Source organism: Mauremys mutica, chromosome 1 (assembly GCF_020497125.1).
Source record: "Mauremys mutica isolate MM-2020 ecotype Southern chromosome 1, ASM2049712v1, whole genome shotgun sequence".
Classification (NCBI taxonomy): domain Eukaryota; kingdom Metazoa; phylum Chordata; order Testudines; family Geoemydidae; genus Mauremys; species Mauremys mutica.
In genome coordinates this window covers 326,684,332-326,745,279 of record NC_059072.1, presented here as the reverse complement: position 1 = coordinate 326,745,279, position 60,948 = coordinate 326,684,332, and the positions used below count along the sequence as shown (strand labels likewise).

The window sequence follows — 60,948 nt, the reverse complement described above, 5'->3', positions numbered from 1 at the left end:
TTCCAAATATACCCTTCCAGTTTTAGGTTTATCTCAGTCCCCTCTTCCTGCTATTTTTTAAAAAACCTCTTCAATCTCTTATTAACCGGTTTCTCTTGGACTCCTTCAGATGCTCTGCATAAGGATTCACAGGACTTGAACCCAATACCCAGAGAGCTACCACCACCCAGTAGCAGCTATAACTTGGCTGCTCTCTGTGACTCTCCTTCTTCAGAGGTTGCATGTCATAGGAAGTTCTGCCTTAAGTGCTCTGAATGACAATTATCTTAGTGATCCCTGATTTGCTCCTCAATTCTATATAAACCCATGGGGCTAGCAGGTGACAACGTGCATCTCTAGTTAGCTGCCATGACTATGCTCCGTCTGAACTCCCAGTATTGATCTCTGCTCTGACTTAGCTTCTGATTCCCAATTGACCACCTGAATGCCAGCACAGACCCTTATACCTGGTATGGACCTTGGCCTGATTCCTGACTTTGTCTCCAGCTTTGACCCTCAGCTTAATTTTTGACCCTGAAACTGGTTCTGCCTCCTGGCTTCAGTTCCTCACTCAAGCTCCTACCACTAGTCCTGCCTACCTCTGCCCAGGATCCCGACAGTTTTCCTGGACCACCTTACCCCATGGAGAAGGCTGGCCCTGTGGACCTGGAGGCAGTGGGTCACCCCCTACGCAGCATGTCCCAAAGGGCACTAGGCATGCCTGAATGGGTTGACAGCTCCCCTAGGAGGAACTTCCCATGTTTTGGACACAAGTGGTACAGCTTTTGTCTGAGAACAAGGTCTCCGAGTGCAGACCATCCAGCTACTCAATGAAAATCCTGCATTATGGGCCCAACTGGTGCAGTACACCTCCAAGAACCAGACACTGTCAGAGCAGGCTGCCCGGTTGTGGGATGAGAAACACTGTGCTACCACCACATTGTGACTATGATTGTCTGATTAAGCTGTAGCCCGGGGCCAAGATAGCATAGATGACACCAAAAGGTATGTTAGAGCCAGATCTGTCTGCTCTGTGATCCTATCTCCAGGAGCATCTGGCCAAAGGATTTTTCCATCCCTTCACCTCCCTTGCCAAGCCCCCAGTTCTTTTCACTAAAAAAAAGATGGGACCTTGTGATTATGTGTGGATCACCAGGCCCTCAAGCAGGCAAACATCAGAAACTGGTATCCTCTCCCACTGTTGGACAATTGTTGGACAGCCTACAGTGAGCCCAGGTATTTACTAAGCTTGATCTGTGAGGAGTCTAAAACCTGGTGTGGATCCAGGCAGTGGAAAATGGCCTTTCAAACCTGATATGGCCTCTATGAATATTTGGTGATGCCATTCAGTCTTACAAATGCCCCAGTAACATTCTAGCACTTTGTGAATGAGATATTCTGAGACATCCTAGCCCAATACATCATAGCCTTTCTCAGAGAGCCTGAGTAGCACACTCAACATGTCTGGTCAGTCCTGGATCTGCTCCACTGACACGGCCTATGCACAGTACATTTAAAAAATTTTTATTGGGCATCTATAGCATGAATCAAGGAATCATAGGAGTTAGAGATGGAGCCAAGATTTTCAAGAGTTTTGAAAGCACCAAGAGTTTTTGGTGTACAACTTGAGGGGCCTAGTTTTGAGAGGTTAGATGTTCAGCACTTTCAGAAAATCAGGCCCCTTCAAGGCATCTCAAGTTAGGCACCCAAAATGCCCAGTCAGTTTTGAAAATCTTGGCCATAGTCCGGTCCTCTGTAAAAGCAGGATCATCCACTATTGAATGTTTACAGGTGATTAGTCCAGTCTCATTTTAACTATCCCAAGAAATGGGTGTTATATCACTTTTCTTGAGAGACTATTCTACAGCCTAAAAGTCCTCATGCTTCCTGTCAGAAAGCTTTTCCTGATATTTAACCCATTTTTTCCCTTTTTCCTATTCATTCACTCCTAGCTCTACTTCCCTTTCCCCATCCTAAATAATTCTTCTCCTTGCTTGGTGCTTGGACACTGTGAATTTTTGTATCATGTTCTTCTTTAGTTCTTTTTTAGCCATGCTGTGCATATTTAACTCTTATTAAATCATTCCTTGTGCACCAAAGCCTCCAGCTCGCTGATAAGTTTTGTTGCTGTTCTCTGAAAGGCGGTGCCCGAGAATGAAAGCAATATCCCTGGTGAAGTCACACTTGAGACATGAAGAAAGGAGCAGTTATTTCCCTGCTCTGTGATACGACACCTCAATACATACAGCCACGGATTGCACTGACCTTTTCTGCTACCGTATTGCATTACAAGCTTATGACTAATTTGGTATTCTCTATCCTCCCATTCTTGAAGGTGATGAAAACAGAATGCATGTACATTGTTATGACTAAGAAAAACAGAATACAGGTGGACATCACCATTAAATAGATAAGCTATAGAGGCAGTAGAATAAATTAATGTTCTGGGATCATATATTACCAACCAAGGAGACTGTTCCAAAGAAATTGGAAGACAACTGTGCCTCCCTTGAGAAAGTGTGGAAAAAACATGGCACCTCAGAATGTATGAAGGTATGACTGGTGAAAAGTCTAATCTTTTCCAGAGCAATTTATGGATGTGAATTGTGAGATGTTAATGCTCCTGACAAGAAGAAAACTGAAGTTTTTGAAATGTGGTGCTGGTGAAGACTCTTGTGTATCTCCTGGATGGAAAAAAGATGAATGCTTATATCAGAAATATTATTGGAGAGAAGAAGACCCTGATGTTGGAAATCAACGGATGCAAATGTATGCACTTTGGTCACATTAGGTGTTGAGATAGAAATGCCCTTGTGACGGTTATTATGGAAGAAATGGTGGTGAGTCATTAAAGTAGGGGATGACAAGTGAGGAGATAGATGGATGATCAGCAGATCATTGGAAGGTCAGCTGCTGAGTGCTCTAATTTAGCAATGCATCATGAAGACTTTTGCAAATTCTTCTATGATGTCACTGATATTCAGACATGAATAAATTAATTTGCTTACTTATCCTCCTAAGTCTCTTTCAGCATTACTGCTTTCCAGGCTCCTCCCTCTCATGGATTCTGACTTTTGGATTAATTTACCCTGACATTCTAGTTTGCACTTTTCCAAGGTGATTCTTATTGTATTTTTGACCCAAGTTTCTAATTTCTCTAGGTCCCGTTGTCCTATTTTCTGTCCTCACAGCTGTTCTCATCTCCTTCCCATTTAGTATCATCTGTGAATTTAATTAACATGCTGTTTACTCCCCTTTGTAGTTTATTAAGAAAGCTATTAAATAAGATGAGACCTAACACTGCTCTGCCCTTAAATTGATACTTTGAATCTTGTAATTATCATTGGTTTTTGGTCCATGAGCCCAGATTTCAATCAACATGAGTGTTTGTACCGAAGATGATTTGAATTAATTTTAAGAATGCTTTTGTGTGATAAAATAAAACTGACGGTTCTCTCACATACTTCAGTATTATATCAGTGTAACTCCATTTGCTTGGAGTAAGTGGAGAATCAGATCCATTATAAGTTAAGAAATATCTTATTAAAACCCAAATATATTCCATCTACTCCTTCCATTCATCCATTAATTTGTAATTGTATTTTAAAAAAGCAATCAAGTTAGTCAGGCCAGATCTATTCTTCACAAAATCATGTGACTTATTGCTCATGGTTCCATTATTCTCTAGAAATGTAGTGAATTTTTCCCCTCAAGATTTTTTGCATTGTTTTATCAGGGATAGAGGTTAAATTTTACAAAAATTGTAATTAGCACGATCACTCTTTTTTCCTTTTATGAAAGCTGGTACAGTACCACATTTGCTTTTCTCTAATCTTCCGCTACCTTTCCAGTTGTACAGGACATTTCAGTAATAAGAATAATAAATTACTAATAACTATTACAGAAGTTCCCAAAGATCCTCATCAGGATCTGGGGCCCCACTAGTACGTTAATTTGTTTATTTCCTTAAAGTCTTTAGATGCAGTTTGTCCAGACTAGTTGATTTATATATGGACAGTGGCCAACGTTCCCCAAATACTGTATTATTAGAGGGTGAAATTCTGGTTCCACTGACGTCAGTGGGAGTTTTGCCATTGATTTCAAGTGGGTCAGGATTTCATTTGCAGTGTTTATCAGGCATCCCTGAGGACTTAAATGACCAAGTTGCCATCATTGCTCCACGGTCAGAAGATGCCCATGCAGTGTGCAAGAATTCAGTGCTGATAGCCTCTGAGATGGTGACTGAGCTGAAAGGTTGCTAAATACTTTGTCTTATTGCTATCAGACATGCGATCGATGCAACTCTGATTTTCAGTATTCTAACTAGTATTCAGTAATACAGTTGTCCAGTGACAAACGTGTGAGCTATTATTTTACTGGAAGATCCTACCCCCATTTATTTAAAAAATAATCCAAGGCTGTGCAGAGTAGGATAGTGAAGGTGCTTGGGATGCATCCTTGGCTCCTTGGGCTAGTCTGAACTAGTGTCTGCTTGCAATGCATGTTTCGTTTCCCACACAAGAGATAAAATACAATTAAAAGGCCACACACTTCCCATAGTAGCCTGTAACAAAGTTGGGTCTCACCACCACAGCGCCTCCTGCTGGTGACTCCGGGAATTAGCTCAGTCTAGTGGAGCACCCTCTCTCGGTGGTGTCCCGTCCGTCGTCTCGCCCTCGGTTGGCGTGTCTGAACCTGCGTGTCCTCTTCAAGCCACTGCCCTCCGGCAGTGCCCCTTAGTCCATCCTCACCCTCTTCCGGTGTGTGTGTGTGTGTCAATCAGCTTCCTCTCTACACCCTGGCCAATGTGGGCGACTGCACCCCCAGAGTCACTCCCCTCTTGGCAGGGGGTTGGTGTAGCCCCAGACAGCCACTCCGTTGGCTGGGTATAAGGCAAGGAGGGGACCCAGGCCCACCCACTACTCTGGGTCCCAACCCAGGGACCCTCTAGTGGCAGCCATCCTGCCCTCCTTCTCTCCCTCCATCTGTCCACGTCCCTGGGCCACTTCCCCTTCGGCCCCTCGCACCGGCTAGGCCCTACCCCTCAGGGCCTGCAGCCTGGCAGACACCAGGCTGGAGTTTCCTTCTGCTCCCCCGGGCCTGCCCAGCACTGCGCTGTCTCTGGTGCTAGTCTCCCAGCTCTGGAGACAAACCTTCCCCTCTCAAAGGCCTAGGACAGACTGACTCTCATCTCCCTGAGCAGCCTTTTTATAGGACTGAGCCTGGCCCTGATTGGCTACCAATAAGTCCTTCTCCTATTGGCTGTCTGTCTGTGCAGGCACACTGTCCTGCTGCCACCTAAATTCTCAGGGAGTGGGCAGCTGCCCCACTACATAGCCCAAGAGGAATAGGAAGAGGCTCAATGAGTTAATCTAGCGCCCCCCCCCCACTTACATGCTCAATTCTGTGATGAGTAAGGCTGTGATTCTATCATGGAGGTTGCGGAATGCAGCAGCAGTCTCGGTGGCAGCCCCGAGGAACATCTGAGCAGTGGTCCCCAGGATATCGGAGCAGGGGTGGCTGGGGGCAGTCTTAGCTTTAGTGATGAGGTGCCCAAATCCCAGTTTGAGGTACATAGATACACATCTGAGCACCCAAAAGCAAAAAAGCAGATCGTACTGAGGCACCCAAGTTTAAAACTAGATCTATACGACTTTCAGTGCTGTCTGGGGACCTGATTCGCCATTGTCCTGCCCCTTGTGTAGCTATGTACACCAGTGCAGAGTGGGGAGTGGCATAAAATACCACTGTTCTGATTTGTATCAGAGGGGTAGCCGTGTTAGTCTGGATCTGTAAAAGCAACAAAGAATCCTGTGGCACCTTATAGACTAACAGACGTTTTGCAGCATGAGCTTTCGTGGGTGAATACCCACTTCTTCAGATGCAAGTGGTGGAAATTTCCAGGGGCAGGTTTATATATGCAAGCAAGAAGCAAGCTAGAGATAACGAGGTTAGATCAATCAGGGAGGATGGGGCCCTGTTCTAGCAGTTGAGGTGTGAAAACCAAGGGAGGAGAAACTGGTTCTGTAATTGGCAAGCCATTCACAGTCTTTGTTTAATCCTGAGCTGATGGTGTCAAATTTGCAGATGAACTGGAGCTCAGCAGTTTCTCTTTGAAGTCTGGTCCTGAAGTTTTTTTGCTGCAGGATGGCCACCTTAAGATCTGCTATTGTGTGGCCAGGGAGGTTGAAGTGTTCTCCTACAGGTTTTTGTATATTGCCATTCCTAATATCTGATTTGTGTCCATTTATCCTTTTCCTTAGAGACTGTCCAGTTTGGCCGATGTACATAGCAGAGGGGCACTGCTGGCATATGATGGCATATATTACATTGGTGGACGTGCAGGTGAATGAACCAGTGATGGTGTGGCTGATCTGGTTAGGTCCTGTGATGGTGTTGCTGGTGTAGATATGTGGGCAGAGTTGGCATCGAGGTTTGTTGCATGGGTTGGTTCCTGAGCTAGAGTTACTATGGTGCGGTGTGCAGTTACTGGTGAGAATATGCTTCAGGTTGGCAGGTTGTCTGTGGGCGAGGACTGGCCTGCCACCCAAGGCCTGTGAAAGTGTGGGATCATTCTCCAGGATGGGTTGTAGATCCCTGATGATGCGCTGGAGGGGTTTGAGCTGGGGACTGTATGTGATGGCCAGTGGAGTCCTGTTGGTTTCTTTCTTGGGTTTGTCTTGCAGTAGGAGGCTTCTGGGTACACGTCTGGCTCTGTTGATCTGTCTCCTTATTTCCTCGTGCGGGTACTGTAGTTTTGAGAATGCTTGGTGGAGATTTTGTAGGTGTTGGTCTCTGTCTGTGGGGTTAGAGCAGATGCGGTTGTACCTCAGTGCTTGGCTGTAGACAATGGATCTTGTGGTGTGCCCGGGATGGAAGCTGGAGGCATGAAGGTAGGCATAGCGGTCGGTAGGTTTTCGGTATAGGGTGGTGTTAATGTGACCATCAATTATTTGCACCGTAGTGTCTAGGAAGTGGACCTCCCGTGTAGATTGGTCCAGGCTGAGGTTGATGGTGGGGTGGAAGCTGTTGAAATCGTGGTGGAATTTTTCCAGAGTCTCCTTCCCATGGGTCCAGATGATGAAGATGTCATCAATGTAGCGTAGGTAGAGAAGGGGCGTGAGTGGACGGGAGCTGAGGAAGCGTTGTTCCAGGTCAGCCATAAAAATATTGGCATATTGTGGGGCCATGCGGGTGCCCATAGCGGTGCCACTGATCTGGAGATATATATTGTCATCAAATTTGAAATAGTTGTGTCTGAGGATAAAGGCACAGAGCTCAGCAACCAGTTGTGCTGTGGCATCATCAGGGATACTGTTCCTGACAGCTTGTATTCCATCAGCGTGTGGGATGTTGGTGTAGAGAGCCTCTACATCCATGGTGGCCAGGATGGTGTTTTCTGGAAGTTCACCAATGCATTGTAGTTTCCTCAGGAAATCAGTGGTGTCACGGAGATAGCTGGGCGTGCTGGTGGCATAGGGTCTGAGTAGAGAGTCCACATATCCAGACAGTCCTTCAGTGAGAGTTCCAATGCCCGAGATGATGGGGCGTCCAGGATTTCCAGGTTTGTGGATTTTGGGCAGTAGATAGAATAGCCCTGGTCGGGGCTCTAAGGGTATGTTGACTTGTTCCGGTGTTAGTGTAGGGAGTGTCTTGAGTAGATGGTTCAGTTCCTTAGTGTATTCCTCCAATGTAATATATGCCATCATATGCCAGCAGTGCCCCTCTGCTATGTACATCGGCCAAACTGGACAGTCTCTAAGGAAAAGGATAAATGGACACAAATCAGATATTAGGAATGGCAATATACAAAAACCTGTAGGAGAACACTTCAACCTCCCTGGCCACACAATAGCAGATCTTAAGGTGGCCATCCTGCAGCAAAAAAACTTCAGGACCAGACTTCAAAGAGAAACTGCTGAGCTCCAGTTCATCTGCAAATTTGACACCATCAGCTCAGGATTAAACAAAGACTGTGAATGGCTTGCCAATTACAGAACCAGTTTCTCCTCCCTTGGTTTTCACACCTCAACTGCTAGAACAGGGCCCCATCCTCCCTGATTGATCTAACCTCGTTATCTCTAGCTTGCTTCTTGCTTGCATATATAAACCTGCCCCTGGAAATTTCCACCACTTGCATCTGAAGAAGTGGGTATTCACCCACGAAAGCTCATGCTGCAAAACGTCTGTTAGTCTATAAGGTGCCACAGGATTCTTTGTTGCTTGTTCTGATTTGATTGCATTTTACACTTACTTTGCATGGGGGCAAATGCTTGTACATGGTGCAAGGCAATGGAGGGGTAGGCGGTAGGTTTGTATCTGCATATCGTATCAGTTAATAGATCATTACCTTAATAGACTGTTTTGAGATTTTAAATTAAAATGCAAATGTGGTAGAGTTCCTCATATAACTAGCAAACTCAATAAGATGAGGGCAAGCCACAGGTGTCCTCCAGCACCACAGAAGCTAATCACCCAAGCCATGGGGCTGGGGAAAGAGCTACTGTTCTTATGACATTTTTAAAGATCTTTTCCAATAGCCTGTGTAATGAGATCTACAATGATTATCACCATAGTACCTCTCTCCATTTATCTGTGACAAAAGAGAGACTTGAACCAAAATCTCTGATCTTTCCTTTCTCTGAGTCAGGTATCATTAGCATGTTAACATCCCAGACAGGGGAAAAATTGTAAATGAAAACAGGCGGCTTCTACAAAAATAGGGCTTGCTGTTAACCCTTAAGCAGGGTATTACAACAGGGAACTAAGGATTTACCCATAAACCCCCACACTACAGATTCATCCCCCTCCCATATCTATTATCAGGTAGTGATTAATACCGAAGAGGCAGGTATAAAGTACAACAGAACAAGGTTTATTAACAAGGACCCCACAAAACAGTAAACATATAACAAAGCAAAAGCACTCGGTTGTTAAGTCTAATCTGGCCTGAAGCCAGGGACCCCCAAATAACACAGGACAGGTAGGTGCAAGGAATCATGGAAACTAATACATCACCACCATATCTGATGATCTTGACAGAATGAGGACCACACCCAAGGACAGGAGCAGAACTGGATCATAGGAACACTCGAACTCAGGACCCCTCAGGAATGATGCAGGAACCAGGAACAATAACACTAAGGATCAGGAACCAAAGGTAAGCAGGTCTTCTATCTTCTAGTCTTGACACGAGGTCTCAGCTAGGACTGTAGGCCCTGGGATGGACAGCAACCAGTTTCTCTGTGACAAGTCTTTATATAGACTACACCGTGATCATATGTTCTTCCCCACTCTTTCTGGTTACTGGGCGGATTTGCCAGCAGTATCCAAGCAGATCAAAATTACTTAACCCTGTAGTTTCCCACCTTGGACCGAAAAGGGCACCAACTGGCAAACAAGAAGGGGGTAACAACATGGAGGCCAAACAACAGCTTTGTCAAAACAAAATGGCAAAATTGAAAATTGGCTTTACACTGCTTCTGTTGAAATCAGTGGCAATCCTAGTGGGAGCAGAATCTAGCCCGTACTATGACCAAACCTCATTCAATATAGTGGTAATCCAAACCCAATTTCCCTAATGCACTGTACTTGTACTTTCAAATGTAAAAAAAAAATATATCTTTATGCTTACATCAAACGCCTCACTCCCTGGAGTCAATGTGATGCATTGTCCTGGTTCTTCATCTCCTCTGGCCTATTTCTTTGTGAAGTTCTCCCTGGGCCCCAAATCCACGTGATTTCATTCTTGCTGATCATCATGTGCTCTGTGAAGATCAAAGCAAAGTCTCATTTCCAGCTGTCATTTTTGTTTTGCATCGCCAAATGTTTCCCTCAGTTTAAACAAAGCTTCACAGTAACCGGGACAAAAGCAGCCCAATTAAAACATACCTTGCTTTTTGATCTGCCCATTCATAATGCAAACGTTTTCTCCTAAATCTGCTATGTGGATCTCAATGTTTTTTTATGACTGTACAATATGGTCACCGAAGACATCCCTGCACAATGATCTAACAATTATACTGAGATACAGAACCATACAGAAATAATAATGGCCCCAACCCTGCAATCCATTTAGGAGGAACTGTTTGCAGTTTCATTTACTTCAACAAGTGCCTTGCAGGATTGAGGTCAATGTACACTGAAAACACAACATGTACAGTCTATCTAGATACTCTCATTTGACCATCTATACTTTTGTTTAATGCCTATTTGAACTGTGTTTACTTCCCTATAGAAATGGTTCAGTGCTAACAAAAGTTAGGAACATAGGAATTGCAAGACTGGATCAGGTCCCAGGTCCATCTAGCTCAGGGGTTCTCAAACTGGGGGCCATGAGGTTATTACATGGGGGGTCGCGAGCTGTCAGCCTCCACCCCAAACCTTGCTTTGCCTCCAGCATTTATAATGGTGTTAAATATAAGAAAAAGTGTTTTTAATGTATAAGGGGGGTCGCACTCAGAGGCTTGCTGTGTGAAAGGGGTCACCAGTACAAAAGTCTGAGAACCCCTGATCTAGCTCATTGTCCAGTAGCCAGCACCAGATGCTTCAGAGGAAGGTATAAGAACCTTGCAGTAGGCAGATATGGGATAACTTCCCCGTTACATTAGGTCTCATTCTGATCTCTAAGAGTTAAAGATTGGTTCAAGCTATAAGGTTTAATATCCCTCTCAAAATGTTTGCTAGCAATAACTATTAATTCTGGATGTTCCTGTTGTCCATTAAAAGATTTAATCCTTCTTTGAATCTTGCTGAATTGCCCACAGCCCAGCATCCATGAGTACCCATCATCGTAAACCAGCATATCTTTCTTAGAAGACAAGGTAGAAGAAAACAGATTTATGTTTTCTCCTTTCCAGGAGTTGTAAACAGTGCAGAACACAGAATACAGATTAAGGTTTAGACTGAAATAACAGCTTCTAAAATGAATATTTTGGGAACAACTTCCAAAACGATCTTGAAAACTGGAAGCAAAAGTAGTAAAAATAATTTAGACTCAGCAAATAGAAACATTGATTCAACCAATTAAAAAAAAAGAAGCTGGAGGAATATGCATTAATACTGTTCCAAAACAAATAAACAAAACTATAAATGAAAATAAGCTAAGTAAAGTGTGTTATGTGACTGAAGACTGAATAATAAAATCTCTTTAGGGAAAAATGGCAGACAAGAAGGACTCTAGACAAGATTACATTTTACAGTAAATCCCATCAGCCCAGAGAAACCTAATAAGAGGGACCTATTATCTAAAACAGGAGGAAGAAACACATTCCAACTAAAATAACCATAAAAGAGTAAAACAGATCATCAGTAAAAGAGAGTTAAAGTTCCCATAGAATTAAAAAAGTGATAGCTTTACAATCCAGCATTCATGGGATGATCCACAGTCTAAATATCCTAGAAATGCTTGTTTGAATTGTAGCACGCTCAACTCAATTCCAATACAGATAAAACTATAGTTTACTGGGGGAGAGCGGGACTTTTGAATGAGATTTTAAAACCAAGTTTTGCTCTGGCAGGGTCAAATTTGAGGGGAAAAAGGTATAGGTACTCCCCCAAGTTCCAGCCACATAACAAGCTCCAACTGAGTCACTGTAATGAGACTACACACTACAAATTGTGTAGATCTTCATAATTTGATTGTACATGATCTCTGAGCTCCTTGAGCTGGCCTCCCCCTTGATGGAACTAAGATGTCCCACTGGGCTCTGCCACTCTATCTGCCTTCTTGAGTGGGGAAGAGAACAAAGCTATATCTATACTAGGAAGAAAGATGCATTTTTAACACGTGTTAGCTAACACATGTTAATGATTGTGTATTACAGTCCTAGTGTAGACAGGACAAGCTGCCCTTTTAACAACTGTTCATTGGCTGAGGGAAACACTAGGCTCTCCCCTAGTGTCCACACAAGCAGCTTAACACTGGCTAACTTGCCTTATCTATACTAGGATTTTAACAAGTGTATTGGAATCCAATCTCAGACACATACCTTGTGCTTCTGCTGTGGGATACTCTGGTGCCATGACCACACCACTGTAGCCATTTCTGTCTGATTATTGACTCCACAGTCTGCTCACCCATGCAGCACAACTCTTCCTCTTTTACGGCTGTCTTGTTCTTGTTGAATTCTCTTTTTAATTCTTTTCTCTCTTCAACAAGCCTTTATGTATTTGGTTGGAGCCATTCTTCTTTCTTAGATTTTCTCACAATCACTGTAGTCCTGGCTGCATCCACACTTATTTCTTTGAAAAACTACCATTGTTCTTCTATGTCAGCCATCAGTGTCTTTAACTCCGCAGGTGCTGGGTGGTGTTGATGACTTGTGATATACAGGAGGTCAGATTAGATGATCTAGTTGTCTGTTCTGGCCTTAAACTCTGCCTTTTCAGATCTGTTACTAAGTTGCAACTTGAAATGCACTTTCACTGCTGGATCTGCTAACTTTCTAGTATCCTACATACAACCACACATAGCAGAGGGTGCATACCCGCACTGGCTTTAATCTAGCTTGCACAGATAAAAATAGCAGTGAAGATGCTGCTGGACAGTGGGCTGTACAAGCCCGCTGGGGCCCCTGGATACATACTTCCATTGCTAGCCCAACCTGAAGTCAATGCCACTGCATCTTCGCTAGTTTTAGTGAGCTAGCTAGATTAGAGCTAGCATGAGTATGCCTCCATGAGCTGCACCTCCTACTGCAGTGTAGGAAAACCAAAACAAATGACCAGTGACCAGCGCCGGCTCTAGGTTTTTTGCCGCCCCAAGCAAAAAATTTTTTGGCTGCCCCCACCCCATCCCTGGGCTCCTCCCTGCACCCCCTGCTGTCCCAGCCCTGGGCTCTCCCCCCACACCTGCACCTCCTGCCGCCCCAGCCCTGGGCTCTCCCCCCACACCTGCACCTCCTGCCGCCCCAGCCCTGGGCTCTCCCACCCCGACCCACAACCCCCTGCCGTCCCAGCCCTGGGATCTCCCCCCCAACACCCCATGCTGCCCCAGCTCTGGGCTCCCCATTTCCCCCCACCAGTGCTCCCCCCCACACTCCCTGCTGCCCCAGCCCTGGGCTCTGCCCCCCCCTCACCTGCACCCTCCTTCCGCCACAGCCCTGGTAACTTGCTCCCAGGGCAGGTCATTCAGCAGGAATTTTGGATGTGCACAGAACACAGACAGGATTGGTTCCCATATGGTTACGGAACTGCAGTAAAGTGGAACAATTTTCAGCTTGTGTGATTGGAGGATATCTGGATGCATATTATAAGACTGTCCTCCATAAATGAGGAAAAGTTGAGGTGCCTTTATTATTCTTTTGTTCCACTCTGTTTCTATGGGGAATTTGGCAATGCAATATCACTGTCTTCCTTTTAAACAAACACAACTAAAAAAAAGGCAATGGCTGTTGAAAATAGCAATTCCAGTCCTAAAAACCACTGGGAAGCATTTCTTGCTCAATTTTATCCTACTTTTTCTACAGCAAATTACAGTGGATCAGTATATTTGATTTGGGAGAAATGAAGTAACAGCTGCCCAAATTGAGCTTGAGCACTCCTGAATTTTGAGGTGTTCAAATCTGGAAGGCAGGTGCTAGATTCCCTTTCTGAATATTAGCTAAATCTGGAAAGGAAAAGTCAATTTCTGCTTCCATGGCTCAGAGGTGGAAATCCTCCTACGTGCCTGGTACTGTATCTAAAGCTGCCCAGGTCCAGTAGAGCCTCCCCTCCCTTACTTTTTATTTTAAATTCTAGTGGATTCCACATACCTCCCTTGCTAGGCTTCAGATAAAGAGGTGCACTGTCCATTTAGTCCACCCAATTCCTTCTTTGGGGGCTGCAAGGTGAGGTCACACCAGTATCCCTAATCCAGTCTGGGGATGTCTTCTGAAGGGGATACCTGGGCCAAAGCCTTCTACTCCTTGGGCACACTTGTTCCCCATTCACAGTGCCACCCCACTCTAGCAGTGAGCTCTCCATTCACAGCAAGCTGCAGCATGAGGTTTCAGCTACCATACTCCCTCCCCCTCCCTTTCCTGTTGATAGCAGCCAAGGGAATGCTGGGAAATGTAGTTCTTTCCCTGCTCCAGGGATGGCTCTATAGGCAGGGAGCTAACCAAGGAACTACAGCTCCCATGGCCCCCCTGTTGGGTCTCAGCTCCCAGGCTGGATCCCTGACAGCTGCTGGCCCTGCAAATGGGCTGCCCCAAGCACCTGCTTGCTTTGCTGGTGCCTAGAGCCACCCCTGCCAGTGACACATTCTCCAGAAAGCCTAGAATAACTAAAACCAGAGAAGGTTCAAGGATTAAAAAGCCAAAGCCATGAAAGAGACACTTTGAGAGCTCTGAAAAAGACCTATTGTAGGTTTTAAACTTCTTACCAGAAATAGGACAGGTACAGTACTTCGTTCTTAGATATTATGGATATCTAAGATAGAGAAATAGATAGGGCCAGATCTTCAGCTGATACAAGTCGGTGTAACCCCTTTGACTTGAGCTATGCTGATGTACACCAGTTGAAGGTGTAGCCCATATTACTTAGAGATAGGAGAAAAACTAATTTGGCTCTCAGATTTAAAATCAGATCTAAAGAAGAACTGAGTAACCACAGACATTTGTCTGGCTTGCTTTCTGAGACAGGCTCTAGAGACCTGATCAGGGACAAAAAGGAGAACACTTTGGCTCAGATTAGTTTGAAATTCACAGCCCAGATATGTAAAAGGAAAGTTGTACTTAAGAAACTTGATTAATTGCTTCCAGGAAAAGACAGCAAGAAGGAATAAGGGTGAAGCAGTGGATATAATTCACTTCGGCTTCTGGAGAGCTTTCAATATAGTACCTGCCAAAACAGTAACATAAGGTTAACAAGTCCATTATTGATGGTGAAATACTCAACTGGAGAAAAATTGGCTTGGTAACAGAAGCCAGAGATGGGTAAATAATTAGGGATATAGATGCAGCTGGAGGAGGGTGACAAGTTGGAATATGTTAAGCCTATTCTTGTTCTCACTATATATAATACATAGCAGTGGTCTATGGAAGGAAATATCAAACAAGATGTACAGATTTGGAGATGGTATGAAACTGGCAGGGCCGCCTAATACCAAAAAGGTGGGAGGCTAGATAAAAGGGACCTGGAAATAATGGAAGTGACAAGCGACTTGTACATGTTTTGGAAGCGGGGGGGGGGGGGACTTTTTCCCCTTAAATTCCAATAAATTTTCCTTACATTTGGGACTTGAGGAGTGAATTGGGAACAGAAAGAGAGGGAGAGACTAGAAAAGTGATCTGGGGGTGACCATTTAGATATGGCATCATCATAATCATCTCATTGTATGGCAGCAGCTAGGAAAGCAAAGAGAATAATAGGGATGTATAGAGAAATAAAGCACTAGTCAGAATATATCACTGAGGCCTCGTACAACGGGCTAGGAGGATGATAAATGACCTCAAGCATTAGAGAAGAAAATATCACAGGATGGGTGAATGTACCTAGCTGGGGGGGCTGGGGGTGCATGATTTGTCTGTGCTAAAATGTTACCATATTTTCTTGTAATGCTGATGATAACTAAGCAGCAAGAAGAACACCACAAGGAAGCTCAGGAACCCCAGAGCCATGACTGAATTTCTTAAGTTTTTTATCAGTTCTTGTAAGAATATAAATGACAATAGAAAAGTAACATCTCCCGATTCCGTTGCCCTGCACACTCTATGGTATTGATGTGTGCTAGATAGCCACCTTAAAAGCAGCCAGGATTGATCCATGACATGGGCTAAGAGTGCATTTCAGCTTGTCATGGTATGAATCTGAAATGGTGCCACTAATGTGTTCTCCTGAACATCAATATTAGGCCCTTTTTTACTAGCTCTGCGTAGGCCTGGTCATGTGTGTGAAATGCCAGGTATATGTGTTCATCAGAAAAAGCAACCCGTGTTCCCTTCAGTGATGTGCATATTAATGTCTGTGTGACTTGTACAGTCCGGTGGTACCTGGCTGCCCACTGTTGTCTTGAAATCACAAATACACCCTGTGGTGCACTCTGCGAGACACAGGGTTGTGAGAGACCTCGATACAGGGCCAGCTCCAGGCACCAGCATTCCAAGCTGGTGCTTGGGGCGGCAATCTGCAAGGGGCGGCAGTCCATGTGTTTTTTGCCCCCAAGCAGTGCGCCGAATTGCCACCACGGACAGCAGGGGCAGTCCGTGTGCCCTTAGGGCGGCAGGCGCGTTTCCGCAGTGGTGGCAATTCGGCAGCAGCTTCTATGTTTAGCTGTCCGCGGCGGCTTCAGCTAAACATAGAAGCTGCCGCTGAATTGCCGCCACCGCCGAAACGCGCCTGCTGCCCTAAGGGCACACGGACTGCCCTCGCCGCCCGGGGCGGCAATTCGGTGCGCTGCTTGGGGCGGCGAAAACTGTAGAGCCGTCCCTGCCTCGATATCACCCACCCTCAGTATGAAGAAGCCTTGCCTGTACCTGCTGCAGGTCAGCTCCCTAAAGTCACCAGCCACTGGCAACACAAGAACGCCTGTCTAGGCTTCACTGGTCATGCTGTCTATCTGCAGGGTAGCAATAGGCATGCTCCAGCCCTTGAGCCCTCTGAGCATCTCCCTGGTGTGTTCAGCCCCTGCTCCACTGGACACTCGCAATATTCACAGATTCACTGGTTCCAAAGAAACAGTGCAGCCCAGCTTACCATTGCCACCTCAGATCACTGCTCCGCATAACACACAGCACTTAGATCAGTGTATCGTGACATCAGTTATAAGTTTATTTAACAAAGTACAGAGATTAAGGAAGTAGCAAGTATAAGTATTGGAAACAAATGATTACATATACAATAAAATTATAACATGCATGTGTTGCGAATTATACCTGTAGGCCACGCACCGTTCGTTTCTAGGCTGAGGCACAAAAACCAAAGATTTACAGAGTGTCCAAATAACAAAGTTTTATTGCGCAAGGTTCAAACAACGTTCGAACGTGGTGTCCCCCTGCTAGTCAGGGAGAGACCCAGGCTACAGATTACATAGAAGTTATATACCTTTTAGGAGTGCATGCTACCCTCGTGAATCGGAAGCCTTAACCAATAAACAAGCCATTTTCTTATCTTTAGCCTATTACAGTTACTCACTGTCCGCGTGCTGGCTAGTGCGCAGTCCAGCTGTTATCTTGCATGCTAGAATTTTTCCTTAATTATGTTACTACAGCTGTGTTCCTATCCTCTTTCCTGTTCCTGACTTTATCTTTCTTTAATGCTGCCCTTGGGAGCTGTGTATGTGATGTGCTCGTTTTTAGTTAATGATGGATACAAAATAGGGAAACTTACAAAATGGAGTTGCTCATGCTAACTACCCTTAACACATGCTAGAACCTAGACTTAAATAACTGGATACTCTCATGTCTTGTAGGGTATTGCTCACCCCAAAGGGACTCAAGTGTTACAGTGCCTACCTCTTACGCCCCCTGCCACCCAGTGGTATCCACGGCCCCAAGTTAGGCACCCAGGCTCCCTATGCAGTGCAGGAGAGAGAGAGCCCCCTAAGAATAGGACCCACAAAATCCTGCACTGAGAAGGGTGCTGCCTCAGCTGGCTAGTAGAAAATGTTGAGGGGAGGAGTGTGGCCTAAGCCCTACCTCTCTCAGGGAGTTAGACACTTTTCTCCACTGGGGACTCTCAGCCTGCAGTTAGGCTCTAAACCATTTTTTGCAAGAAGAAGAGCTGGTGGTGCTGCCACCCCCCTAAAACTTTAAGCCCGGGGGTTAGAGCACTCATATGGGATGCTAGAAACCCAGGTTCAGTTCCCCCAATCTGATGTGGAGAGAGATTTGAACCTGGATCTCCCTGCACCTGGTGGGAGGAAAAGGAAGAACCCTAACCACAGGGCTATGGCCTATTCTAGGGTGAGGTGTATTCAGTCTCTCCAGGTGAAGCTATTCCATTGTGTATAAATAATTAAATATTCATTGGTGCAGGAAGACTTGAACTTGGGTCTCCAACATCCTGGGTGAGTGTGCTACCCACTGGAATAAAAGTTATGGGGGATGGGAGTGGGAAGGGAATAGCACCTCCCATTTTGTGTAGGGTAAAAACCTACAGATGAGACGAGAAGGAGGCATGCCTAGTTTGAAGATCCCCTTGAGTCAGGTGTGACAGAGGTTCTGGGTGCCTAGACTGAGACAGCTGTATGCATGTTCACTGCCAGAAACTTTGGTACCTAGGGAACTTTAACAGTGGGCATTTTAAGCACCCACAGAGTTAAGAGGCAGCTGAGTTGGGGTTTTGAAAAATTCAGTGGTGCCTAAATGTTGGGCTTAGGTGCCTAATGTGACAGTTAGGCACCTAAGTCCTTTTGTAGAGCTAACTCTATATCCTTCATTAGAAAGCTTTTCCATGGCTGGATTGTCATGTTTCTAAATTACATCAGGCAGACAGAGGAAATAGTCCTTTGAATGCATCTGAAATCACCTTAAATGGTACTTCCTGCAGTGACAGAGTCCAGAAAAATAAAAGAAAACAATGTACCAGCAGTCCCTTGATATCATTCTGTTAGTGCAATGTATAAAGTCAGGAAATTTCCACACATTATTATTAACAAGCAAAAATGTATTGCTAGGTGACATCAGGGAGCAAATTTTACAGTGGCATGAATTTTTACTCTGACCTGTGAAATGCTGTCCTTATCACTCTGGAGAAACACGTAGCTTATTTAGTTCAGCCAAAGTAACCTTTGTGTTACAAACTCTTTGTCATAAACACTCAGAAATTACCAGTGAGTTTGGCATGATGGAGGTGGGTGTTATGTCTAATGATGCATTTGCGGATTTAATACTTAACACTATGCTTCTTTCACCTGCCCCCAAGCTGGAAGTGTTAACTGTCCCAGTCCCTAAGCCAATTACATGAGGGAGCAACCTTGTAAATGTTAGATCGCATTGGGTGTTAAAAGAAAAGGGGACGGAACGGAATGGAATGAAAAATTGGGCTGAAACACCATGGAGTAGGGGCAGGCATCTTTATGGCACTGGGGATGCCATGGATTCTGATTTCTGCCATTTCAATCTGTGTGATATAGGATCCCTACTCACCAAGAAGATGCCGGAGCCTGCTTGTGGAGGCCCCTTGTTAATGCTAGCCTCTATGCCTTGTAAAGGGGAATCTCAGCTTTTATTTTAAAAAGAAAAGTAATTTTCTGGCCCCTTTTCCCCTCAAAGAGACCCTCAGAAGTGTGTTGCGATGTCAGTCACTTGTTAAGATTGTAACAATGGCTGTTTGTTCTTTTCAGCACAGGGCTGAAGCCTAAGGACCCCAAAGATCACCTGACACACATACTTCCTATGTAAATCAAATCAGTTCCCCTATGTAAATCAAATCAGGGGTCTATTTCAAGGAACTAGCTCACTCCCCTTCCCCATAATCCTCAGGCTGAACACAGGGATTAGTTATGTTTGGCAGTGGGAGGCAGCAAAAGTTGCTTCACAGCCCACCCAAAAATGCAAAGGCCATCTCTGCTTGTTAAAGTGTTCATCCCTCGCTGGGTGCACCCACAGCCTTGGCAGCTGCTGAAAGGGATCTCACTTCTTGTGTCCCCCACCAGCGTCCCTGGGGACACAGGGAGAAGAGACCATATAGTGCCTACAACAAGCCACTCTGGCTGTGGATGAAAACAGGGAACAGGACCCAAGTGTTACTGCACTGAGTGGGTATGCTGGAGCTCAACACTCTGTCCAGCCTGGAGTCTAAGAGCAGGTTCTGGGAGGGAGCCTGATGAATTGTTCCGTGGCCCATCAGCCAGTGGAGACTGTGACATTGCAGTCTATGTGGTTTTATAAAAATATGCTACTGAGTGAATATAATGTAACTGAAATATGCTTCATCTATATGATTTTATAAAAATTTGATAATGAGTGAATATAATGTAACTGGAATATGCTTCATGCAAAAAGTCTCTTGTAAGGTATCATTACAAAGCTTGTCTACTGAGTGTGGTCATCCTATTTGTATAAAGGTATGACTCTTGTATCTGAAACTAGAAATATGAAATATAACTCTGAGGGCCTATTGTAATTATACAAAGTGGGGGCCATTAATGGTGGTTTGGAATCTTAATGGCTCCTATCAGCCAGGACAATTGACTGAATGGCTCTGTTTGCAGGCAAGCCTTCCTGTGAGTCAGGCTGGGGGTAATGAAGGCTTGGGGTCTTACAGTGACATGTGATCATGTCACATGAACTGGAATCCATCTTTAACTTGGTGCTTTTCCAGTGAGGAGGTGTGGAAACCCAGAGAGAAACAAAGGATTCCCTTCTTATGCAAAAGATATATAAAGGGGTGGAACCGAACGAAGAGAAGAGGAGCCATCATGAAGAATCCCCTAGCTACCACCTGAGCTGGAAAAAGAGCTGTACCAGGGAGAAGAATTGTGCCCAGGCCTGGAAGGCGTCCAGTCTGAGGAAAAAACTTACTGAAGCATCTCTGAAGGTGAGATTATCTGTATTCAGTTTGATTAGACATAGATTTGCGCATTTTATTTTATTTTGCTTGGTGACTTACTTTGTTCTGTCTGTTACTACTTGGAACCACTTAAATCCTACTTTTTGTATTTAATAAAATCACTTTTTACTTATTAATTAACTCAGAGTATGTATTAATACCTGGGGGAGCAAACAACTGTGCATATCTCTCTATCAGTGTTATAGAGGGTGAACAATTTATGAGTTTATCCTGTATAAGATTTATACAGGGTAAAACGGATTTATTTGGGTTTATACCCCACTGGGAGTTGGGCATCTGAGTGTTAAAGACAGGAACACTTCTGTTAGTTGCTTTCAGGTAAACTTGCAGCTTTGGGGCAAGTAATTCAGACCCTGGGTCTGTGTTGGAGCAGACGGGAGTGTCTGGCTCAGCAAGACAGGATGCTGGAGTCCGGAGCTGGCAGAGAAGGCAGGGGTAGAAGTAGTCTTGGCACATCTGGTGGCAGATCCCAAGGGATCCAACCCATCACAGAGACATGCCCTCCTACCCCATCAACAGTCTGGGTAGTACTTCTGCTTCACAGCAGTCAGGGAGCCCCGTCCATATCAAGAACTGAAGTGCAATCCATTTCCCACTTGACTACCCAGCCCACACCCAAAAAAGGACCACTCCTCAACACCTCCCTCAACCAATCACCCCACAGCCAGTCCTAGGAACACAGGAAGTTCCATAAACCAGATCAGGCCAGCAGTCTCTCAAGGTGTGATCGTTTTGTGAAAAGTGTTCACTCATAGGTGATATGGTGTTTTTGTCTCTCTTCATTTTTCTGTGTGAGTTCATTCAAGAGCAGAGAGATGGTCTTGTTTCACTCTCACAGTTGTTATTGGGACATTTAGCGCACAGGATGAGGTATATCACATGCTGTGATAGGCGTGTGTAGGACCCAGCCATCTTGAAAGGTGTATTGCAGGGAGTATTGAGCATCATAGCAGTTAAGCTATGTTTGCAGGTTTTGCATTGGTAGTTATGGCAGGGTCTGGTGCCCCATTGAGTTGGTGTGTGAGCTAGTCTGTGGGGAGCTTGCTTCTGATGAAGAGCTTGGTGAGTTTGGGGGTGGAGTTGTCTGAAGGCCAGAAAGGGGATGGATGGGAAAGATTTCTTTCAGGTGGTGATCCCTGTTGAGTGTGGGTTGTGGTTGTTTAATGATACCCTATGTGGGTTCCAGGGAGGGGTGGTAGGTGATGACCTGGGGTGTGTGGTCAGAGGGTTTTTGTGGTTTTTTTTTATATATTGAAGCAGTGTCTCTTGAGGTATTTGGATGTGATCCACTTCTCTGCTGTAGTGTCCTTGTTTGGTGAATGTGGTTTTAATGTGTGTCCTGGACTTTCTTCTCAGAGCATATTATATGGTATCTGACTGCCTGGATTTAGATAAGGGATTTCTTGGTGTGCTGGGTAGTTACTGGATCTGTGAAGGTAAATGTGGTGATCAGTGGGTTTCTTGTATATAGTTATCTATAGAGTTTCATTGTTGAAGCTGATCATGATGTCCAGGAAGTTGATGCTGGTGTGGGAGTGTTCTAGAGAGAATTTTATGGCTGGGTGGGGGTTGTTGAAATTGTGGTGGAAATCTATAAGGGAGTTTAGGTTGGCTGTCCAGAGGATGGAAATATCACCAATGTGTCTCAGGTATATCATTTGTTTCATGATGCATCAATGATATTTTCACCTTCAACAGACAAGCCTGGGAACTTAAATTCATAATTTTGTTAGACACTAAAAATCATGGACTCATGAAGACACTGGATTTATGGCTTGTTACAACAATCTATAACCCACTGATCCTCTTTTCTACTACAACTGCAGAGGTGTTAACTACCCACTTCACCTTGAATGGTCTCTTACACTATGAATTAACTCCTTATGCTTAACAATCTGTCACACCTTGTATTTAGCTGTGACACTCTGGGTATTCTACACAGCAAACAAACACCCCCAGCTGGCCTGTGTCACTTGACTCAGGCTGATGGGGTTTGGACTGGGGGGCTTTAAAATTGTGGTGTAGATGTTTGGGCTCTGGCATCATCACCCTTTGCGGGGTTCCAAACCTTGGGCTCCAGCCCAAGCCCAAACTTCGACACTGCAATTTTACAGCCTGAGCTCTGCAAGTCTGAGTCAGCTGACATGGGCCAGCCCAGCCATGGGTGTTTGGAGGCCATACCCTCTAAATACCTTTCCCAGACCCGAAGAAGAGCTCTGTGTAAACTCGAAAGCTTGTCTCCCTCACCAACAGAAGTCGGGCCAATGAAAGATTTTGCCTTCCCCAGCTTGTCTTTCTAATCCTTGTCAGCTAGTGGTTGGTTTATGCCATGAATATGGCTGGCCAGAAAACCAGACAAAGAATTTCGAGGATTTGAAATTCATTTATGTGCTGCATTGAAGAAGTAGACCTTTTGAAATTTTTCATGAACAAACATGCGAGAAAGAGAGAGAGCCCTCCTCCAAATGTCCAATAGCCCAATGGCTCAAGTCCTCAGCAGGGATATGGGAGATCTTGGTTCAACTCCCTGCTTCCATAGAGGGACTTGAATCTGCATTTCCCACAACCTGGGTGTATGCCCTAACCAGTGGCAAGTTTGAGCTTATGCACTCTTGCTCTGGTTTTGACCAGAAATCCCATTCTGAACCAGATAATCCTTTCTGACAAAATTTTCACTGAATCCGATGCATTCCCCAAAAGTTTCAGTGTCAATGAATGGTTTATCAGAAATGTTCTGACCAGCTCTAGCCCTGAAGCATGCAGGGTTTACATTCCTTCTTTTAAAAAACTCAAAGTGCTCTGATATAATTGTGGATGTTCTCATCTGTATACATGTCTTTTTTTTTTAATCCTCCTAAGCTCTTGGCTTCAGTGATATGTTGTATCAATGAGTTCCACAGGCTGGCTCACCTGCCACCACTACTGCTGTCAGGTAGGGGAGCCACCTGCAGTAGCTTCACAGAGGTACTAGAGAGGGGGAAGCACATGGGTGAACAGGTGATGGTCCCCAGCGTGGAGGGAAATTTAAGGATTTAGGAGGGGAGAGAGTGAGTATGGAAATGATGGATTTCAGCCTGGAGAGTAAAGCTGGCTGAATTTCTCCTTAGCCCTGCGTGATGAAGCCCCAGTTCGGGTATATTAACTAACTATGTATGAATACAAGAGAAAAGCAGGAGTAATTGTTTTAGGCAGCCAGAGGAAAAAATATAATAGAACTAAGCGAGAAAGATGTAATTAATCACACACAATTAAGGGAGTTTTGGGAATGAGTCTGCAGGCCTAAAAGAATTCAAAGTACAATCCTCCTAGACCTTATTCCTCCCTAGATTCCTTCCTCCCTTCCTTCAAACTCTGTTTGAGGCCTAGGTTTCTTATCGTCTATCAGCTGTTGGTTGTTTTCCATCTGGTAAGTTATAAATAAGACCAAGAAGTTGTGCTTTCCCCTGATAGTCCTATCCAAGGCTCTAATTGCCCGCACACAGCATTAACAATACAATTAAATCTCAGAAGCATTTAAAATGATCTTTTCAACAGGAACTCAGCCAGCCAGTCACATACAAAAACTCCTGCCCACCCCTTTCATCGTTATGGGAAGCACATCCTTTGCCAAAAAACCTGTCTAACAGCTCTCTTTTGCAGGTCACCAAGTTTAAACTATTTTGGATCAAGGGAATGAGCAAGTTCTAGGCTCCTGGAGCCCTCACAGAGAATACCCTGCCCGCCGCCCTCTCTTCTATAGTGAGGAGGATCCAGTTTGAGTGCCTCTGCTGACTGCAGCTGTGACAGTATGGCCTGGGGAGAGATACAATCCCTCTAGCATGCTGGTCCCAGCCTATACAGGTTCTATAGGTCCTTATAGGATTATACGGATCTCCAGATTTCTGCTGCAAGTCTTGTCTTTACAGACCATGCTTACTGCAAAGATTTTACCTCCTGTACCAAGTGTGATCTAACTGGAGGGCTGGATCTAGACCAGCGGTTCTCTTGTTCAGGGAAAGCCCCAAGTGGTGCAGGCTGAGGGATGTGCTGGCCGCCCTTCCCGCAGCCCCCATCAGCCTGGAGCAGTGAACCGTGGCCAGTGGAAGCTGCGATCGGCTGAACCTGTGGACACAGCAGGTAAACAAACCGGCCCGGCCCGCCAGGGGCTTTCCCTGAACAAGCGGCGGACCGGCTTTGAGAACCACTTATCTAGACCACTGGATAATTCTATCCAGTCTCCATATGATTTTGAGCTGCATGTAGCCCTGCGGGCCCACTCTGCCCCTGCTCCCCTTGGCAGCTGGCAGCGCTGCCAATTCCCCTCTCCCACCTGGAATAATAAGCCCTCCAAAAAGCCAAAAACATCCTCCTAAAAGCCCCCAAAGGAATCCCAAGTCTATCATGACTCATCATTAGGGCATTCACCTGCTCTGCACCATTGTCTGTCCAGCTGCATTCTAGCTGGGATGGGTCACTGGGGCTGTGTGGGCCTGCCCACCCCCACCACACACAGTGTGACGTTGCATGCACTGTGCATGTGAGGTCACTGGGTGGGGGTGGGGCAGTACACTCTGCAAAATGGAGTCGTTTGTGTGGTGCACTCTGCAAAATGGTGTCCTCCATGTGGCACGACCTCTCTATGTGGCCAATGGAAGTGCCCCAGAACTAGTATCTGACCCACAATATTCACTAATCTGGCCTCATTGTTCAGTGTGAAGCAGATTCAGGGAAACTGGGATCTGTTCTGGTTTGCCATTGGCCTGCTCTTGGGGAAGTCACTTCACCTCTCTGTTTCCTCCCTTGCCCACTGCCTGTTTTTCAGTGGTGCAAGTAGAATCCATTTCTTACTGGTATGGGGATGGGGGGCACCAGCTAAAGGGGGCATGTGACCCTCCATGTGACCCTCCATGTGACTCCACCCCGCCCCCAGCCCGAGAACCCCATGCTCTCCCCGTCCCCTCCCCATGAGCCATCCCACGTTACCTGGGGGTAGGGGAGGAGCTCTGTCCACCTCCTGCTGTGCTGGAGACTTCGGAACCACAGCGGGGAAAGGAGCAGAACATGGGGCCGCTGGGCAGCCCCAGGCCGGAAGCTCCTCTGGCGCAGCTCTACTGTTCCCAGTTCTGACCCCTGCCCTTCCACAGAGCTGCGTCTCCTCTGTCTGTACAGCAGCCCCGCTGGAGGACAGGGCTGGGGGGTGGGTGGGGCTGGATGTAGTACAGCCACTGGAGGAACTGCAGGCGTTGTGCTCCTTTCCCTGCCGGGAACTGCAGTGGGGAAAGGAGCAGAAAGCCGGCAGCTCCTCTGGCGTGTCTGTACTGCCCCCAGCCCTGTCGGCATGGGGCTGCCCAGTGCTCCCATGTTCTACTCCTCCTGTGTCTTTCCGGTACACCGTACTGGCTATAAATATCTTGCTGATACAGTGTACCGGACCAGATCGCCGTACTTGAACTGCTGCTGTTTTGTTTTAGACAGGAAGCTCTCTTGGGAGGAGATTGTCTTTTAGATGTGTGTACAGCAGCTAGCTCAGCGGGCCCCAGATCTTGGTTGGGGTCTTCAGGAACTACTGTACTACAAATTAATAGTAATGATTAGTGGAATTGGTCAGTTTTCTCAGGGCCTTAAAACAAAGCAATTTCCCTTACATCTCGGGCTGACATGTGACATGTAGAAACTTGACCATGCTTTTGAGAGAAATAAGATTTGAAATGGCATGGCATGTGCTGGAAACACTTTCCAAATAGTGTATGCTTATGTGAACAATCTTACTATCACTCCACTGTTCATGCTCTCATAGACTGCCAGTTTTATACAAATTGAGTCCTGACTAATTTTTTCACTACAAAACAAACTATTAATAGATGATGTTTTTGCTCACTTTCTCTCTCTGTGCATTAATCGTTTGTTTGCACACAAAAATTACTTGCAGATTGGTTTTTTTGGAGATGATTTACTTCATTTGATTAAAAATTTCAAGCTGATTACATTAAATAAAGAGATCTCTTTGCTTCGTAATATTATTAGCCTATTTTCTCCAAGTTCAATTTGTGCCGTAATGACATTCTGCAGTCTCCATAGTTCTATAAGCAGTGTTTTTGCATTTTGCCATTATAATTTTGTCTGCTTATGTTATTTTTGTGTAACTGGTTCTTTTTTCCTTCCAGCAAGAATGAATACTTTTCCCTTGTGCCAGCTTTCCCATTTTAATACAAACCATCATTTTCACTGGCTTCTAACCCTCAGAAGAAAATATATATTGCACTAAGACTCGATTTACAAGCTGAACAGGAAGGCAAAGTTTTGACCATTTTCAAGTTGTGTGTGGCAAAAGAGAATGACAGCAAAATAAAATCTTCTCCCAGTGCCCTCTTGTGTCAGAAAATTAGCTCCCGCAAATACGCTGAGAACTCTGTTTTCCCATTGATGCTTGTGTGCAACTTCCTTTCACTTTAACCGTAGTTATATGTGCTTGTGGAGAGGAGAATAGACCTATGAGATGTCATGGATGGTAGCCAAGTTAACAAGATAATTTTGAATGAACTATTACAGTTTCTTAGGTCAACAACTGGCAAGTGCCTAGGTCTCTTTATAAGAGTTGGCCCAATAAGCTGTAATTGCACCTATGAAGCATGTTAAAGATTACCCAAATATATCTTGAGTCAGAGCAGCTACAGTCTCTTGAGTAAATATGCCTGTCCATTTGTCTATTCTTAAATTATGTATCTGGCTAGCTAGCTAATATGTATATGTGACAGACTGTACCCTTATTCTCACCACTTTTACAAAACTATGATAAATTTTGTAAAAAGTATGCCTTGTGAGGTATCATTTGAAAACTCATAATTTGCTGATCATTATTATCCTGGTAAAATATGAGTGGCAGCATTGTATGTAAAGTTATAAGATTCCACTGTCTGATGTTACTAAGGCATATTCCAAATCTCGGGAAGCAGCCTAAACCAGTTCCTCAGAGACAAAAGGCAAACTGATGCCTCAGTCAGGTGTGAACAAAATCAAATGGACTATAACAGGGGCGGGCAAACTTTTTGGCCTGAGGGCCGCATCGGGTTTCGTAAATTGTATGGAGGGCCGGTTAGGGGAGGGGGTCATGGCCCAGCCCCCACCTCCTATCTACCACCCCGCCCCCGGCCAGGACTCCTGCCCCATCCAACTGCCCCATTCCCTGATGGTCCCTCTGGGACCCCTGCCCCATCCACACACACCTGCTCCCTGTCCCCTGACTGCCCCTGGGCCCCTGCCGCCCCATCCAACCCCTCCTCTCATTCCTGACGGCCCTCCCGGGACCCCTGCCCCATCCACACCCCTTCTCCCTGTCCCCGACTGCCCCCAGAACCCCTGCCCCTCACTGCCCCCTGCCACCCCACCCAACCCCCCTCCTTCCTGACTACCCCCCGGGACCCCTGCCCCATCCACCCACCCCTTCTCCCTGTCCCCGACTGCCCCCAGAACCCCTGCCCCTCACTGCCCCCTGCCACCCCATCCAACCCCCCTCCTTCCTGACTATCCCCCGGGACCCCTGCCCCCATTCAACCCCCTGTTCCCCCCAACCCCTATCCACACCCCCGCCCCCTGACCACCACCCCGGACTCTCCTGCCCTCTATCCAACCCACCCTGCTCCCTGCCTCCTTACCGTGCTGCCTGGAGCACCAGTGGCTGGCAGTGTTACAGCCGCGCCACCCGGCTGGAGCCGGGACATGCCACCACCGCCACCGCGCAGCTCAGAGCACTGGGTCAGGCAGGAGCTCACAGCAGAGCCTTGTGCCGGCTCCGGCAGTGGAGCGAGCGAGCGAGCTGAGGCTGTGGGCGAGGGGGAACAGTGTGGGAGGGGCCGGGGGCGAGCGTCTCGGGCTAGAAGCTCGGGGGCTCAGCAGGACGGTCCCGCGGGTCGGATGTGGCCTGCAGGCCATAGTTTGCCCACCCCTGTTCTACACTCACTTGCTATCTTGCGTTTCTTCGGTGCTGCCATTTCTGGTGACTCGTGGTAACTATTTTTCTTTGCTTAATTTTGTTTAGTGGAGAAGCACCTTTTCTGTGACTGGCTCCATCTAGTGTTGAAACTGAGAAGTGCAACAGAGTTGAGCTCAAGCGCCATGTGCGGGCCATATTCAATTATATTTTCAGAATTTGCTGCGGGCCAATAAAAACTGACCCGCGGGCCGCAGTTGGCCCGCGGGCCGTAGTTTGGACACCCCTGGACTATAACCTGGAAAAGTGGCCATTCTTTGGCAGGAAGAAAGGTGTGAATGAGAAATTTACATCTTGGCAATGGAACAGTCCTGTATAAACAGACTGGTTGTCATCTGAACCCCAGCTGGAGATGATTCTCAAAGATATAAAAATGAAGAACAGAGGCCCCAAATTACCTATCTTTCCTTATTTCTAGTCACAGCATCAACAATGTTTGAAAGACAAAGGGAACATCATTGAAGTGGGGGAGTGGTCCTGACTATGAGATCCAGCCAGACTGTTGTAAGTATGTGGTGAGAGAAACCTTTTTGCTTTAAATTCACTTAGCTTGTTAAGTTAGGTATTAGTTTGCATTTTACCTCTTTGTAAAAAATTTATGCCTCATTACTTGTAATCACTTAAAATCTACCTTTCTGTAGTTAAGCAACTTATTATATTGTTTTATTTAAACCAGTGTGTGTTTGGTTTGAAGTGTTTGGGAAACTTCATTTGAGATAACAGGATTTGTGCATATTTTCTATTAATGAAATGATGGACTTTCTGTGAGCTTGTATTGTTCAGGAAGGTGCTGGGCAGTACAAGACACACATTTCTGGGGAAAACTCTGGGACTGAGAATTTGCTGGCATCATTCTGTAATATAATTCAGGAGTGACTGGCTAGAGCACTCATATACACTACAGCTGGGAGTAATTTACATGCTAGGGGCTGTGTGCGAGCAGGCCAGGAGTGGTTGTTCTCTCCACAAAGCAGTGTAAAAGGCACCCCAGGTTGGAGAACTAAGGGGACACTCAGCTGTTCAACAATCCAGATTGTGCCTTCGAGAATGTCACAGTATGTAAACATCAATATCTAAATTATACAGTCTACATATAATTACAATCACAAATTATGGCCAAATGGACCATGCATTCCTCCACCCCCTGTTATATATATATATATATATATATATATATATATATATATATATATATATAGTAGCTATCACCTTTCCTCTGAGGCTTTCAAAGTGCTTTGTAAATATTAATATTCCCAGCACTACTTTTATGTAGGTATATTTCCAGTAGTGCATTTAGCAACAGCAAATGTGTGGTCTTTCATTTTCTTCCAGGAGAAATGCATATAGTGGAGTGTTTTGGTTTGGATTTTTATTATTATTTTATTATAGTCACACACACATGTTGCTATATGTTTATGTTAGAGAAGATAAGCTCAAAGGAATGTGCCTTGCACTTATTATTATTCTATTTCCCATTTTGTAGATGGTAAAATGAAGCAAGGTCCCAGAGTGAGTCAGTGGTAGTGTTAGGAATAGAACCCAGGAGTTCTGGCTCCCAGTCCCCTGGGTTCCTATCAACATGGTTTCCCATCAGTACTGATATAGCGTTGACCCCTGAAAAGCAGTGTGTGGTTATGGGAGCTGAAATGATACAGTGTGAGTACAATGGAAATTCTCAACCAATGAGCAAGAATTTTGGGTCTTGTGAGATTTTCATCAGTGGCTCTATGACACGTCCACTACTTTTCAGCAGTTGCTACTGCATTAGGTAGCACATAAGAGCTGTTCTCATTTGCCAATGAAATATGTATCAATAAGTTCTGTTTAAAATGATACAATTTACATAAGAGACTGGAACAGCTCAAATGAATCTTAGTTTATCTTGTAATTAGGTATTTATGTTGTGTCCTATCCCAGTCATAATAAAAAATCATTATGAAAATCCATGGAGAAATGTACTCCTTTTTTCTGAAGTAGTTATTTTTCAAATTACAGTATCTCCAGCTGTTGTTAATTGTTTTTTGTGAAAATATCATTAGTGATGTCACCAAATTAGGATTTAGTCATTGTTTCAATTTAAGCAATTTCGAGTGACACAACACACCCACAAATGTCTTCAAACCCTATACGTTGTTACTAAAAGAATCACCCTCATGCAATATATCGATGGCCATACTAATTTCCCCCTACTGCTAAGTTGTTACAAACATTAAAACTTAAGTGTTCCATGAAGATCTTCCAACTATAGGACAAAAGCAAAGCAATACAACCACTTGGGTGGTTTTAAACCTAGACAACTCCAAAACATCCCCTCACCAGTCTCATATGTCACCTTGATTCTCCACCATAATCTGCCAGATGAAATGTAAGAAGACAGGAACTTCAGTACCATGTTCTGTGAAGAACTCGTATCTTACTTCAGAGTTAAGGGACAGTCCCTTGGGGAACAGATGATGCCAGCTGAGAACAGAGAACACTGACCACTCCATCTTTTCACACTGCTCTCGTGAATCACCATACTGGATACAGCAGATGCTCTCAGAGACATCAAGGCCACTGATGTCAAGGCCAGTGAAAGCAAAGAACGGATGGATCAAAATTATTAACATAGCCTTAAAGAATCCCAGCTAGCCTTATCTCCTTGAAAAATGCTATAGTTCAGCCATTTTTCAGGAAACCATTTCTGGGTGGTGGTGATCTTGCAAATAACCACTTAGTCTCCAGCCTTCCTTTCCTCAGCAAATCACTGGAAAAAATTGTGACAGCCAGACTCAAATATTACCTGACTGCTGCTAATATACTGGACACTTCACAATCTGGCTTCAGACTAGGCCATGGCATGGAGACTGCTCTGGTTGCACTGTTGGATTATTTCTCTCTCTCTCTCTGTCTGTCTTCTGGCTGTTATGGACAGAAGACAGTTTACAAAGGGTCCAGGAAGGCTCCTTAAGCAAATGTGCAGAGCTATGCAGAATTTGACCCTTAGTGTTTATACCCTTCAAATGCCTGTTGACATTTATAACATCCCTGCTTAGTTACTGTTTTGCCATGTAATGTTGCACAGATTTACTTTGATAAATCTTTCTTATAAACCAGTTTCTCCAGGTCTTTAATTTTATACATAGGAGGCATACCTTCAATCTGTAAAAACCTGCGCTGAGCTACCCAAGACAAGTATACCTGTCTAGACAGAGCTCTACTTTCCTATAACCCCCAAAAGTCTCAGCTCCCCCTCCCAACAGCCAAACTCCTGTGGAACCCACCAAAGCCTCACCTGGCTACTCCTTCAGAAAGCTCAACCCTCCCAGCTACACCTACTCAAATACTCCAACCTGGCACCCTTAAATTCTGTATTTACTACATCTAACCAGCATGTGTACATGGCCAGTTGCCGAACCTTTCCAGCTTGGTGGGACTTTTACCTGAGTAAGGATTTCCTCATTCAGGTTGCAGTCTCTCTGGGGCAGGAACTGGTTGTCATGCATCTCTAAGGCACTTAGGCTCAAAGTTTCAAAGAAGTTTAAACTCTGAAGTGCATGACACAGCAATGCCTCAATACATTTAAATGTCTGTGCCTTAGCCCACTGTGGGAGTGAGATACATTTTAATATTAATTCTTATGGTTCCATAACAAGGGCATAGTCATGTTGTCCCCTCCAAGCTGTTTAGAACCATATGACATCTTTCCCTGGTGACGTCTTCCGATGCTTTCTTGAAGCATCCAGAACTATGGGTGACCTTGTTATCCCTCTACCTTAGCAAATGAGAGATTTGTTGGTGTTGAACTGAGTAACAGCCTAAGTTCCCTCTAAGCTGCGTGGCCACATGGCTGCACAGCAGGCTATAAAGGGTTATGCAGGGGGGAGAGGTGCCTCTCCCCTGGCCCCAGCCCTGGAGCTGCCCCAGCAGGGTGAGGCACTCTCCTGTGGCCCCAGGCTGCTGCAGTGAGGGAGGGCTGGGGGGAGTCCTCTCTCCCCACTGCAGCCCCGGGGCAGTGTGCACCCCAAACCTCTCATCCTTGTCCCCACCTCAGAGTCCCCAGCCACAGCTCTCACCCCCCCCCACATCCTAACCCTCTGCCCTAGCCCTGAGCCTCCTCCTACACCCTGAACCCCTCATTCCCCAGCCCCACCCCAGAGCCTGCACCCCCATCCAGAGCCCTCACCCCCCCACACTCCCAACCCTCTGCTCCAGTCCTGAGTCCCCTCCCACACTCCGAACTCCTCGGCCCCTGCCCCCACCACACATCACCTCCATATGGGTGCACGTAACAAAATTCATTCCACACATGGATGTAAAAAATTAGAGTGAACATTGGTGACAGCTCCCTCTCACCCCAGTTTCCTAGCCAGCCAAACAAGCTCCCTAGGACTCTGCCAGCCTTCTTTGCCTTGATACACTCTAGTTCCTGAACCCCCTGGAAGAGCCTTCCACTGCAGTATCCAGCCTCTGCCACTGGACACTCACAGAAATTATCAAGTCCATTGTCTCCAATGGAGCTAGTATATACCTCCAACCGGTTGGCTTAGCTAAGGAGTCACACTTTACTTTAACACGCTGCACTGGGATGAACTTACAGTAAAACCAGAATGTTTATTAATAAAGAACAGAGATTTAAGTGATACTAAGCAAGGAAAATAGAAACAGAAATGGTCACAAATAAAACAAAAGTCTAACACGCTTCTAAGAGACTACACCGAGCCTTAGCCAGCTTTAAGCTGTGTCTAAAGCAGTCTCTCTCACCTACAGCCACTTTTCAGTGTCACCAGCCAACATGGCTGGGGTTCCACCATTCATGGATGCAAAGAGCACTGACCTCTTTGTTCCCGCAGTGATAGATAACAAAATTCCCTTTTGCTTTTCTCCTTATATTCCCTGAAGTTCATTGTGTCTGTTTGAAGAGTCAGTGTGGCCCCCAAGGTTGGAGTGTCCTTTGCTGTGCTGATGCCATGCAGATTCCTTGTCTTCCTGGTAACTGGTGTTTGCCTCAGCTGCAAATGTATTTCCCATTGTATTTGGCTTATCCTGCTTAACTCACATTCAAGACCTAGGCAAACCAATATCTTGTGTCTGGGACAAATCTGTTTATCAACTCTGCCTCCAAACCATATTTTAGGGACATAGTTCCAGCACACATACATAACTCTTTGCACACCATCCGTATGTACATCCTGCCATGATATTAATGACCAGAGTGATATAAGTTTTCATCTGATACCTTACACAACGTTCTTTATAGATAAACGCCATGATGTTGTTAGGTATAGTGAGTTTGTCAGGCCTGATAGCAATTGCTGTTATATGATAGTGAACCCTTTGCCAGTAGGCATTGAGGGGGCTCCTAAGGTCACAGTCCTCACCTTGAAATTTCCCCCAGCTTTGCAGTTAGCAGTGGCTCCCATCATCTCACCCAGATGCAGAATTTTCCTGTTACCTCCTTCCTACTGGCAACTGCATGATCTCAAATACCTTCAACATTCCAGTTGTTTAATTCTCTACCTACTTCCTGGGTACTCAAATACCCAGTCCCAAATTCTTGCCATCTGTGGAATCTACCCCAGCACCCACAACCCCCCTGACAGCTTGCCTTCAGAAGCACCCCAATTATTCATGTGGAAATTATGGAGCATTTTAACCATTAATGATTTTACTATTTGTGTTGCAATCCTAACAAGCAAGATACCACTGACTGCAAAGTGGCACTAATATATAAGCACATAGACAAGGGCCTCAGGGTTACGATTGTCTGAAGTTACTTATCTCTTTGTGAGTTGGTTAATGGGGAAATTCTTAGTGCTTGTAAAAAGAGTGGAGGGCACTTACCTTTCTAATAATGTGTTTATGGACAGCTGTACCATACCATATACCTCTATCTTCTTTTAAGTACATTGTAAAAATTACCTCCTCTGCCTACACTATATTCTCCTGCAATTTCACATTTCAGTTCTTACTGAATTACAGTAGAAACCCACACTTCTTTGCAGTTGTTTTTCTATTTGCTGTATTTGACTTCTCCAGGATTATGAAATACGTGATGGATGATGATTTCCATGAAAGGAATTGATTTTTAGGTGGCTTCTCTCTAACTGGATTTCTAGGTTATATTTTGGTGAATACAGGACTTATATAGACCACCCCTGAAGCACTGGCAACGCTGGAGGCAAAACTAGAGTCAAGCAACCTCTCTCATTAGTTCTCTATCTATACTAACAAGATCGTCATTCAAAACTTTGCTCTATAGCATATTGGCACTTTATAGATCGCTCTTCTGTTCATCCTTGTGTAAGACCCATCTAGTCACTCATAAACCAGATCTCCAAAATATCTCTATTAGAAAGCTACAATTGTTTTTAATAATAAATTAAATGCAACACTGCCTGTTATCTTCCAATCTCATCTACAAGTGTACCCTCTCATTAGGAAGGCATTCAGTTCTTGCTAGTGTATGTCCCTGTAACGGGTTGGGACTCACCCCAGCGGCGCCTCCTGCTGGTGACTCTGGGAATTAGCTCATTCCAGTGGAGCGCCTCCTCCTGGTGGTGTCCCGTCCGTCGTTCTGTCCTCTGTTATCTCTGGACCCGCGTTGCTGCGTACTCGGCGACGTCCTCTTCGAGGCCACTGCCCTCCAGCAGTGCCCCTTAGTCCATCTGCGCCCCCTTCCGGGGGGGGGGTCGGTGCTCAGCAGTCCCACACCTCAGTCACTATGTTCCACCGCCCTCTGAGTCTAATCCCTCTTGTCAGGGATCTGGCGTAGCAATATGGCCGCTCCCTACGGCCAATGGCTGGGTGCACTGCAAGGGGTGAAGGGGGGGACCCAGGCCCGCCCTCTACTCTGGGTCCCGGCCTAGGGACCCTCTGGCGTCTGCCTCGCTGTCCTTCTCTCCCCTTCCACTGTCTGTTTCCCTGGGCCGCTTCCCCTACGGCCCCTTGCACTCGCTAGGCCCTTCCCTTCAGGGCCTGCAGCCTGGCAGGCTATGGGTTCAAGCTCCCTAGCCTCCCCGAGCCTGGCCAGCAATGCGCTGTCCATGGTGCTAGTCTCCTCCCTTGGAGACTGACCTTCCCCTGTCAAAGGCCTGGGACAGACTGACTGCTCCTGCTCTGGGCAGCCTTTTTATATGCCTGAGCCTGGCCCTGATTGGCTGGCTCTAAACTGGGCCCTGATTGGCTCACAATAAGCCCCTCTCTGATTGGCTCACTGTCTGCGCAGGCGCCCTGGCCTGCCACAGCCCACTCTCACAGGGAGTGGGGCAATCCACCCCACTACAGTCCCTGAGAGTTTGTGGTATACAGCATTTCTATCTTTAAACCATCCTGTGCAGTAAGTTTCCAAGTATCACTACAACTTGAGGACAACCTGTATCTGAGATTCTGACAAGTTTCGAAACCACTTCATAGTGGTAAAAGTGGCAGCTGCCATAAAACTACTACAGTGTTTCCCACTTCACTTCATGCTCTCAGTCACATTTGTCAGCATTTTTTAAACTGTGCCCTCTTCTATGGTGGAGATGTGAAAAGCCTTTTAAGGGCAACTGAAACCAGTTTTAGTGCTAGGTCCTGACACTCCTTTGGCTGAAATGACAGATGATGCTTTCACCGGAATCTCTTGTATGATTTCTAATTCTGTCATGCAAATTCTTTGTAATCTCTCTTCTTACTGTCTAACTATAATCCATTCTCCAATTAATAACTCTCTACAATTAACACTTCTCTGTTGTAACTGTTGGCCTCATGCCCTTTAATATATTTATGAAATGCATTCTTTTATTCTTTTCAATTTTGTAGACTGATCCTTTCCCACACCTATTCTTTCCCTTTCTATTCATTCATTCCTCTTTCATTTTGTTCTCCTTTTTTGGATCTCAGTTTGTTTTACAATTGCTATTCAAATAAGCCCCTTCTGGGATAGTTTTTTAAATTCTTGCATATGGTGCTCTTCAGCTGAAATCAGTGGAAAGAAGTAACAGCCAAGCTATGGTCTAGATGGTGATGGTAAGGTCCACCATGGGTTGGTCTACAACACTTGTTAATCAGCTCCTCCACTAGAACAATTTTGGGAATGGATTGCCTACATGATAGGTTGTGCATTGCTGATCTACCAATTGAAAGCAGAGATCCAGGAGCAAGGTATAAGGCTCAGCATATTACCTCCTGTGGTGATCACAATGGGGAAATATGTTCCTTTCAATAGCTAATCAATTATTTAATCCCCCATCACTTGAATTTTCAGATCCATGTACTCTGAAAGCGGTAAGAGAGTCAGAGTCAGTGTCAGAATTGGCACTAAGGAGAAAATGGCATCCAAAAACAGGAATAAGATCTCAGTTAGTCTTGGGATAAATGGATTAATGGGCAGACTAAGTGGTCAAGAATACATGATAAACATAATCTTTTACATCATTCTGTGATTTCTCGCATAGATATCACTTCCAAATTGTGTGTGTGTGTGTGTGTGTGTGTGTATAACTATCAAGCCACATATGAAACAACCTATATAAGCTGCTTTCTGAAAAAAATTACATGATGTTGATGCTGTCATCCACCCCCAGCTCATATTCCTATTCCTTTCCCACCATGGTCTGCTGTAATTTGTTGTGTTCTTGGGTGAATTATATTTTCACCTCCTCAAAGCAGTTTTTTCATGTTTCTGTAGTGTACCACCATCACCTATAATAAATAATTAATAGACGACTGCTTATCAGCTGCCAAGGTCAGGCTAATAGTAAAACATGGATATTGATAGGATGCCACCCAATTCAGTATGCTCCATGTGCTTTTTATTTGAGCATGTGAAGAAAAGTTATGGTTTCAAATATTTTGCCATACTTTTGAGCATGTGCAAGATACCTGGGGAGCCTGGCACTATCATATGAGGGAACTGCTGCATTGCAGCCAAATGACTTTCTTTAATCAACTTGTTCTAGACAGGACCGTTACAGAAGCATACTCAGTAATTCTTTATACAAATTAGTCACACTTTCATGATGGTTATTGCATTTATATTTTCCCCTCTTACTGCTGTTGTTATTTATGATGTTACAATGCTCAAGAGTGTGCTAGGCAACTTGTGGTAAAACATAAGATGACGCAGTCCCCGTCTTGAAGTGCTTGCAATCTAATTTCAGACATAGTATGATGAGGAGCATAACAAAAGCAGTAGAGGGGGGCAAGGAGAGGAAGACAGAAGGTTACAGCAATAAGATTCCACACTGCTCCAGCAAGGTCTACTTCGTACTGCATAGTGGAGCAAACCAATTTTTTGTAAAATTAAGTGTCACATTTCTTGCAGGTGTCATGGTAAAAGTCAATACCTCCGAGAATGATGACATTATTTTTGTACTAACAGATTATTTGCCAGCATATCCAAGATGACATCGGGTAAGCACCAGGAATTCTAATGCAACAACTTGTGCTGTCCTCCCCCTATATCAAAGCTTTATCTCCATTAACATATGATTATATCATCTGATGCATGGTGCAATGCCTGGCCATATGGAGGGGGTCCCTCTTGCAATAAGGCTCCACTTGCCTGATGGGCTTTTCAGGAAGGATGGAAGGAACACTGGCTCAATCCTGCAAGCTGCAGAGGTGTCTGGTCCAATCCAACAAGACACTTAAGCACATGCTTAACTTCAAGCACATAAGCAGATGCTTACATGAAATGACTCAAGTGCTTTGTGGATTGGGCCAGAGTGCCTGCCACCTTGCAGAATAATGCCCTGGAGAGAAGTCTTCTTTTCTGATCCCAATTTGGAAGCTATCAAACATACAGTTTAATATACTCAGGAAGCTTTGGATGATGCTGTCATTAAAAAAAAGCCAAAAGGAACCTGCCCATATAAGTGAAATTATATCCTGGGATAGAAATATCTAAAGGCTTGTTTTATTTAGTCATGTAGAAAACTGAAATGGGGATGTAAAATCAAGTGGGATTTTTTTGTAATCACTAACAATAGCAGAACTTCTAAAATGAATTAAAATTCAAACCATGATGAGTTGGAGAGAAAATTGTAGTTCATTAGCACCTAACCACAAGACAAAGCCAAAGGCAACTCAAAAACATAAAGCTTTCCGCCGTAACTGTCAGTTATAGAAGAATATGGTGAAAGAATATTTCCAGCAGTTTGGCACCAGGGCTTTGTTACTGTATTGCTAGTTAAAAAGGAGGAATGAAACCTTTGCTACAGTGGGTTGTGAGGGGCCATGGAATAAGGAGCTAAACAGAATAGGCATGAATAGCACCATTTAGTTCTTCACAAAATAGTTAAAAAATAATAATAATTGCAAAAGGACTGGGGGCAAAAATTGTGCTGTGCACTCCACTGGAGAGTGCTCCATTGAGCCTGGTGCTGACTGAGCCAGGATTCCACCTGGAATGTATAAGCAATAGCATAGATCCACCATCCTTGGAAAGGGTGCATTATGCTCTGCACCTGGCCAGCTCTGCTGACTGATGATATACAAGGGACAGGGTGAGGACCCTGGCTTGTCCACTGGCCCTGCCCATGCACCCCCCCGGCCAGACTGCTAGTATCTCCTATAGAGCTAGCAGGAAGCAATGACTGTACTTCCCAATGGGATTCTAGTCAGCCATGGCATAGAAGAGTAAGGGAAAGTTCCCCCCATTGTGCTCCTACATAGGAGCTGGCCCGAATCTGCTCATATGTTTGAAGGAAAAATAATTACAGGGGAGATTTTCAGAGCCACAAATGGAAGTTAGGCGTCCAAATCCCATTGGAAGTCACTGAGAACTGGGTTCCTGCTATACCAAAATAGTTTTACTAAATCATAAAATAAATTACAGTGTGGGGGATGCTGCTATCATTCTATCGGCCCCTCACTTGAAGATTATACACATGTATGTTTCTGTGGGTGTTTGCTGCTCCTTAAAGTCTGTCACTGCTTTATCTGAACAAGTTAACACTCCTTTCACTGAGTCACCTTAGGGCTGGTAAGACAGAATTTGGGGATAATTTCTGCCTTTGTACTCAGGCATACAGTTGCCACTGAAGTTAACGGGTATCTCACACATGCATCCAAGCTTAGAATTTGACCCAAAATGAGTAACTTCACCCATTTCAAATATTGGAGAGAATGATACATGCAATTCTCTCTGAAATGCATTCAAAATGTATTATTAGAAACAGGGAGACCTATTAACATAAAATCTGATTCCAAGTATGGCTCACTATGCTTCAGCCTTTCTGGAGGAGAACTAAATAACAACAGCAAAACTTGTTTTGTTGTTGTAATATCCATAGCTAGTCTTGGCCTTAGGTTTTACCAGCCTCATTCTCCACTTTGGAAAAAATAATGAAGGTTTGCTCCTTTGAATTCTCTGATCAAACTCTGTAGAAAAGCAAAGGATTATCTCTAAAAGGTCATTAGGACACTACCTTGCTTAAATGTATTGTCTATTGAAAAAACAAATAGGATTTTAAATGTGCTGTTATTGAGTAAAATCCTGCTTTATTCCCCTCCAGAATTAATTTTAATCGAATCAGCTATTCATCACCAAATACACATTTTGCAGTTGTCTGGATCCTCTGTTATTAAAATGTTATCCTTTATACGTCTTCAGCATATCCCCGATGCAGTCCAGTTTGCCCTAATACACACACATTCTGGGCACAAATTGTGCTCTCAGTTCCACTATGCAACCCCATCAAATCAGTGAAATCACTGGTGGGCATGGATCAGCATTCACTTTGCACTCCCTGTCAGTATCTGGCCCAAGCCAGGGAAGCTAATGATCCAACCTGCTGACCAAATTCAGTGATGAATCCTGGTCATATGCCATGTGAGGCACGTTGTGCATATGCTAAGAAGTGAAATCACTCACTTTCTGCATCACCATTACTATAATCTTTGTTCATCTGAATCACACTAAGTAATTTTTTCTCACAGTTGAGTGTGGTAGACTTGTTCTTCAGCAGCATAAGACAATAGCACTTTTCTAACATGAGAACATAGGTGCCAACTTCCCTTCTGCCCAGTGGGTGCTGGACCCCACCATCCCCTGGCCCCACCCCAGCCTGCATCTGCACCGTCCTTGCCCCACCCCCATTCCACCCCTTCCCCCAAGTCCCTGCCCCTGCCCTGACTCTTATCTGAGCACGCCACGTTCCCACTCCTCTCACAAAGTCTTAAGCACCACCAAACAGCCGTTAGGCGGCATGGGGGCGGGAAGCGCTGGAAGGGACGGGGAGGAGCGGGGATGTGGCACGCTCAGGGGAGGGCAGGGGGAGCTTGGCTGACAGTGGGTGCATATGTAAAATTGGCCTTTAAGTTTCTTAGGGACACTCTTTTAAGAGCAAAGTCTGCCTAAGACCATGTCATCCAAATTCTCCTCTTCAAGAAAGAAAAGGAAAAAATCTTTGCTTTTGACCTGGGAATCCTGGGCACCAGCATCTTAGGGTACGTCTACACTACAAGACTATTTCGATTCATCTTAATTTGAATTTCTGGAATCGACCTAATGAAGTCGAAGTTGTGTATCCACAATAAATACACTAATTCGACTGTGTGAGTCCACAGTAACGGGCGAAGCGTCGACTTTTGAAGCGGTGCACTGTGGGAAGCTATCCCACAGTTCCCGCACTCCCCGCCGCCCATTGGAATGCTGGGATTTCCCACCAATGCATGCTGGGGGGGGGGGAATTGTGTGGAGGGTGGTTTTGGGTAACTGTCATCATTGAACCGTCAATCACGCCCAGCATCCCTCCCTGAAAGCGCCAGCTGGCAATCTGTTCGTGCACTTTTCTTCTCAGTGACAGCGCGGGCGCCACAGCACTGCGAGCACGGATCCCGCTGCAGTTGTGCCCGCTGTCAGCTCCTCGCAACTTATCGTCCACCTCTTCCGCAGTCAGCTGCTGAGAAATTTGGCTAATTTTCAATGGTCCTGCGAGCAGGGCCGGCTCCAGACCCCAGCGCGGCAAGCACGCGCGTGGGGCGGCCCTTTCCCGGGGGGGCGGCAGGCTGGGCCGGCGGACTTGCCGCAGTCATGCCTGCGGGAGGTCCACCGGAGCCCCGGGACGTCCGGACCTGCCGCAGGCATGACTGCGGAGGGGGCGCTCGTCCCGCGGCTAGGCTGGTCCTCCCGCAGGCATGCCTGCGGCAGCTCAAGCAGAGCCGCTGGACCTGCGAACCGTCCGCAGCTGCGGGAGGTCCAGCCGAGCCGCGCGACCAGTGGGCCCTCCGCAGTCATGCCCGCGGGAGGTCCGCTGCTCCCGCGGCTCCGGGGCGCCTCCCGCGCATGACTGCTTGGGGCGGCCAAAAAGGTAGAGCCGCCCCTGGCTGCGAGCAGTGGTGGACCATGGGGGACGTTTTACCAACATCAACGTCGGGTGGCCAGGCAAAGTTCATGATGCGCGTGTTTTCAGGAACTCTGGTCTGCTTAGACGCCTGCAGGAAGGTAGTTTCTTCCCGGACCACAAAATAACGCTTGGGATGTGCAGATGCCCATACTGATCTTAGGGGACCCAGCCTACCCGCTAATGCCCTGGCTCGTCACGCCCTATGCAGGCACCTTGCACAGCGACAAGGAAGTCTTCAAGTACCAGCGAGCAGCGTGAACTGTGACTGTTCAGTTTCTTCACAGAGAAGCTGAACCTGCCCCTGTTTCTTTACCAAGTTAATGTTGACTAGCCTCTGCAGTTACATACCCCGTCCACCCCGCTTCCCCAACTTCTAACACACATTTAAAAATTAAAGTACGTGCTCCACTGTAGCTTTACAACGGTGTCTTTATTGATGACTTTGCGTTAAAGGGTTGAAACTGGGACGCACACTGTGCTGGGTAGGGTGTGTGGTCATGTAAAGACCGCCTCTAAAGTCGAGGTTTGACATGCTCCTGCTCCCAGACCGGTCAGCAGTGCCGGACTGGTTGTTTCAACGGATCCTGCCATCCCTCCTTTTTTGGACTCTGTGTGCGGGGGCTATGTGGCCTTGTTGCGGGGGAGGACGGATACAGATTCCTCTGCTGCGTGGCTCTGCGGTCCATTACAGGGACCGTTGCATGACATCTGTAACCCCCCTCCCCCGCTACAAATGCACGTACCACCCCCAACGACAGAAAACCTGCAAACCACCTCCCATACCAGCTAACCGCCTACTGACTGCACTGTGTGTGTGACATACTGCTGATCCAGCCCCCGTCTCTGTACCCTGCTAAAGGTGACTGTCCTATGCATTACACTACCCCCTCAACCACCCAACAACCCACCCAAGACATCTAACACAGCGTTGTGTAAAAAACCATGAAGGAAAAAGTAAGTAACAGAAAACTACTTTTAATAATCAACAACACAGTAAGGGAAGGACTTTTCAAAATGTAGTGACTGATAGCTTTTGGGTAATTTAACACTGTCCTGTGGTGCAGTGACAGTTTTCACGGCCCCTGGTGACCCTCCTTCTTGTTATTTTTGATGAGGGGGGGATTGGAGTTTGAGGCGGGGGTGGGCGGTTGCAGATACAGTGCAGGGGGGCTCTGTCTTCCTGCCTGCGGTCCTGCAGAACATCGACAAGGCGCCTGAGCGTGTCCGTTTGCTCCCTCATTAGTCCAAGCAGCGTTTGAGTCGCCTGCTGGTCCTCCTGACGCCACCTGTCCTCCCGTTCGCAGAGTGAGCGGTGCTGCTGAGTGAGGTTCTCCCTCCACTGGCTCTGCTGGTCCGCCTCGGCACTGGAGCAGCCCATAAGTTCAGCAAACATCTCGTCCCTTGTCTTTTTCTTACGCCTTCTAGTTTGCGCCATCATCTGTGAGGGGCATGGTGGATCAGGTCGTGATACAGTTGCACCTGTGTGATGTCAAAAAGGTAGTGAATTTCTTACAATGATACATTTTTTAAACAAAGAAACATAGTCTACTCGGTGTCTGTGAACAAGAGTATGCACAGCACCTGTCTCATGCGCACTCACTAATGGAAAGTTCGAGTTCTCTGAATGCGCTTTCATTGCCTGGGGTATTGGGCTGCAGATCAGAGAACCTTTGCAGGAAAGAAGAATTCGTGTAGCAGCAAGGAATGGTAAGCCAAACACTTTTGGATTCATAGAAGTGAATGTACAGCTCTGTCCTCTTGATACAGGCAATCCTGAAAGCATAAACTCGGCCCCTGTTGCACCCCCTCGCGGCTGTTCACTGGGAAAGATCCCTGTATGCTGCCACTCTGTAGACTGCAGCACGTGGCTGTTAAGTGAGGCTTCTTGTTATGCAAAGGAACAGTTAAGCGCTCCCATTACTAATAGTACCCCAATTACTCTAATTTCATGCAGGAGTGTGCGAGAGAGATCACCCTGAGGAGAGTCTCACGGGCAGAGAGAGCGCGCATGCTTGAAGAAAGCCACCACAACCCAGGGGCCTACTCTGCCATGCTCGTGAGGGCAATGGTCCCGGAGTTCCAGCTAATAGCATGGCACGGCAAAGTGTGCTACCTCGGGGCACACGATAAGCTAGCTCTGCCAAGGAACCTCCTGCATAGACTTTCAGATTACCTCCAGGAGAGTTTCCTGGAGATCTCTTATGAAGATAAAAGTTCCATCCTCCTGTATGTAGACCTTCTGTTCTCCTAATGTTTCTCCCTGTTTAGTTACTAAAAAAATGTTAACTCGTTGGTCTTAGCTGCTTTTAATAAATAAATGTTAACTTGTTTAAAGCACTTACGGACTGATCCTTCTCCCGATTCAGGTTCCGTGGTAACGGCTGGGGAGGGTTGGTAGGGGATCTCAGTGAGGGTGAGGAAGAGATCCTGGCTGTCGGGGAAAGCGCCGTCGACTGCCTCGTCCTCCTCATCTTCCCCGTCCGCGAACATCTCTGAGGAACAGTCCGTCGACACTATCCCATCCTCAGAGTCCACGCACACTGGTGGGGCAGTGGTGGCAGACTCACCGAGAATGGCATGCAGTGCCTCGTAGAAGCGGCATGTCTGGGGCTGGGCTCCGGAGCATCCGTTTGCCGCTCTGAGTTTCTGGTAGCCTTGTCTCAGCTCCTTGACTTTCACGCGGCACTGCGTTGTATCCCGGCTGTATCCTCTGTCTCTCATGGCTTTGGAGACCTTCTCGAAGGTCTTTGCATTCCGTTTGCTGGAGCGCAGCTCCAAAAGCACAGACACATCGCCCCACACAGCAATCAGATCTGAGACTTCCCGGTCAGTCCATGCTGGGGACCTCTTTCTAGTCTGAGACTGCCTGGACTCCTCTGCTGGAGAGCTCTGCATCGTTGCCAGTGCTGCTGAGCTCGCCCCGATGAGCAACCAGGAAATGGGATTCAAACTGTCCAGACAGGAAAAGGAATTCAAATTTTCCCGGGGCATTTCCTGTGTGGCTGGTCAGAGCATCCAAGCTCCGACTGGCGTCCAGAGCGTCAACAGAGTGTTGCACTGTGGGATAGCTCCCGGAGCTACTAAGATCGATTAGCATCCACACCTAGCCTAATTCGACATAGCCATGTCGAATTTAGCGCTACTCCCCTTGTCGAGGTGGAGTACCGAAGTCGAACTAAGGAGCCCTCTATGTCGAATTAAATGGCTTCCTGGTGTGGACGGGTGCACGCTTAATTCGATTTAACGCTGCTAAATTCGATTTAAAGAGCTAGTGTGGACCAGCCCTTAGATTCATAGATTTGTAGGTTACCATAACTACCAGACACTCAGACTTTTCACCTCTGGTTCATCACCCCCAAAGGCATGAAACTAGCCCCCTCCCCCCCGCCCCGACACCAGCTTACTTTGGCACACACTCCACACAGTTTGCACACCAGAGACCTGCTTGGGATAAAAATAAACAAAAGGTTTATTTAATAGAAAAATCACAGATTCAAAGGTAAATAGTAAGGAAAAGCAAACACATGCAAGTTACACAGAAAACAAACATCAAGATGCAACCTCAGGCTTTACACTTTAAAATTAGATACGCTCCCTTTTTTAATACAAGTTACCTATTGCCTCTGAACAGTTTCCCAGCATACACCCTACGGTAGACCAGCATTTCACAGACAGCACCCACCAAGTGACTGTCCCTCACTTTCTGTATGATGACCTCAATTTCAAGCCTCATTTTTAAAAGGCCATTTTCTCTCTCCCTGATATGGTGCCTGATGGTTATTCAGGGTGGTGAAATTCTAGCTGGGATGTCTCAATGGGTACGTCTATGCAGCAACTAGACATGCAGGGCTGGCCTGTACCAGCTGACTTGGGCTCTCAGGGCTTGGTCTGTGGGGCTGTTTCATTGCTGTGTAGACTTCCAGGCTTGGGCTGGAGCCCAGGCTCTAGGACCTTGAGAGATGAGAGGGTGCCAGAGCTTGAGCTACAGCCCGAGCCCAGAAGTCTACACAGCAATGAAACAGCCCTGCAGCTCGATCCCTCCGAGCCTGAGTCAGCTGGCACAGGCCAGCCATAGGTTTTTCTTTGCTGTGTGGACATACCCAGTGTCTTCCCATTAACTCTAATGGCCCCTCCTTTGTCTTCTCCTGGGTTATACAATACTAAGTGCTTGGAGCTAATCTCTGGTTGGTGGGGCAGCCCCTCCCTGCCTGACTGCACCACAGATTACAAGTACAGTTTTCTATATACATAAATACATACATTCAGAACCCCAGTCTGTATACACATCTCATATGATCATTCTGTTTAGAACGTTGCAAGCTTTCATAAAAGACCTTACCTGACATATTTTTGTAGCACAATTACATTGTAGACCATCATTTGATTCAACTGTTCATTCAAACACCCATTCTCTCCTTGGGAAATCTGGATCCTGATGGTCACAGAATTATTTTGGGCCTTGGAATCTATGAAACTATACCTCTGTTTAGTTAAACCTTTTCTAATGAAATATGACTCAAAGACACTATTACTTACGGTATTTTTGTGAGATGTAAGTTAACAATGTCCAGGATATTACTTGATCTACTGGTAAATAACAATTACAAATCTATTACTTTTTATTTCTAAAATTAGCTCTATTTGTGGTTCTAGGCTTGAGAGCTACTCTTAAATCACTTGACTTCACCTATGGTAGCAGCTGGCTCTGGTGAAGTTTAAAGAACTTGTGTACAGATTGCCCTCTTCCCACAGGGAGATTGCAAATCACTGTTAGGGTTGTTGACATTCATCAAATATTTGGGCTGTCTGGTGCATGATTACATCCATTTCTTTGCAGAAGAAATCATGCCTTATTCTATATGTAATCAACTGCTAGACTAGAACAGCGATGGCACAATGAAATTTGTTCAAGAAAAGTCATTAATAACTGAGGGCTTGAACCAGCAAACTAGTGCTTAATTTATGTCAGGGATTGCCAGGGCTGAGCACCGGCACCTCTACACTTGATAGTTCATAGCCTTGGCACCTCTGATCTTGCTGTATTAATTAATAATGTAAAAAAATTGCTTGAGCCCTGGCACCTCTTTAATTACAAATTAAGCACTGCAGCAAACTCTTACTCATAGGAGAAATTCATTAGACCACTTGCATCAGTAAGGACTGCCCATATGACAAAGGGGGTGCAGAATTGGGACCTAAACAAGCAACATTCTTAACTGAATTAAAACAAAGCTGGGGTCTGGCTGGTGTTATGGATTTGTAATGGTGCCAGGAGTCTCACCAGGTTGAATTCAGCTAAAGTTGGTAGCTATCAAAGGCTATATAAAATATACGAATTGCATCAGAATATACAAATTATCCCTTTTGTGTAATACCCTATCTCAGATAGTGGCCAGTGCTGGATACTTCAGCAAAAGGCATAACCTCCATAAGTAACATAACTGTATATGGTAGACTTCACTTTAGTTTTAGTCAGTTTTATACTTGTAAAGTTTCAGCCTTGAATATTTGAGAACTATTTCTATACTAGCTAATCAAAGATATTTTGTCACTGTGTATCATATATGTATTAATATTTATATTGTGATACTGCAATATAGAATGATATCAGCCGATCAGCATGTAGGAATGATGAACAACTATTGACACATAACTGTACAGGTTTTTTCCCATGGGTGAAGTTCCCTGCACTCTAGTTGCGGGTATGAGAATCCCTGTACTTTGATTGGCTGACAGCCATTATTAGCCAGATTGGAGGGCTTGCATAATTACTGAACATTTATTTCTCCTTTTTTCCATAATTCTTCTGTTGTGACGGGCTTTTGTATTCACAATTTTAAAGCTGTTTGCCAGTCATCTCAGCTTGTCACTCCTTTCAGCTAAAGCAGAAAAACTCAAAAGTATACATGAAAGCAAACAAAAAGGGGGTTGAGAATCTGCTGACAGAGCAGTTTCAAAACTCACTTCTTCCCATCTTAGGATCATAGAAGATTAGTGTTGGAGTCTTCTAGTCCAACCCCCTGCTCAAAGCAGGACCAACCACAACTAAATCACCCAGCCAGGGCTTTGTCAAGCCGGGCCTTAAAAACCTCTAAGGGATGGAGATTCCATCACTTCCCTAGGTAACCCATTCCAGTGCTTCACCACCCTCCTAGTGAAATATTTTTTCCTAATACCCAACCTAGACCTCCCCCATTGCAACTTGAGACCATTGCTCGTTGTTCTGTCATCTGCCACTACTGAAAACAGCTTTGCTCCATCCTTTTTGGAACTCCCCTTCAGATAGTTGAAGGCTGCTATCAAATTCCCCCTCACTCTTCTCTTCTGCAGACTAAATAAAACCAGAGTCCTCAGTCTCTCCTAAGTCATGTGCACCAGTCCCCTAATCAGTTTCATTGCCCTCCGCTGGACTCTCTCCAATTAGTCCACATCCTTTCTGTAGTGGAGGGCCCAAAACTGGACGCAATACTCCAGATGTGGCCTAACCAGTGCCAAATAGAGGGGAATAATCACTTCCCTCAATCTGCTGGCAATGCTCCTAATAACGCAGCCCAATATGCCATTAGCCTTCTTGGCAACAAGGGCACACTGTTGACTCATATCCGGCTTCTCGTCCACTGTAATCCCCAGGTCCTTTTCTGCAAAACTGCCACTTAGCCAATTGGTCCCCAGCCTGTAGCAGTGCATGGGATTCTTCCATCCTAAGTGCAGGACTCTGCACTTGTCCTTGTTGAACCTCATCAGATTTCTTTTAGCCCAATCCTCCAATTTGTCTATGTCACTCTGGACCCTATCCCTACCCTCCAGTGTATCTACCTCTCCCCCCAGCTTAGTGTCAGCTGTGAACTTGCTGAGGGTGTAATTAATCCCATCACCCAGATCATTAATGAAGTAGAACAAAACTGGCCCCAGGACACACCCCCAGGGCACTCTGCTTGATACTGGCAGGGCTGCCCAGAGGGGGGGGCAAAGGGGGCAATTTGCCCCGGGCCCCGGGCTCCGCAGGGGCCCCCAAGAGAAGAGCGGAGGCTCCCGCCTCCGCCCCTCTCCTGGAGCCTCAGCGTCTCCGGCGGGGCCCCTGAGCCCCGCCCCGCTCAGAGACGGTCCCGCCCCGGCCCCGGCCCCGGCCCCGGCCCCAGCCCCAGCCTCTTACCGAGCATGTCTCTGGCGGGGCCTGAGCTCCGTCCCGCTCAGAGCCACGTGGTGAGCGGGGCGGGGCTGGGAGCTCCAACAGGGCCTGAGCCCCGCCCCGCTCAGAGCGCCGTGGGGAGGGGGCGGGGCAGCTGCCTCCGCTCGGCGTGGAGCTCACAGCCCCGCCCCCTCACCACGCGGCTCTGAGCGGGATGGAGCTCAGGCCCCTCCGGAGACGTGCTTGGTAAGAGGCTGGGGCCGGGGCCGGGGCCGGGACCGGGGCGGGGGCGGGGGCGGGGGGGAGGAGCAGGACCGGGACTGGGGGCGGGGGGTGGGAGCGGGACCCGCCGCCGCCGCAGCGCAGCCCGGTCTTCGGCGGCGGGGGGCCCCTTCTGTTCCGGGACCCGCCGCCTAAGTGCCCGGAAGGCCCGCGGCGGGGACCCCCCCCCGCCACCGAATTACCGCCGAAGACCGGGCTGCGCTTCGGCGGCGGTCCCGCTTCGGCGGTAATTCAGCGGCGGGGGGCTCCCGCCGCGGGTCTTCGGGGCACTTTGGCGGTGGGTCCCGGAACGGAAGGGCCCCCCGCCACCGAAGACCCCGGGCCCCCGGAATCCTCTGGGCGGCCCTGGATACTGGGTGCCAACTAGACATGGAGCCGTTGATCACTACCTATTGAGCCCGATGATCTAGCCAGCTTTCTATCCACCTTATGGTCCGTTCATCCAGTCCATACTTTTTTAACTTGCTGACAACAATACTGTCGGAGACCATATCAAAAGCTTTGGTAAAGTCAAGATATATCACATCCGCCGCTTTCCCCATATCCACAGAGTTATCTCATCATAGAAGGCAATCAGGTTGGTCAGGCATGACTTTCCATTGACTGTTCCTGATCACTTTCTTCTCCACGTGCTTCAAAATGGATCTGCCCCATGATTTTTCCAGGGACTGAGGTGAGGCTGACTGGTCCGTAGTTCCCCAGATTCTCCTTCTTCCCTTTTTAAAAGATGGGCACTATATTTGCCCTTTCCCAATCATCTGGGACCTCCCCCGATCACCCCAAGTTTTCAGAGATAATGGCCAATGGCTCTGCAATCACATCAGCCAACTCCCACATCACCCTCAGATGCATTGCATCTGGCCCCATGGACTCCTTTCCCCCTCATATTAGCCTCCCAGGGGATCCTGCCCATCAGTTCCCTGGGAGTCAAAATCCGCTTTTCTGAAGTCCAGAGTCCATATTCTGCTGCTCTCCTTTCTTCCTTTTGTCAGGCTCCTGAACTCGACCATCTCATGGTCACTGCTGCCCAGGTTGCTGCCCACTTCTACTTCCCCTACCAATTCTTCCCTGTTTGTGAGCAGCAGGTCAAGAGGAGCACGGCCCCTAGTTGGTTCCTCCAGCATTTGCACCAGGAAATTGTCCCCAACACTCTCCAAAAACTTCCTGGATTGTTTGTGAACTGCTGCATTTTTCTCCCAGTAGATGTCAGGGTGATTGAAGTCCCCCATGAGAACCAAGGCCTGTGATCTGGAAACTTCTGTTAGTTGTCTGAAGAAAGCCTCATCTACCTCTTCTTTCTGGTCTAGTTTAAAGCCCTCCTCACTAGGTTAGCAAGCCTTCCTGTGAAGATGCTCTTCCCTCTCTTTGTTATGTGGATTCCATCTCTTCCTAGCAATCCTTCTTCCTGGAACAACATCCCATGGTTGAAGAATCCAAAGCCCTCTCTCCAACACCACCTGCGTAACCATGCATTTACCTCCACAATTTGATGGTCCCTACCTGGGCCTTTTCCTTCAACAAGGAGGATGGATGAGAACACAACCTGTGCCTCAAACTCCATTATCCTTCTTCCCAGAGCCATGTAGTCTCCAGTGACTCGCTCAAGGTCATTCTTGGCAGTATCATTGGTGCCCATGTGAAGAAGTAGCAAGAGATAGTGGTTCAAGGGCTTGATCAGTCTCGGCACACTCTGCTACATCCTGAATTCTAGCTCCAGGAAAGCAGCACACTTCTCGAGTTTCCCAGTCGGGACGGCAGATGGATGACTCTGTCCCCTTTAGGAGGGAGTCCACGACAACCACCACCCATCTCCTCCTCTTGGGAGTGGTGATCATGAAACCCCCATCCCTAGGACAATGCATCCATACCTTCTGGTTGATGAGGTCTGCTAATCCCTTCCCTTAGATGACTCTTCCAAACCATTCTCCTCCATAGTACCTGTGCAGAGAGCCTGAAAATGGTTTCTTACCTCTATCTGCATTGGGGAAACAAGGGTTCTCCTCTTTCTTCTTCTGGAGGTCACATGCTGCCAATTTTCTTCCCCACTGTGCATTGCCCTCAGATTCTTCAGCATGCTGTGCCTGCAGTACCAAACTCTAACTTCTGTCCAGAAAATCTTCATTTTCTCTGATGCAACGTAGGGTTGATACTTGGATCTCTAGTCCTTTAACCTTCTCTTCCAATATGGAGACCAATATGGAGACCGTTCTTTGCCACTCCCTGAGTCCACCTTTCCCTCCCTAAAAGTCAGTTAAGATCCCGTCCCCAGAATAAGCATCATATTAATACATAAAACATTTGAGTTTTCATTGCTTGTTAACATTGGAACAATGCAATTTTGAAACACAATGTAAACAAAATATACTAGTTATTCTAGAAACAAGAGTCCTACTGGTGTGTGCGAGTGTGTGTGTAAGGGGCAGATTACAATTAGAAGGACAAGTAGCTTTAGGTGATGGGAGAAAAGAAAGGCCCAAAGGTTTTTTTTTTGGTTTTTTTTTTTTACAAACAATTTACCTTTCAGCCATTTCATAGCCCATGTCTTCTTTGTATTTTTCTCTTCTTTCACAGATAACGTGAATATGTAATTAAATGTTTTAGTAGAATAATTGTAGTACCTGTTAACTTTTGCAATAGCCACATTCTGAGCTTATACATTATTAGGCCTTGGAACTTATTCAGTACAAGATATGCTTCCTACTTCATAAACAGGACAAGCACCATAAGATAACATTGCACCAGTATTATAGTTGAAGATACTGGCTCCTATAGAAATGTCCATTCTTATGCTCTTTTTAAAAACACTTTTTAACCATCTGATGACTTTTAAATGGTGTTCGGCATATGAGTTGGTGGTTACCACCCAACTTTCCTAGTAGGCCAATGTCCACATCACAAAAGTACCACCAAACCTGGCACTAAGTGATATCCTGGTTAGAGCAGTGGTTTTCAACCTTTTTTTCATTCGTGGACCCCTAAAAAATTTCCAATAGAGGTGCACATCCCTTTGGAAATCTTAAACATAGTCTGTGGACCTTCAGAGGTACGTGGATCACAGATTGAAAATCACTAGGTTAGAGCACTCAGCCCTAGAGGCTAAAGATTCAATGGACAGTGAGACTGAACTACCCTCTAGCCCCTCCAGAACAAGTTTGAAGCACATTGGTGGGGGCAGTGTAGGGAAGCTTCAATGATCATGCCTGTGTTGTATCAGAGGACTTCCTTCTATGTGGCCATCAATCCTGTACATAAACACTAAAGATTATTTAACATTTACAAAAAAACCCAAACATGCTCTGTGCTTGTTATTGTGACTGCTTTTTAAAAAGCGCCAAAAGATCACAGACTTATATGGTGCTGGATGCATTGCATTTAGCCAAGACAGCATTTAAATGGAAGGAAAATTTTAGACTTAAGGAGCTAGATCCTGAAATGCAGCTGCTTTATGTCACACGGTTGGTGGATTCTGGCCAAACAGGCATAACAAGAGGGATGTTCTAGTGACAAAGACTCAGTATAGTGGCTTCTATGTTGCCCACCTGGCTACTGGCATAGAGCAGTGGGTCTCAATCAGGGGTATGCGTACCCCTGGGGGTACGCAGAGGTCTTCCAGGGGGTACTCATCTAGATCAGGTTTTCTCAACTTTGGGGTTTCAACCCCAGGGTGCGTGTGTCAAGAGTTGGTTTTAGGGGGGTTGAAAGTGCAGGGCCAGCATTAGGGCATGGCAAGCAGGGCAACTGTCTGGGGCTTCACACCACAGGGGCCCCCACAAAGCTAAATTACATGCTTCAGTACTAGGCAGCAGGGCTTGGGCTTCAGCCCCAGGCAGCGAGGCTCAGACTTCAGCCCTGCCATCTGGTGCTCTGGCTTCAGATGAGGCTCACTAGTGAAAAATAGGCCTGTGGGGGAATGGATGAGGGTAGTGTGGGTAGGTGGGGGGGTATTGGCCCGTGGGGGATGGAGGAGGGTGGAGGAGTAGTGGGGGGGCATTGGCCTGTGGGGGGATGGATGGGGGGGTGGGCAGGTGGGGGGGTATCGGCCTGTGGGGGGATGGGTGAGGTGGGTAGGTGGGGGGGGGTATTGGCCTGTGGGGGATGGATGAGAGTGGGATGGGTATGTATGTAGGGGGAGGTATTGGCCTGTGGGGGATGGATGGGGGGGTAAGTTGGGGGTATCGGCCTGCGGGGGGGGGGGATGAGGGTTGGGTGGGTAGGTGTGTGTGGGGGGGGGTATTGGCCTGTGGGGGATGGAGGAGGGTGGAGGGGTAGTGGGGGGGGGAATTGGCCTGTGGGGGGATGGATGAGCAGGGTAGGTGAGGAAGGTATCAGCCTGTGGGGGGAGAGTTGAGGGGGGGGGTACATAGGTGGGGGGTGTTGGCCTGTGGGGGGATGGTTGAGGCGGGGTAGGTAAGCGCGGGGGTATCGGCCTGTGGGGGGCGGGGTGGGTCTCTGGGGGGCAGTGGGTGGGGCGGGGATGGGGTGGGAGGGTAGGGGGGTATTGGCCTGTGGGGGGATGGATGAGGAGGGGGTAAGTGGGGGGCATATCAGCCTGTGGGGGGTGAGGTGGGTCTCTGGGGGGGCGGGGTGGGTGGGTAGGGGGGTATTGGCCTGTGGGGGGATGGATGAGGAGGGGTAGGTAAGTGGAGGGGGTATCGGCCTGTGTGGGCATGGGGGTGCGTAGGTGTGGGGGGGTATTGGCCTGTGTGAGGCGGGGTGGGGTGGGTCTCTGGGGCAGGGGATGGGCCGGGGATGGGGTGGCTGTGTAGGTGGTGGGGTATCGGCCTGTGGGGGGCAGGGGGTGTCTCTGGGGGGCGGGGGGTGGAGCGGGGATGGGGGTATTGGCTTGTGGGGTTATGGATGAGGAGGGGTAGGTAAATGGGTGGGGTATTGGCCTGTGGGGGCGGGGTAGATCTCTGGGGGCGGGGTTGCTGGGTAGGTGGGGGGTATCGGCCAGTGGGGGTGGGGCGGGATGGGTGGGTAAGTGGGGGAGGTATCGGCCTGTGGGGGGTGGGGTGGGGGCGCGGTGGGTCTCTGGGGGATGGGGGGCGGGCCGGGATGGGTGGGTAAGGAGGGGTATCGGCCTGTGGGGGGCGGGGTGGGTCTCTGGGGGCGGGGTGGGTAAGTGGGGGGTATCGCCCTGTGGGGGGCGGGGTCGGTCTCTGGGGGGCAGGGCGGGGTGGGTAAGTGGGGGGGGTATCGGCCTGTGGGGGGCGGGGTCGGTCTCTGGGGGTCGGGGCGGGTAAGTGTGGGGGGGTATCAGCCTGTGGGGGGGGCGAGGTGGGTCTCTGGGGGTCGGGGCGGGTAAGTGTGGGGGGGGTATCAGCCTGTGGGGGGCGGGGTCGGTCTCTGGGGGCGGGGTGGGTAAGTATCGGCCTGTGGGGGGCGGGGGGCCCGCTCGGGGCTGCCCCTCTCCGCCCAGCCGAGTCGAGCCGCGGGGGAGCGGACCCGGCACTGGCTGCCTGACGTCACCGGCCGGGCTGGCGATAGGCTGCGCGCTGAGCTCCCTGAAGCGGCGCCGGCTCCGGCTCTGCCCGCTTCATTCGGCGCCTTCTGCAGCCTCGGCGAGCGCGCGGCCGGGGGTCCCTCCAGCCACAGGCAGCCCAGGTAAGGCGCGTGCCCCGGCCCCTGCCCGGCAGCGGGGCCCCGGGCTCTGCTCTAGCCGCTGCCGGAGCCCGAACTTCGGGTGCCGCCTGCCTCTGGGGCGGGCTGGGCAGCGCGCCTGGGACACCGGGGCTCCCGCGGCGGCGGCTGGTGTCATTGGCAACTTGTTGGGAAATGCCCGGCAAAGCTGCCCCCTGTGCGGAGTAACTGGAGCCGATCTGGTGCAGCCGCATTGGTGCATCGCTCCCCCGACCCGTCCAGTCCCGTCCCGTCCCAGGGCACGGCCAGCATCGCCTCGGGCCGGCGGGGCTGCGGACAGCCCGAGTCTTCAGTCTAAGCAGTGGGCTGGGGCTGGTCTCTTTCAGGGGCGCTGCGCTGCGCGTGGTTTGTCATCCAGGCAGCATCCCCCAGTGTGCCGGAGTTTAGACGACTTTGTACCCTGTTGGGGCTGGAAGGAGGGTGGGGGGCTGTGGTGGCAGCCGGTGAATTGTGTGTTTCTTGCTTTGGGTCCCGAACACTGATTCCTCTGGGTCCCTTTGCAGGCTTGATCCTTCACCTGACATCTCCAGAGAGCGAGCTGCGGCCAGTGCATTTCCAGCCAGTGCAAACCCCCAGCCCGGAACCAATTCAAATTCGAGCATCTGCAGGGAGAAGAGGAAGATCCTCATCTTCTTAAGCCTCCTCAATGAGTGCCAAGCTCTCCAAGGAGTTGAGGCTGTCTCTGCCACCTTGTCTCTTGAACAGGACATCTGCCTCCTCCAACGCCAGCAGCACCTGCATCGCGCAGGTGGGGCAGCTCTTTCAGTCCTTCTCTTCCACTCTGGTTTTAATCGTCCTGGTCACCCTCATCTTCTGCCTGATCCTCCTCTCCCTCACCACCTTCCACGTCCATAAGAGGAAGATGAAGAAGCGGAAAATGCAGAGGGCTCAGGAGGAATATGAACGGGACCACTGCAGCAGCAGCCCCGAGGCAGGTATTCAGGGAGAGACACCCCCTGGAAGAAACCCTCGGCTGGGAAATTCCACCCAGGACTCGGGAATCCAGCGCCCGTCTCCCCCGGAGCGCTCACCCAGCAAGATCTTGTTTGGACACAGCTAGTGCGGGGCTCCTGCAAACCGTGGTATTGTCATGATTATTTTGTGGAGGGGACCTCGCCAAGGCTCTGTTTGGTGTTTGTAAATACTCCAGTGATGATTGTAGGCTCTTAAAAGAAAAGTTGTTAATTAAAACGAACGAACAAACCCACAATTCAAGCGCATGACAAATCACGCTGCGTTTCTCATTGACTGTGCAAGGAAAGGATGCGTCTTTTTAACGGAAAAGAAGCTGCACAGTGCTACCAAATATACAGTCATCTGCCCGGAGGCGTGGGGGTGGGGGGATCCCAGTGTGATGCACAGTGTTATCATAAGGATCGAGAAGATATTCCCCCCCCCCCATTCCTCTCCTCGGCGTATCCCTAATTGTATGTTATAAACCGACCATTTAGATTGGGGGAGGGAGGGCATGGCACAGGGTGAGAGACAAAGAAAGAGTGATCTGAACGACGCAGTGGGATCCTTAATCTCTCAAACAAAGGAGACGAGTGCAGCTCATGGCGAAAGGCAGGGACCTTTTATCAGGGGCGGAGAAGGACCCGATCTTTCTGTAGGGTCTCTTCTTTTGCATCAATAACTCTCTCCAAAGACTGGATATTGTTTTCTTTAGAAATGTCCTCCCCTGGTTGAGTGCAAATAAAACTACAGCCCTCCCCCTCCTTCCCCACTCCATGCTAAGCCCTCTCTCTCTCTCTCTCTCTCTCTCTCTCTCTCTCTGCAGTAGCCAGTGGCCCGTGTGTCCCGATGCTTGAAAGCAGCCTAGCAGTGCTTCTTGTATGGGAGGCAGCAGGCTGTTACGTCTTTTCCCCTACACCCACCCCAAGTCACTTTCCAGTGTAATATTCCATTTGTTCTATTAAACCTGGAATAAGGAATCTTTTTTGTAACAGAGTACTACGTGGCGTGCAGTAGTTTACCCCATCAGAATGTTTGATTATTTATTTTAAAGAGGTGTGCCCTTGTTATACCTCCTGTTGGTACTGAAGCAAAATGTTGTTCTGTACTATGCACTGTACACTGTATATTCTTCTTCGTTTATAGCTTTTACCCATTGAATAATGAATTCAGCAGCAGTGCAGATCTGGCTTCTACTTTTTAAGGCATTTTTATATCTTCTGAACCTGTACTATCTCTGCTTCCCCCAGGCCCCGAACAAAACCCTAATGGATGTGTGAAAATGCCCTCTATTAAATCATGGTTAATATTTCAAAAGAGGCTGATGCAGATCTCCCAGGAAAGGACCAACAGTTATTTGACTATGGAAGGAAGTGTCTGAGTGGCTGCTTGTTACTGTATGTGTTGGGGGAATGCAAGGCAAATTTAATTACAGTAAATGCAGCTTCCACTAAACACTTAAACCAGTCACCATGACTTGCAAACGGTGCCTTAACAGAATGGCCCTATCTAAACTTTGAAACCTCTCCTGGTGGTAGTATTAGATCAGAGGTGATGCTCTTCTATCCATGTTAATAAATAGTAAACACAAAGACAAAAAATAATCCAAGAGGATGTTTTCCGAGATACACACTAGAAATAAATACCTGCTGGATGTAATTTCCAGCTATCTTTAATTTATGTTCTCTGTAGAATCCTTTCTCTCCTCCAAATCCTGGTGGAAAGGATGGATGTTATGTTTTAAAAATATGTACACAATGGGAGCTACTGGAGTACTTAACAGGTGACCAACACAGTTGGTTAAATTAAAGATGGAGAAATGTGGTGGTGGGATGGGACAGTACAAATACCAGTAAATGGTCTATCTAATCCCATTACAACAGCAAAATGCAGAGGTTGTGGTACTGTATATCTATTCCATATTTCTTCTGTTTCACTTCTAGCTAATCAGATGAGAAATCTCTATTGATCTAGAATCTGTGAGTCCAGCATCTTAGGCAAATGCTCTATCATCCAACCAAAGTTCCTGATCTATCTGCTCAGCTCTGTGGGGTAAAATATGTCTAGTTAATAATATTTTTACATTTCAGTTTGATGAGACTGGCATCTGATTCTCATCGCAGCTATGATCAGCTGCTAATGATTATTTTGTTCTCTTTGGGTAAGAAAGTAGGCTATCCCATTTTTTCCAGTGTGGGATAGATGAACTTTTGTGTTTGACCCCCTTGTACAATTGCATCTCATTAATGAACCATCATGGAATAATGAAGAGAATTCAGTGAACAGCAGTGGAGCTTCCTGGTTATTTGTGATCTCCACTAAACAGAAATATTACTTTTTCCTTCCTTTTTTTGTCTTTTTAAACAATGTATGATTTTCAATTTTGTAAAAGCAATAAGATGTTTCACATCACTTCAGTGCATTTCTGGTTGATGATTCCGCTCCCCTAGTGTCAGTCACTCTTCCTTTTGCCTTATATACTCAAGGCATGCAATAATTCCCCAGAAGTGTACTGCCTGTCATACCTTATTGTGATTATAAAATTGCCCTATTTTGGAAGAAAAAGGAAGGAGGAGAGAGAAAGAGAAGCCTGGTGTGTGTGTGTAAAAATTCTGCTGCCACTAAAAGTAGTTGCAGAAATGTATTTAAGTTTTAAAATCTCTCACATTTAAAACTCTACCTTCTGTTTAATTAGCTTAGATTTAAATTTTTAATATATCTGTATTTATGTAAATATATGTAAATTATATGGTCTATGAGTAAAACTTGATACTGACTTTAATTTTCTCAGATCTGTGAACTTCTTGTGATTTAACTTAAGGTTTTATACAAAAATCAAAGTAAATTAAATTATACAAGATAGGAGAAGTTATAATTGCTCATTACCATCCTGAATTATTTCCCGGACACTGATGTAGCATAAAGTACTGATTTCACAAGATTTAATTGAACAGTTTTAGGAGATCAAGTTGATACCAGCAAGCTATGTAAGTTTTCATTTTTATGAAACAATAAGCAATCTGGGGAATAAATGTGGATTTTTAAAAAAGGGGTTTATGCATAGAGGTTGTCAAATCAATTGCTTCAAAACTCTACAGCTACAGCTAAACTTCTGCACTTAGCATTCAGTATTAATAAGGCTGATGGTGGTTCTCCCCGCCGCCAAAATAAAAAAAACCCAAACCCAAAGCCTAGAAGGAAATGGCTTACATTAACTCTGTTGGATTTCTAAGGCAAATGTCCTCAACTTATTGTGAATTTGTTAAAGGGGTTTGAATATATATATATACAAGTATTTATATATCGACAGATTTTTTGTATAATCTTTCATACACTATATGAAAAAGATGGAAGTGAAATCATTGCTCCAATCTATGTTAACAAAAGATTAATAGCAGGTCTATGTGGTCTTTTTCTATTTAAAACCAACACCATTCTGGTAAATTATGCAAGAAACCAGACAGCTGAGTGAAGACGGATAATGGAATATACAAAGTGTCTTTCACTTGGAAAGGCCATATCCTATGACCGGATCTGTGAGGGCAGACATATTTCTCAGTACAGGATTTGGCCTATAGTCCATTACCATCTCATAGCTGTTGGGAGTAGGGTGACCAGATGTCCTGATTTTATAGGGACAGTCCCGATATTTGGGGCTTTTTCTTATACAGGCGCCTATTAGCCCCAATCTCTTGTCCCGATTTTTCACACTTGCTATCTGGTCACCCTAGTTGGGAGGCATATGTAATAACTATAAATAAATACTATAATGCTTAACAATAACTAGCTAGTCAACATCCTTGTGAGATAGACAAGTATTACTGTCCCTATTTTACAGAGAGGTAAATTGAGAGATTAACATTAACTAAGAGGCCACACAGCAATTTGGTGGCAACACTGAATTTAGGAGTTGCTGATTCTCTGTCCTGTGCTCAGTTCTTCAGAGCTTATTGCTTCACAGGGAGCTCAATTGAACTCCCACTGAAGTCAATGGAAAAACTTCTGTTGATTTTAGTGGGAGTTGGATCAGGCCCTTAGTCATCTTTCTAGCAGACAGCTGTCCACATCATCATTGTATTTGGCACTGATTTGCAACAGAGCCCTCCATTTCAGTAGAGATGACCATCAGCTCTGATGTACTCTCTCGTCTTTAGATAAGATTGCCTCCCTCCCCCATCAGGGCTGGGGTACCTTGGCAGGGCAGCACAGCTTATCTTGCTGTTGTCAGGGCTGCTTCTATGGAATGAGGTTTGCAGATTTGTCAGGTTTTTCATTGACCAAAATCTACTGTTTGTTTCATTTATTTGTAAGTTTATTTCAGCATTTTTTCTGGGGGTTTTGACTGCCATAAGTACAATCTTTAGGTTGAAACTTGCAATGAGGAACCCCATCTAGAAAATTTATTTTTCCTCATATTTGAAAAAATAACAATGCAGACAATCCTCTGCTATAGAAATGGAAACAAGATAAAAATAAAGAGAACTCCAATGTTAAAAAGAGAGAGGGAGAGAGGGTACTCCTTTAATTAAAAACAGTTTTGCTTTTAATTAGAATTTTAGAGGCTACTGCTCTGTAGTCTAGACTGGAAGAAAAATAAATATTACTGAGTCATTTACAGTGGTGACTTTAATTATTTAAAAAATAATCAATAACTGTATTACAAGTTACTATGTATATAGCATTTTCCACAGAATTACTATGTGGTTGTTACATTGTTGCCAATTGCCCAGTGTTTTGAAGCAATTGTGTTTTACTTGTTATATAATTATAGATAGAGGTAACTCTCATGTAGGTAGAAAAAGAACAATACTTTGTCTCCTTTCTATAGGACTGAACTATTGGAAGTGCAATTGTGGGGCTTGGTCACTTTTGTTTTTCAGTATATTTTTCTTAACATTTTACATCTACATGTAAGTTGGTGTGATTCTTATATACAAATTTTAATGATGCTTTCCTTAATTTCAAATGTTAGGATTACTTTTTACAGGACTGTATTGGCTCCCTCTGGTGGCTAACTCTATTTCCCAAACCAAATTCTTTATCTAGCCCACCAGATCTGATAGAACAGAGGCTTTTTCTGCTTTTAGCCTTTCTCCTGTAGGGCCTGGTCTACACTAAGAAGGGGGTTCGAATTAGGGTACGCAAATTCAGCTACGTGAATAGCGTAGCTGAATTCGAAGTACCCTAAT

The 60,948-nt window shown here is 46.4% G+C and overlaps 1 protein-coding gene and 1 long non-coding RNA gene across 4 annotated transcripts; one reads left to right on the top strand and one right to left on the bottom strand.

Annotated features, from left to right (window-relative positions):
* The first annotated feature begins 3,001 nt into the window (after positions 1 to 3,001).
* On the top strand, positions 3,002 to 58,420 carry C1H11orf87 (chromosome 1 C11orf87 homolog). 2 transcript variants are annotated; one of them, XM_045018251.1, is made up of 4 exons: positions 3,002 to 3,096; positions 9,022 to 9,139; positions 28,860 to 28,956; positions 55,309 to 58,420. In XM_045018251.1, the coding sequence occupies exon 4, from the start codon at positions 55,452 to 55,454 to the stop codon at positions 55,863 to 55,865; it is 414 nt and encodes a 137-aa protein (XP_044874186.1). In that variant the 5' UTR covers positions 3,002 to 3,096; positions 9,022 to 9,139; positions 28,860 to 28,956; positions 55,309 to 55,451; the 3' UTR covers positions 55,866 to 58,420. The 2 variants fall into 2 exon arrangements, with proteins under 2 accessions (XP_044874186.1, XP_044874195.1); XM_045018260.1 differs by lacking the exons at positions 3,002 to 3,096; positions 9,022 to 9,139; positions 28,860 to 28,956 and adding an exon at positions 54,619 to 54,769.
* Positions 8,933 to 25,598, bottom strand: LOC123371083. Of its 2 annotated transcripts, none has more exons than XR_006579700.1 (3): positions 25,438 to 25,598; positions 9,614 to 9,746; positions 8,933 to 9,197 (listed from the first exon to the last, which is right to left on the bottom strand). It is a non-coding gene; the product is annotated as an uncharacterized LOC123371083 (long non-coding RNA). The 2 variants fall into 2 exon arrangements; XR_006579699.1 differs by lacking the exon at positions 25,438 to 25,598 and adding an exon at positions 24,880 to 24,977.
* Positions 58,421 to 60,948: the final 2,528 nt, after the last annotated feature.

Coding starts and splice junctions, on each gene's coding strand:
- C1H11orf87 (XM_045018251.1), top strand. CDS start 55,452: ATGAGTGCCAAGCTCTCCAAGGAGTTGAGGCTGTCTCTGCCACCTTGT.